The sequence below is a fragment of the Mytilus edulis genome, chromosome 11 (genome assembly GCF_963676685.1).
Source record: "Mytilus edulis chromosome 11, xbMytEdul2.2, whole genome shotgun sequence".
Classification (NCBI taxonomy): Eukaryota; Metazoa; Mollusca; class Bivalvia; order Mytilida; family Mytilidae; genus Mytilus; species Mytilus edulis.
In genome coordinates, this window is record NC_092354.1 from 59,521,602 (window position 1) to 59,575,135 (window position 53,534).

At 33.2% G+C, this 53,534-nt stretch overlaps 1 protein-coding gene across 1 annotated transcript; it reads left to right on the top strand.

Annotated features, from left to right (window-relative positions):
- The first annotated feature begins 25,556 nt into the window (after positions 1 to 25,556).
- On the top strand, positions 25,557 to 48,807 carry LOC139494432 (neuronal cell adhesion molecule-like). Its single transcript, XM_071282595.1, has 10 exons — positions 25,557 to 25,560; positions 26,262 to 26,375; positions 28,075 to 28,188; positions 28,834 to 28,967; positions 31,406 to 31,550; positions 37,724 to 37,860; positions 43,472 to 43,604; positions 45,031 to 45,149; positions 45,934 to 46,096; positions 48,791 to 48,807. Exons 1-10 carry the CDS (start codon positions 25,557 to 25,559, stop codon positions 48,805 to 48,807), a joined length of 1,080 nt encoding a protein of 359 aa, XP_071138696.1.
- Positions 48,808 to 53,534: the final 4,727 nt, after the last annotated feature.

The window sequence follows — 53,534 nt, forward strand, 5'->3', positions numbered from 1 at the left end:
TATACAGTCAGATCTTTTATTTTCTTAAACAGGAAAATGAAGAAGAAAATGAATTGCATTCTCAACTTCAGTATTGCATAATCTACATATTCTATCCTCCACTCGAAGCCTGCATATCTGCCTCTTCCAATTTCCAATTTATGTGCACTGACTCTGAACTAAGTGAACAATCCCCTTTAATTTTATTTAAAATAAATAAGAATTTTTGCTTAGGTCATAAACAAAACAGGTAGATGTATGCAACTTTTTAGTTTTCATTCCTTTTATCTTTTATTTTTAAATCGAAACAACTGTTCTGTACATTCGTAATTTTACTGGTTTGAGTGTTCTGCAAACCATTTCAGCTATCATTTGTCTTCAATATTACAGAGATATTGAAAGTGACAATATATTCCTTTCAATACTGGAATTTAAACAAAGATAATGGTCTGTTCTAAAGGATTTTTTTCTTATTCCTCGAATATTTAAAATATGTGGAATTTCCCTCTGCTGTACACTATAAAGGATACCAAAAGGGTTTTCAAATTCATTATTCGAAATGAAGTGGCAACGCCATTAGAAAACAAAATAAATAACTACAATGCATTGTGTTTCTTCCAAGTTCGACCAAATTACCCATTGTTAATGCTGTATTATCAATGACTGTCTCAGTGCAGGGATGTTTCAAAACTGTTTTTTTTTTAATTAATCAGCAGATTAGTATGAGACTTTCATAAATTTTCAATTGTACCATGTAATAAATATGACCGTAATTTATACATTTTGATTGTGAATCTCAGAAATCATTTGAGGAAAATCTGGAATTTGAATGTCTAGAATCTTTGTCGTTTCTCTCTTTTGACCAAATAATCATAATACTAAAAGATGTCTGAGTCGCATCGGGCGGAGCTTCGGTCAAATGGGAGGAAATGAAAATTACACTGTACATATCCTTACTACAATGATGTAAGGGTTACAAAAGCAAACCTTGGTGTAAGTCCAACGGTTGGTAAAGAAGTGTGGCTTAATACCATTGATATAATGCCTTATGGATCAGGTATAACCTTATTATTCAACCATATATACATGTTAATTGAATAATTGTAAATCAATTTCGGTTGCTATACCCTGAAAAAAGTCCATGAGATCCTTTTTGTTTTATTTTAGCATTAATTATGTTAATGTCTATATTCATAGGTGAAACTGTATTCGACTGATGCCTCACCATTTATACCACTTGAGCAAACACTGTAGTCTATATATTTGTTTACTTCTTGGCTCATGTCTTCCCAACTTTGGAGCTGTTATGCTTCTAAATCATCTTGCTTTAGTTTAATGTTTAGAATAAATAAACTAAACGTTAAATGCTAGTAAACTAGAAATTATAAAATAAGAACAACATAAAATAATTTAGGACTTTCCAATTTGACTTACTTGACGTAAAAAGTTCATAAACATAAGTGGGGATACCTGCTGATACCTTGGTAATACATGAAGAACTATGTACTGTGGATTCATTTATGGGGTCACACTGAGGTCACTTTGCATACGGAAAATATGTCTGGGAATTGCGTCCTGGAAGGAAGCAATGAAAATAAAGTAAACTTCCTCTGAATATGAACAAATTAAAGAACTTTCTTCATAAAAAAAAGTATATGTACATAAGTTTTATAAGAAAACTCTCCGTTGAGTTATAAAAAAAAGTATCTTATGATTTTAAATTAAATTATCAATATCTGTTTGATTTTCATTTTTTATTAATCCAAAAAGTGGACCGTTTGTACACACAAATAATATACAACCGTTATTGGAAATAGTACTTGTTATACAATAGAGAGACTATAATACACTGGCAGCGTTATCAACGAAGTGGTAGGAAAACATTTAGTATGATGTGGTGTGTTTAAATATTCACTAAATATTCTATGTAAGTGGTCAAGTGTTTTATCGGAATTATTATTGTTAAATCTTCATTTAAGACAGATAATTATTAAGAATGTCTATTACAAATTGACTACTAGAATAAGGAAGTAGCATAGGGTTCAACTAGGGTTTATCTTTCTTATCTTACATATTATACCTGTGTAAGACAGATATTGAAACAAACTGCAAAATGATCCTGATTATTTTAACTGGTAATGTATAGATTTTTATCTTATCCTGCCCCCGTTTTAAAAAAGTGGGGGTATACTGTTTTACCTCTGTCTGTCCATCCGTCAGTTCATCCATTCATCAATCCATCTATCCGTCATTTCCATTAATATTTGTGTCGTATTTTCTCAGAAAATTACTTGACAAGGATATCTTTAAATTTGGTTTCAGGGTTTATTTAAGTTAGTTATACCGTGTGATGCGTTTTCAGATTCATCACTCAATAACGTCCTTTTTACCGAACACTTGTATTATTTTACAAATGATATCCTACAGTAGTTGAAAATTTTCGTTACATTTTTTTTTCAGGAACTACTTGACTATAATTTCTAAAATTAGGTTTCAGGGTTTATATAAGTCAGTTGTACCGTGTGATTTTCAATTTTATCACTCAGCATCTTTCTGTTTACCGAAATATCTCGGCGGGGGTATCATTGCTGAGCAGTAACTCACAGTTTTACTGGTTTATTCATGCTTCAAATGTGTATCAAATCATAGGGATAGCATTAAACAGTGTGTATCACAACATATTAATTAGTTATTCAATCATGCGTTCATATGCAGTTTTGTATCTCTATTCTACGAACATAGTTGTTTAGATATATTTTATTTTGTTTTGTCCATCGTTGTGTTTATGATTTATATCTGAATATTAAGATATTTTAGCCTCGGAGAGAATAAGAGCTTCACATGCGGACACTTGTTGGTGTGGTTGTAACGGTGCAACAAAACCTTTCGAAATGTTTAGTCTTCAATGCTTGTAAACCTTGTACTAAATTTGACTTTCGTTAAAACTTTGTTTCGAGAGTCGTTGATTATTTTTTTAATGACGACACACGCGTGCGCCGTATTAAATCATTATCCTGGTGTTTGCAGACATATTTACTGATAGCTCACATTTTGATTAGTTTACCAAGAAACTATTTAACAGTATTTAGATGTCTTGTAATAGGCCCTTGTTCATGGTTTTGGATTATCAAACTCGTTTGAATTTAAACAGGTTGAGGAAATAAAAATATTTACATATTTTAGGAATATGTATGCTGTTAAGCAGTACAGTAGGTAAGTATTTGACAATGAAGATAAAGATCAAATGGTTGCAAGGTCATCAAATGTGTAGCTACTTATACCTAAATATTAACCCATATTAAATTAAATCGCTATTCATATTAGGTTTAAATGAAATAAACTGTTGTCTGCAATATGTTTTTGATATCGAATCTATTTATGACTTTTGAATAGAGGTATACTACAGTTATTTTTTTTATATATCAATCTAGGTCTCGATGTTTCTCGAAAAAAATTTGAACTGTCTTGGATTAAAAACTATACGGACGTGTCCCCTAGTCTAAATGACAAATGCTTAGAAACATACATTAAACGTCATCTACTGATATTATGACTATTCTTGATAAATTACAAAGCAATCATAGGTCTCTTGACAGAACAACAATCAACGAAGTCAACATCAATTGAATGTGTTACACTTGATTATATTTTATCAAAACTAGTATATAAAACCAAAGGTTTTGTTCAATGTATTTCAAATACCAATGAGAAATTACATAATATCAAATTGTTTTAGATTTTTAATAAATCCGATGTTTAAGACGTTATACCTCCATATTTTGATAACATTAAAGCACATATAATATATCGTATACGCATACATTATATGCGAGTAACTTCAGACCTCAGTTTGGGACATATTACTCCTTTATCATGAGACTGTGAAACCTGAAAGTTTTGATATGGTCATTTTAGTAAAATGGACTTAAACATCGGAAAAGAACGAACAGTTATCAATTTGTTTAAAAGGACCTAGATATTGTTCACTGTCGACAAATTGGAAAGAGTTTCGTCTGGTCATTACAATATTCAATGCTGCTGAGTTCGAAAGCTTCACTTAATTTTGATCCGAAAACTGAAATCCACGAATCAAAAAACCTATTGAAATGAAAACTTTGCTGAATCCACAAACATAGATGTTCAAAATAAAAGACTGTTATCGTGTTTACAGTCACAGTATATATTTTACAAAAACAAACAAATGAATTGTGGTTAAATCATTTCTACATAAGTAGTCCAAAAAAATTGAAATTAAAGACCAGAATTGTGACCTATCGCAATAAAAAATTGCAAACTATGACTAATCAAGTAATATTTGATCACATCTTAATTTATTTGTTTGCTTAAACTTCTGGCATTATTCGAAACACAACAACAACTTGTAAAGATAATATACGCTTTATACGCTTGCTATTAGCTATATATTTGTACTATATCGTTATTTATTGAAAACAAAACTAATAAAGTCGCCGACTTATATTATTTTTATTTCATCAAAACTTTATTATGTTAGTGATTTTGAATTTAACTCTTTTGAATTCTTTTCCAAAAGCTGTTATTACTGCCAAGAAGATTATTCGAAAAAAAAATGTATTTACAAAATGTCATTTTAGGTAAAATATGTTATTTAAAACATGTGTATTACACAAGTGAGTTTTTCAGCACCTGGATCAATTTTATATTCACTTGTTTTTTAATCAATGATACTTATAACATAACTTACAAACGCTTCAGTAATTTGTCTCTTTTAGCAATATCATTGGCCAAATTATAACTCATATCATTCCCCTCCTTTAGTTCACCTTTCCCAAAACTAAATATATTCAGTGTTAGTTATTTGTGTATGTTAGGTAAACACCGGTATTTTGTCTGTTCAATCTTTTGTTTTTTTCTTAACATTTATGTCTAAGACCTGCTCCTTTTTTCGTTTAAAAACATAAACACATTTGGCTAAACTTCTTTACATAAGCAGGATCTAGATTTGTATAACATTTTGTTAGGAAATAATAAATTTTTGTCAAAATTTCAGGAATTTAGAAAAAAACAGGATTTCTTATATTTATTTAATTTTAAATAAATCATGGAAATATAATTTTAAATAAACCATCGTTGAATTTTTCATGGTTTTTCATGAAAAATTGTACAATATATATTTTATCAATTCAATTAAAAAGATTGCAATAATTACAAACTTTGAAATAAAAATAAAACTTAATCAATTTCATAAGGCTTCATGATTTAAAGATTTTGTAATAATGAATCGCGTCAAAGAAAAACTACACGACAGAAAGGACAAAAAATGACTGAGTAGAAAAATTCTTCTTAGATCAAGTTTGCCTGAGGTAGTCAGAACATAAGTTAGTGTATAACTTCTAAATTTCTCAACGGACAATTAAAGGAAGGTATCTTATAAATCATGTATATACCGAAGCAATGACAACTTTGATGACAACGACGGGGATTTAAAGTTTTCCAGTAGTGGTCCCGATTTATACAATGCTTTGTCAATTGCTGAAAAGGCTACCGCCTCATAAGAATGTTAATTAAGATCTGGAAGAAAATAATGTATAGAATGCTTTAACTATCATATTATATTTTTTTCTCAGTTATGTGTAATTTTTAATTTATTACACGACATGACGTGATATGATTTTCAAGTCGAAGTGCTCTGCAAATTAATTTTCTTTTAATAATGCTCGGAAATTAGCAATATTTGCCTGACATTATTGTTGTTACATATAATTACTTTTTATGGTAAAACATTGTAATGCATTAAGTACGTCGACATGGGCTGTTATATATTCAGTTTAATTGCAGATGTAAGTCAAGCATGTGGTTGCTCAACTTTTTACGTTCACGGTGTTGGCACAGTTTGTCCCTGTGATGGAACAATTGGGGGCGGAAGTAAGTAGGTTTTTTTAAATTGTATACTTACACAATAAAATGATATACCAATAGTAAAAATGTAGCATGTTTGAAGATTGACTCAGAGCCTGAGTAGGATTTTATAATCTAAATTTGAAAAAGAAATATCAACGTTTATATAAATATCTTTTTGGACAGGAGTAAATCATTACACAATATTGACTGATGTACGATTGTTCTGATATGTTTACCAATTATGTTTTTTTTCAGTTTTTTTTACATTTCGTTCTCAATGTAATGGCTTTTTACAAGACTGTCATACAAGTGAGAGGTTTTGCTAGCTATTACACCAGGTTTAGTTCATCATTTTTTGCATACGAAAATTCATGTACCGAGTCAGGAATATGACAGTTGTTATTCATTCGTTTGATATGTTCGAAATTTTGATTTTGAAATTTGCTATAGACTTTTCGTTAAGAGGTTTTCTTCGGAGTTAGGTAGTTTTGTTAGTTTTCTTCATATTTTGTATAACAGGCCAAAATTCAAACTCTGATTATAACCACAAACTGTATGAAACTCATATAATGGAAATGCATTTTTCAAATATGACAACCTTATAGTTACATTTAAAAATGCTTTTTGAACAGACAATCGACATTCCCATTCGAACCAGCCAAGTGTCTGTTCGTATGACAGAGACGCTAGCATATATCATAACTTCACGTTTCAGTTTGTTACATCTAGAAATTTACAGTCAGGGTCAGTTTATTACAAAATTTTACAACAAGGGAAATCTTCCAGCTTTGCAGCGGTGAAAGTTATTTGAAGTATCAACATTTCAGCCCAGTCTTCATATGGATAATTGTTCTCCAAGCTATTGAAACGATATCCGTTATTCCTTATCAAAATTTATTTGACATTGGAATATTTTTTCCAAGGATGCCTTTTAGTGTAGTTAAAGTAATCTCATCAAAATAAAACGGAGAGATAATGATTTCATTTCTAGTAGTTTATAAGAGCGTGTTCGTATGGAATTAGTTCTAAATAGACTCGCGATAGATAACGAAAAAAAAATATTGATACACCAGAGGTATTCATTCGTCTACAAAAGACTACAATAAAGTTCAAATAAAAAAAGATATAAAAAAATGTCCACATAAAATATTTGTCTGGCATTATTGTTGCTACATATAATTACTTATCATGGTAAAACATTTTAATACATTTAGCACTTCGACATGGTCTGTTATATATTCAGTTTAATTGCAGATGCAACACCTAAACCATGTGGTTGCTCAACTATTTACGTTCACGGTGAAGGCACAGTTTGCCCCTGCACTGATATTCCAGCAAATGGGGACAGATGTAAGTATTCTTTTAAAATGGGTTTGATCGTCTCGCGTGTGGGAAGTAGTTAGATCAAAATAATTTCATGATAGATACTAAGAAAAACGTTTGGTACACAAGACGTTTTCGTCTATAATAGACTACAATGAAGCTGGAATAAAAAAAAAGCTGTAAAACATGTTCACATAAAATACGATGTTGGACCAAAATTCCTGCAGGTTCCGCCAAATTCGAACCTTAGCCGGGTCAAACCAAATACTTAAAAAGCAAGTAACTGTTGTGTTTTTGCTTATCATGCTACATTAAGAACGTAGTTTAAAGACTCGTCGTCTCGTAGTCAGCATACTGTACTTAGCTAGTGCATGCAATCCAGTAGGAAACTAGAACTTGGAGTGTTCTGAAGCTAAACATGTCACGACATGATAAAGGATTCCTGCGATTTTACACCGAAAATCTAATATAGCTATAGTAGAGTATGATAATAGTGTTTGAGGTGATTATTCCAAGCACAAGTATAATATAAGGTTCTTGAAAATATTTAAATAGAAGCTGCTAAAATAATAACTGAACTCCGGCGTAATTCCTCGAGACAAAAACTGTATATCGTATTAGGATTAGAAACTCTGGAACATAGAAGGAATAAATATAAGCTTATTATGTTTCATAAAATGTTGAATGGGATGACCCCTGCATACTTTAAGAGATAGCCAGTCATACTTTCCTAATCAAACTCCTTATACTTTGAGTGATGAAAATTATACTTGTCACCCTCCTTTTGCTAATACTAGCTCTTACTTTAATAATTTCATTTATCTCACTATAAGACTATGAAATAGTTTTCCCCATAAGCATACAAAAATCCCAAACTTGGTGTATAATCAAAAGTGGACTAATATAAAAAAAAAGAAGATGTGGTATGATTGCCAATGAGACAACTGCCTACAAGAGACCAAAATGACACAGACATTAACAACTATAGGTCACCGTACGGCCTTCAACAATGAGCAAAGCCCATACCGCATAGTCAGGTTTTATAGGACGGATAAAGTATTTAAACCTTTTAGTTATGGGATAAGGAAACATGATAGAAGTCATTATCAATTCAGAAATAATCTAATTTATTTAATCAGTTCTTATCAGAATACACTAGTGTTGTTCCAAACTGTAACCACCCTGTTGAGGATAATCCGCATTTCGATTTTGTTTGCCCTTAGTACAATGACGTTAGACCGATTTTACTTGATTATATTCACTAAATTGTTATCGTTTATATAAATATACAATGTTGATTTTCATTGCTTTTGAATCATATATTAGATAAAATTATAGCGTTTGGTGTGTCCTTAAACAAAGAAGTGCCAAACTTTGAGAAAACACATAATTATCAAGTTGAAATGTATTAACAGACATATATTTTTTTTACTGATTTCTTTTTTGTATAAAATTAATAAAAGTTAACAATTTTAAGGTGATCTCCAACTAATATTTTTTTTCAGTTTCTTTTTTTTTTTTTTTTTTTTGCTTAAATAACCAGGTCTAATCTGTATGTTTCATCAAAGAAAACGTCATTAAGAGTTTTTACTCTAACTGACCATTGAGTTAATGAAGAATAGTTCCTGTATTTTTCAGCTTTAATTGTTTATACGTTCAGGGAAATTTGAGCAGCTGCTAATTGTAATGTTAAAGAAATGGAGAAGCTACATTTTTTTTGTATTTGTATGGATTTCAATAATGACTGCTTTGTGAACAAAATGACAAATCAGGCACCATGCTTACAATTTTGCACGTCATACGCATTTTTGTCTAGGAGTTATATAAATCAAAATGGTAAAATTTCAAATGAATTACCAAGCTGCAGAGCGTTCAGACCCATAATCCGAGAAGGTTTTTGTCAAATACAGTCAGAGTGAACTGCTATTCATTTCTATTGACAATGTTTCTGTTCGGATACCCAACAGAACACAACATAATATACAATTAATAAAGGAACTATCTAGACGCACACTTTAAGTTTTTTTGTGCGCCAGAGTTTTACAGTATAAGTATTTTTCTAGTATGGCTTTATCATATTCCACTGTTGTAGTCATATCTTAACCAGTATGACATTCAAAATTGCAAATACTGAAGTGAAATCATTTGGGTTTAAATACGCGAGACAACTGTGTTTATGTATTTTTCATAGTTTAACTGTGTCAAGTTGTGTTGTCAACGTATATTTGTTCCGCCTAACAGAAGTTCTAATGGAAACTTTTTTTATAAACATTGTCATAATACCTGTCCAGATATTCTGTACTATTTATTCCGTCAAAAACATATACTGTAATATTTATTCCTGTGGAAATAATATTCCAGAATATTTTTTCCTTTTGGAACTTATGTTTTGAAGGAACTTCTACTCCGTGACAGTGTTAGCCATCTTGAAAATTGGATTTGCTACAAACTCAAAACTTGTATATGGCTATTTTTTTTAGGAAGGTGAACGTATACTTTGTAGGAGCATAATCTAAAATTATATTTCTAGTTTCTAGAAACTGTTCACATATGCCTAGAGGAATATGAGAGGATTAAGATATAACTCCTGCCGCATTTTTGACCATGTCCGAAGTCGGGAGCCTTTGGCCTTTGTTAATCTTTTATGTTGCCTATCCCCATTTTCTTTATATGCTTTAAAGTTTGATGTGACGTTCATTTTAATTGAACTACTGTACATTCTGTTCAGGGGCCAGCTTTTCTTGTTGTGTTGAAGACCCATTTGTTGCCATCGGCTTCTTTCTTCTTTTTGGTCGAGTTGTTGTCTCTATTACAAATTTTCTATTTCCACATTCCCAATCTTCAAAAATGTTCGGTTTAAATGAAAGTTAAAGCCTTTATTTCTTCAGAAGTACTATGTGCTGACAGTTGTGGAAGAGATTTATATATAGATAATGCAAATGTTTCAAATATGTAACATTAGAGTTAATTTCATGTATATGGATAGTCGGTTTTTCAACTTTCAAAATCCATACAGAAGTTATATGCATAACAATAAACTGAACTCAATGCAAACAAATTAAAAAAAATACTTAGATAGAGAGCTCAATCTTGTGATATACTTTGTAAAACTGATAACATGTAACTTGATTATCATTGCCTGTTTAGCCACAGTCCCACTAGACCACGATCGCACCATTCAGATCGTGGTGAGGTCGCGGTAGGAGCGACATAAATATGTAAAATGTCGTTGCTTTCACGATGCTACTACGTCCTCATTACGCTCATACAACGATCCCGCTACGATTATACCACGTTCTCATTGCGCTTATTCTGCGACCTCTCTACGCTCATCACGTTCTCACTACTACCATACCACGAGTTATTCAATTGCAACACGATCTTACCACGCTTCTACTGCGATTATAGCAAGTTCTTACTACGATTATACTACGTTAATACCGCGATCTTACTACGTTTTCAGCAATAACGTCAACATCGTGTTCCATATCAATACAGTTCCATTCCTTTTATTTCTGATTCATTCGTAGATTTTTCGGAAACAAGGATTTGATTTACTAAAAAATCTTTGTCGGAAACAGTACAGTCATGCCACCAAAATCTACTGGGCTTGGTGGTAGGATTGATGTAGAGACAGAGGGAACTCTAATAGTTACGAATCCTGATCCAGGTGAGATGTCGGACCGACCAACCCAACCTAAATTACAACCTATTGCTGATCCATCAAGCTCAAATGACGATTTTTTTAGTGAACGATAGCAGAGACGACAAAGATGTGTGAAGCATGGTTGAGCCGTTAGAGAAAATGGACAAGAAGTCCAAATTACATACAGACACACAAAACTTGGAGAGATTTAATATGTTTTATGAGAAAATGACAATGAGAATGATGGTCGTAGTATGAACGTAATGAAGAGCGCAATGAGGGCGATAAGGTCGTGGTAGGATCGTACATTGTTCTTGAACAGCGCGGTGTAAACGTGGTATAGTCGTAGTGAAAGCGTAGGTGGGTCACAGTGAGATCGTGATGGTCGTAGTGAGGTCGTAATAACGTCGCTTTGAGATCGTAGCGCAGTCTCTCCGAAAAGAATCGCGTTTTCGTTACGCTCTCGCTACAATGGTACAACGACCTTTGTGATCTTACCACGAACTTAGAACGAGAGCCCGTTAGAAGTCCAAATTACATGCATACACACAAAACTGGAGAGAATATATGAATGATGGTCGTAGTATGAACGTAGTCAGGTCGTAAGAAGAGCGTGATGAGGACGGCAAGGACGTACTGGAATCATACTCTGGTCGTGAACAGCGTGGTATGACCATAGCGGAAGCGTAGACGGGTCGCGATGAGAACGTGATGGTTGTAGTGAGGTCGTAATAACGTCGATGTGAGATCGTAGCGCAGTCTCTCGGAATGGAATCACACTTTCGCTACGCTCTCGCTACGATGTTACGGCGAACTTTGCGATCTTACTACGACTTTAGTGCGCTCGCACTACGCTTCTACTACGACCTGATTTCGCCACGACCGCACCACGATTGTTTTGAACATGTTCAAAGTAGATTACGCTCATCACGATCTTGAAGACCTCACCAAGACCGTGATACGACCTTACTGCGATCTACACGATTATACTACGATCATCAAAACTTGCATTTTTTTCACAGATCGTAGTGCGATCGTTGCCTTGTGAGACTGCGGTATTACCAAAGGCATCGGGATCCTGAAAACAATGTGCAAATTACTTCTTTTGAAGTAAAACGCAGAGGAAGTAAAACTGTTGTTTTTTTTTAATAAATGTCGAATGTGTCTTTAAGCCGCGGAGGCAACTTCCACATACAAATACAGTTAAGAGGTAAGACCGTGTTTTGATTATAAGCATTGTGTATAAGTTTTATATCATTTTGTTGAGGCAAACTGAAGTTAAATAAAGGAAACGACAGATTCTTCCATTTTCCATTTAAAGGCTACAAGTTGAAGGCCGTACTTTGAACTATAATATTTTATCTAACCCTGTCTGGGCGAAGAAGTATTTTGTAAGAGTTAAAGGACAATTACCCTACATGCAACGGCACTTATTTAATAATATTTTTCGTGATATATAGGATTTCGAGTAAAAATATTATACCACCAGGTGAAAGGAGATACTTCCATAAAATATCCTAAATATAGGGACGTCAGAAGAAGAAAAAATACTCCTCAAAACAAAACAAAACGTGCTCCCTTTACGTTCGTTCGTACCTTTCGTCAAAATGTAAGAAAGCTCTACTTTGACGAAAGTGTTATGAACATTCCATATGGGAGTTATTTCCCATAAAGGATTTGATATAAGTGATATTCATTTCTGTCTTGTAAGCCATAAGTTTTGTGACCTAGGATCTTTTGACTTGAGGTTCTTGATTAAAAAAAAGGTCAAGGTCAGAGGTCATGGTCATATTTTAAATCTTGATTTTAGCTTATAATTGTTTGCAATTCTTTTCAAAAGATGGTCGAAAGATACAAAAGGGCAGTCAAACTCAAAATCGAAAATAAACTGACAACGCCATGGCTACAAATGAAAACAAAACAAATAGACAAACAATAAAACACGTGACACAACATAGAAAACTAAAGAATAAGCAACACGAACCCCACCAAAAACTAGGAGTGACCTTAGGTGCTCCTTTTCTGGCACCCGTCGTGTTGTTTATGTTATAATAAATCCAATAAATAGTCTAATTCGGTCGGTCACATTCATGAAAGGGAAGGGGATTGTAGTTACGACGTAAGGAACAAATCCGATATCATTTGTGATACGGTTATACCATAACGGTCAACCAACTCGTGATGGCGTCCGTAAAATTTACGAAGGGATAATTTCAACTTCATGAACATTTGGAATTTTTGGTGTAAAAGCTTCCTTGTGAGTAGCAACCATCTATCAAGAAAATCATGATAGGAAATGCAAGCACGGGAATATCGTATTCAAAAGCCGTATAAAGCTTGGTTCACACTGCCGATCAGATCACCTCGATGAACCCGATTGTCCAAATTTCCACGACCAAGCCCAAACAAATTCTTGATCGGGCCTGTTTACGACTTCTACCCGACCGCAACCCGACTGTACACGACCTTAACCCGACATTTCACGACAACATCAGGACTCCATCCCGACAACAAAATGAATACTTATTCGATAATTCCGATCAATTCACGATCTTTACACGATCTTTACTCGACTAGCTAGACCAAATCAACTTTTTCACGATCTCAGTCTGAACTCGACCAGACCAGATCGACCTGATCGTATATGGGTCGTAGGGATAATCGGAAATTGGTCGGGTGTACACAATTGCAGTGTAAAAACGTCCGAAACTTTTATTCACCGCCACTTCAGAGTGGGTATTACATGTATATGTTACCCTTGTCCGTCCATACGTTTGTGCGTACGTCCCAACAAAATTAGTTTCCGCTCACTAATTTTATTTTTGCCTTAACCAAATTTTATGAAACGCCGTATACACAATGCTTATCACCATAAAACACAGTTCAAATGCATATTAGGGTGGCCGTTCTTGAGTAATGACCCTTAATAATGTTATATATGCTAGCTGGGATATTATCAGTGTTCCAATGGACACATTTGGCGTATATTTGGTTATATTCATTAGAAGGCCCGAGTAAAATCATACAGTTTAAATATCTATATTGAAATAAAGCAATTGGATTTGTGGGCAAGGTGGTAAGAGCTTCGAGAGACAGGTTAATAGCTGTAACGGAGCTTGGATAGTTGAAAAGAAGACGAACAAGAAGGTGAAGACAGCAACGGGCGCCGAAAAATTTAGGTGAGGCAGTGGCTGACACGCCGACCACATGTGGGCAGTATGAGAGAATTGCACTAACTTAACAAAGAGGAACACAATGCTTATAAAAACTTCCTCATAGTGGACACTGATATGTAATGGTAGTTGTATTGTTTTTTTTTGGAAATGACACCACAAAATGAAATTTGTCACTGGATTAGTACTTATGTTAGATAACAATATACATAAACTTTACCAACGTTGTTCCTTGCATTCTTACATATAAAGCATATTGTTAGTGTAATATAGGTGTATAAGTAAGTTATCAGTATTTTTCATTGATTTAATATCCAGTAGTTGAATGGTTAAAGATACTTATTTTCTTTTTGCTGTATGGCAACAACCTGCATGTATTTGCTTAAAAATATTGCAAAAAAGAGAGCAACCATGTTATATATTTCCCCAAAATTTGGGCCAAAGTAGAATTTCAATCCCATGGAGTGATACCTTTTCTGAAACTGTTTACAACTTTACATATATCTATCAAGAGATCAAGAGTGCATTTCTTTCTAACCAACGTTTAGTAAACGTTGTGTGCCATGTGTTATAGTTTGTTTAACGTTACAGTAGTAGAAACAAATGCATCGTTTAATCAGAGTTTGCTGACCCTTTTTGAACTGTCAAAAACGCATGCAAATTTGTTGTTATTTGAACTTATTACGCGAGAAAATAGCCTCCGTTGAAGCAGTTATAGACACAGAGGACATCGCTCCTCTATGCATATTTAATTTTATTGACAGTTTTTCATTTTAATCAGATGAATGTATGAAGATAGTGATGATAAAGCCGTTTTAAAAAAAGAGTTATGTTCTTGCTTACCATAACTCAAAATATTGTCTAAAATAACTCAAATGTAGGTATTACCCTCCTTCCTTTCATAGCTGTTATTTTATGAAAGAAATATTTTCATATTTGAAAAATCCGCCGGTGCCAAAATTGCAGGATATTCTACCCTTCCGGAACACATGAGTTTATACCAAGTTTTTGTTGGGGTATATGTTGCTAAGTTTTTAGTTTTCTATGTTATGTGGACTGCTGTTTGTCTTCTCGTCGGTTTTCGTTTTTTGCTATGACTGTGTCGGTTTGTTTTCGATCTTTGAGTTTGATTCGTTCTATGGTGTCTTTTGCCTCTCTTTTAAAATGTTACCTCTCCTTGCAAAACTAACGACACGTACTGTACATGGAGGAATTTTTGTACAGTTATATATGACGTTGACAATATATTTTTGCGGAGGCAGAGTTATGAGAGTTAATCAGATCTGCACATACTTTTAGAGAATCGTGTAGCAGTCATGTGTTCTCGTGTATGGGCGAGTAGACATCGAAGAGTTGTCGAATGTGGTCGCGAAGGGATCGGGTATTGGTCAAGTCTGGGATAAGATAAATATAGAAGTCGCTGTGATCTGAAAGCGATCGGACATTGGTCGAGTTGATCTGGAAATGATCGGACATTAGTCGTGCAAAGGTCGAAATGATCGAGTACTGATCGGTAAAATTTGTGTATTCCGACCAAACCCGATCTCTACATGATCATTTCCCGATGAATTCGACCGCTACTTGTCGAATTCTCGATCTCTTCTCGAGTGACTTGCTTCTCGGCCCTTACTCGATTGTTTTTGACATGTCAAAAACTCTCGGGTAGAAAGTCAAATCAATGACGAGTTAGGTAGACTATCCTGAACATCCTTGTCGATTGAGTCAGACCAGTCTCCCGATCACGTAATTTTTCTTGATCGGGGTTGATCGAGATGATCTGATCGACAGTGTGAACCTAGCTTAAGATATCGACAATATATTTGTACTAAATTGTAAATTGCAACATGTCGTAACATAAATTTTGGCTGAAAGGGTATTTCAACATTAAATTAAAGTTTTCTCTCCTCTATAAAAAAAAATTAGGAATATAGTGATATAACTCAATAACCAATGTTAATTCAGACCTTTTGTCCTTTGAATAGAAGCCCTTGGTTTGTAACCATGAAATGACCTCTAGGTCATAGGTGAAATTGACGTTCTAGATTTCGATGCTTTTTTCAATGTTTGTACTTACTTAATGTAAAAGTTTATTGAATTATATATTTTTGAATCAGTATCAAGTTAACTATCAAATTTAAACCTGAAGTGACAAATTTCAAACCGGAAGTAACCATTTATATCCCTTATTAAGAAAAAATGTATAGAAACCATATATTTTTGGAATCGGTGCACAATCCATCTGATGGTGGACGTGATATTTCAAACTGAATTGACGTAGTTCTATATCAATATTGATCTTTATGGGTGTAAAGACCTTCAATTGATCTCTGAACGACTTGTTTTTAATCTTTTTTTATTCATTTCATTCCTTTTTGCACTTCAACAATCATTTTCAAATGGCGTCAAAGCTTGTCATTTGTATAAACGCCCAAACGTGTCCAACCCCCAAATGTGCTATATCAAGCTTCTTTTTTTACTGGAACTATCATTCGTGTCTATATTAAACATACGTAGGTTATTTGGTTATTGCATTTTCATTAAAGTATACTCATTAAGCTATTTGATAAAATAGAATAGAAATAAATCACTTTGGGTCTTTTCCAAACCGGCAGTATAATCTTTGGAAACGGGGGAACGTCTGTTCGGTTATGTTGGGTGATCTTATAAGCAGCCATGCTGAGTTAAATTCTATATCAATAAGTCAGAAACATCGTAAAGGTGAATGCACAATTCTCTGCACATAAAAACCCTTGCAGCCTTTTACATTTTTTTTTAATTTACGCAACTTTTAAAACGGCCTCTATTACATAAAGGAGATTGAAGTAGTCTCTTACTGAAGACATAAAAAAAAGCGGTCTTCACTCGCTCTTTTGTAAAATGAAATCCAAACGAATAATCGTAAATTTTAGGGCCAACTGAATTCATGGTATGATAATAGAACATATCGACAGTTTTTACTGATGTCGTTCAAATAATGTATGACCTATTTTACCCTTGTCGTTATGTCTCCTGTTCGTGTACCTTCGATGATTGAAACCTAATGATTTATAAAACAACCTGATAACCAGTTTATAATTTGAAAAGCTTTTAGAATTTCAGTTCAATTCTGCTGAAAACCTGCCGTCGGATCTATATAAAAGGCATCATCGGAGTGTATAAGTAAAAAATAATTTACGTAGTAAACGATTAATTCAACTGCACTAGAACTGTTTGTATGTTCTATCTCAATGAGCATGACATACTTGCAACTAGACAATATGCAATTTCTGGCAAAATTGAATTCACATGTTACAGATTAAATTTGCAATTATGATAATCATTAACAACCGGCATGGACATATTCACGTATTATTATGTTTGATGTACAGATGCAACGTATTTGCACAATAACATAAATATAGTATAAATGTACACCTCTATATTCCTAATCTTATTATTTATTAGTGCCCATACATGATATAGTTGTGTTTATAGCACTTTGGTGTTATCCCTACACATGCTAATTAATGATAATTTCCCCAGATCATAGAAATGCCGTAAACGTTATTGATTTCATTTAGGACATAAGTGTATTAGCGCTAAAAGACGCAAGACGTTTTGTCGTTTAATAGTGGACACGTTTTGGTGAATAACAATTATCAGACACATTTTGGGGGTTATGGAATTGAGCACGTTTGGGGAGAAAAAACATGAATGGTTGAAAAGGACACATTTGCGAGTGTTACATATGTGTATACATACTTCAATACACTTGACATAAATTGGGTTATATTTATTAATTGTTATTTGGATTGAACGTTGTCTCATTGGCATATATACCATATCGTCCTATATCTATTCACATTTAGTTATTAACACTGTTAATGTATACTTGATTGTTAGTCCAGACAAACTAAGTTTGAACCTCTAATTGCAACAGATTTTTTTTAGTTCTAATCTATACCATTAAGCCCCAAATATACAATAAAAAACGTCCATTAAAATCTAGCTTGAGCAAAACTAAAATTTGGCAATTTTAATTTCTTATGGAAATTAACGTTGGATAAAGATATTTTCATAAGATTTATGTAGAATATGACAATTTGATGGGGTTAAAAGTTCATATTATATAAACTTGGGCTCATGAAATGTATAAAATCGAAGTGTTATCGGTATTTTGTTTGATTATTTAAGGCACATTTGTCAGGAACGAATTGCAAATTAATGGCTTTGTGAAGATTTTAAAAACATAATGTGGATATTTGGAGCGTTTATATCTGTAAATTATATTTGTTCAGAATCTACATTGTTTAAAGCAACTTTAAACCACAAAAAGAAGAATGTATGCTTAATTAGTTTTATTCAATTTGAGATGCTTTACCTTGGTATGCTGAAAATTGAATAAATGATCAACTAATGAATTATAAAACTTAGGTTGTAGCTTAATATAAGATAGGATAATACCTTACGAATTGTTTGTTATACTCTAAAGACGGCTTACATATCAAGAATCAATACATTCAGAAGCGGTTAAGTTATAATTTTGTATCAATTTTTAAAGATGTCTGCTTATTTTGCAGAGTGATCTCTCATATCAATGCAAATCTGCATAGGAATTTTAAAATCACGATTTTTTAGTATCCCTCAAGTCAGATTTTATGGAACTTTTTTCTGTGTACATTTGGGGAATAATGATGAATATTAAAACCTAAACATCTTCTGTTGCAAGTACTTCAAGGTTAGGTGACTGGACTATGTGTATACATTTTTATTATATTAGATGATTCTAAATAATGTTGTTATTATTTTATTTATACCCATGTTCATGTAATATGGAGTGAGTTTGTATAGGCTGTGCCTGTTGTTCAATCTTTTCCATATCTTTATGAATAAACTATAGTTAAAATAAAACATGCAGCTGTTTTTGAATAAGAATTTTGACGTTCGTATAAACCATATCCTTTCAGCACTATAGAATTGATCTAAGGCTTATGTTGAGTATAACATGTATCATGTACATTGTACTGTCGTATGTGCGTTTTTTCGTAGTTTTTTGTCTTTTCCTTTTCACGCATGTTTGGTGTTTATACCATGTTATTCGGGTTTTTTTTATTTATTGCGTCTTAGATTTAAGGAGCTTTCCGATGATATGCTTGCGCTTGAAACAAAATATATGGGCAATATGAGATATTACTCACATTAGTATACAAAATTGTTACCTGTTAAAGAAAGATATCGCGATGGTGTCTTTTTCGAAACAGATTCTTGTACGCCAAGACTATTAGTTACATAGTGTGCTAGTGACCGTATATATGGGATCAGTAAATTCCATAGCGAAGCTCCAATCCTCATATGGAATTTATTGATCCCATATATACCGTATTACGTCACTAGCACACTATGTAACGAATTTATATTACCGACTATCTTAACGTGTGAAATTTAGACTAGTGACCTATCAAAATGAGCAAGTCTTCAATACTGTTAGCGTTAAGAAACTACTTCCATTGATCCTACAAACACAGATGCCAACAATAACAACTTGTTAGGTTTAAATGTGTTTTATGAATTTATTTCAATCTTAATTGTCAATTACTTCGTTGTTGAAACCTTTAAGATTTTTTCTCAGTACCGTTTTGGTTTGTTTAAGGGACGCAACATCACTACTAACCGTGTATGAAATAAGCCCCGCCTCCCTACTAATCTAATATGAAATATACACGGTCTCTACGCGAACGCTTTTAACCAATTATATTCCTAGAAATTTAAAGGAGGTAGGATAAACATTCATACGTTATCAGTTGAAAAGTTATTATTGATATGGCCAATTAAGGTTAAGGTAGTGGTAAAAAGGTTTATCGTTATTTTGTGAATTTTTCCTTCCATCTTTTTTGCTTCTCGCTTGATATGGAAATTAGACTAGCATTTAATGACGAACGCAGCATTGGTACTACCATTGACAACGTCGTATTAGGTAAAATAGCAATAACAGATTATTATTGGTCATCTCATCTCGATTACTTTTTTTCCCTTTCGCTGTATCGGCTCAAGCAAGAAAATCAATCTCGTTGAGATGATCAACAATAATCTATAATTAGAGTCTTTTATCTTCTGTAAAACTATGTCAGTCTCATTTCAACAGACTGTTAAAACCATTGTTTCTTTTCTTTCTATACACCAATGATACAAACAGGTCCAAAAACAGGCTCTTTTCTAACTGCGGGTTAAATTTGTTGATTTTAATGTGTGTTTAGAAAAATGTCAAGAATGTACCAAATCAACTTAAATAATGACACAAGGTTATGAAAATAAACCAAATTATCAACATTGCTACTTTATCGCAACTAATGTGGGTAAAATCTACGTTCAACACTAATACGACTAAGGTATCTGAACTATCATTGATAAATTGGTAGAGTTGAAAAAAGTCATAGTGCATTGCTCAAGTTAAACAATAAGAATTCTGATAAATATTTTTACTCGAATTACCACTAAAGCTTGCACTCCCTTTTTTATAGTGTCGGATATTGTATATTACTAAGACTTTCAAAATTGACGATAACTGTATAGTAATGTCATTTTATCTCTATGTAAACTGGTAATGTTTTGCATAACGAATTGCTTTTTTTTCTCTTCTTACAAATTCCATTCTTTTGCCTTACTCAGTCTTCATAAAATAAAATAAAACGTATATGTCAAATAATACAATATTAAGGACCATGTATAACATTCAAAAGAGAACAGAAACGAGAAGATATAAGCGAATATATTCAACGAGTATTGGTTAAGAAATAAGAAACCCAACGACAGCTACTGGAATAAAACGGTACCGTAAGCCTTCAAAAAGTATATATGTTTATGAGTTATTTTCATATCATTTTCTTTCAAGATATCAACGAATGTGCTAGTAATCCATGTCAAAACTCTGGAGTGTGTCACGATCATGTTAATCGGTATTCATGTACCTGTAAATCAGGATATACAGACAAGAATTGTGAAATAGGTAAATAGATTAGAAACGTCATGTAAACAAAATATCTTGGCAATTTTGTATTGCCTTAAAAGTTTATTTATTCGGAGAAAATTTATGACAAAAAAGTTCAAAGCTATGGTATCAATACAACTGAGGTAACGCATGAGCTTAAAAAGAGACGAAACCAGGTATGTCGATGGTAATCGTTTTCGAGGATAATGTAATTGCTGGAAACAAAATGAGTGAGCAAGTTAAGATTGTACTCAAATTATGAAAAAAATGCAATCACCGATTCCATGACTCATTTACTTATGGTAATAATGAAGCTTGCGTTAAAACTTGTGTCTGGTTCGTGACATATTCTTGTAAACCAACAACCACTAATACATTATCACAAAACATTGACCATAACGTCAGGTGATATATTACAATTGTAGATATAAACGAATGCCGAGGGAACCCTTGCCACAATGGAACATGCACTGATGGAGTAGCAAGTTACAGTTGTAGTTGCTATGCAGGATACACTGGCAGTATCTGTGACAGAGGTTATTTATTTTGTGTTTTAGAAATCAATAAGAACTTCATACACATTATCGCTATTCGTCCGACATTACTTGACATTGCAAAGGTTCCCGTAAAAGTTTGACATCAAAATAGTAAAACAATTCTGACGCAACAATGGAAAAAGATTGTTGTGTGACGTAAGTAGTTCAAGCTGGACATATTCCCGGATCAATTTGGAAAGATTTTCAAATAGCGATGATGTTTTTAGATCTAATAAAACCTTTTTGCACTTTATTTTACCTTGCGTTGACCTCGCAACAATTTACCACATAACAACTTTTCGAACGGTTAATGTAACATTATAACCAAATTAAGATCCAATCTACCAGAAAACCATGAAAAATAATCCGTATGTCACTTTTACAAAAGGTATTTTGGATGACTATCTTGAAAACAATTATCCTTGTTTATTTCCATGTCAAATTATTCCTTAATTTCAATTTTCATTTAAATTAGACGAAATTAAAAAATCCATCTACTTAAAAGGCATTTTTAAAATTGTGGCCATTTTGGAAAGAAAAAACATAGTTTCCATCTGCATTTTGTTTTTTATTTTGCATATCATACTACCCTTTATATCAATTTTCTTTGAAAGCAATCTATGTTAAAACCCTGACACCTTAAGTCGTCAACTTTGAAGATGAATTTTAAAATGTTTTACACTAGAGTCTCATCTACATGAGTTGCTCATCGTTCCGGTACAGTTAAATTAAGATTAGTTCAGAAACAACCTGGATAAAACTTTGTTGCATAAGAAGAATAACAATATATTTAAAATTTTCATCGCACAATGTGTCTATTAAACTATTTATAACCGATAAAGGATGAAAAAAAAGATTGCATGGGCAACTGAGTTGTATGATGAGGTCAACATATATAAGTGATTACATATTCTTTTTATCATTGTTATATTATAACAGTTTATCAAACATTTGTTATATAGTTACAAAAATATTACCATAATATACCTCTTGTAGCAGTTGAAGTCATTTGATTATGAAAGTTTAAATATTTACCAGCTATTAAAAACTTTCGTAACAGGGGGGGGGGGTTGATAAATAATGTAAAGCTGATAAGGTATTTTTTTTGTTAATACCGCAGTCCCACTAGGCCAAGATCGCACTACGATCTGTGAAATAAATGAAATTTTGATGATCATAGAACGATCGTGTAAATCGCAGTAAGGTCGTATCACGGTCGTGGTGAGGTTTTCTTGATCGTGATGAGTTTTGCCAACTTTGAACATGTTCAAAACAATCGTGGTGCGGTCGTGGCGAAATCAGGTCGTAGTAGAAGCGTAGTGAGAGCGCATTAAGATCGTAGTATGACCGCAAAGGTCGCTGTACCATCGTAACGAGAGCGTAACGAGAGTGTGATTCTATTCGGAGAAACTGCGCTACGATCTCATTGCGACGTTATTATGACCTTACTACGACAATTACGTTCTCACGGCGACCCAACTACGCTTCCACTACGACTATACCACGCTGTTCACGACCAAAGTACGATTCTAGCACGCTCTTGCCGCCCTCATCACGCTCTTCTTCGACCTGACTACGTTCATACTACGACCATCATTCTCATTGTCATTTTTACATAAAGTATATTAAATATCTCAAGGTTTTGTTTGTCTGTATGTAATTGGGACTTCTCGTCCATTTTCTCTAACGGCTCAACCATGCCTCTCGTTTACATATAAATTAGACCGTTGGTTTTCCCTTTTGAATAGTTTTACACTAGTAATTTTGGAGACCCTTTATAGCTTGCTGTTCGGTGTGAGCCAAGACTCCGTGTTGAAGGCCTTCCTTGACCTATAATGGTTTACTTTTAAAAATAGTTACGTGGCGATGAAGAGTTGTCTCATTGGCACTCATACCACATCTTCCTATATCTATTGACACATCTGTGTCCTCTCTGCTAGCGTTCACTAAAATATCGTCATTTCAGTTTTACGGACCAGCAATGCGTTTTAATTTAGGTCGGATTGGTCGGTCCGACATCTCTGCTTGATCAAGATTCGTTACTATCAAAGTTCCCTCTGCATCTACATCAACCCCTACCACCATGCCCACGTGTTCTAGTAAATTTTGGTGGTATGACTGTATTGTTTTTGAAGGATTGGAACTGTATTCATTTGGAACACGATGTTGACGTTTTGCTGAGAGCGTGGTAAGATCTTGTTGCAAGCGAATAAGTCGTGGTTTTGGTCGTACTGAGAACGTGATGAGCGTAGAAAGATCTTGATAAGCGTAGTGAGGTCGTAGATAAAACGCGGTGAGAACGTGTTAGAATCGTAGCGGGATCGTTGTAGAAGCGTAATTAGGACGTAGTAGCATCGTGAAAGCAACGAAAATTTACATTTTCATACCGCTTATACTGCGACCTCACCACGATCTGAGTTTATTTTAGATCGCGGTGAGCGTGGTGCGATCGTAGTCTAGTGGGACTGGGGCATTAAAATATAACCCTGTTTAGAATGCAATTATATATCAATACCAATATTTAACAAGGTTCATTATTCTCTAATGCTTTATATTTTGTGTTATTGTGTTTGGGGGGAGGGGACGGTATTTTTGTATCATCATTGTTTTCCCTCGATGTCTCTTTTTCACTACTTACAAAAGTATTATTAAAAAATATACTTTACATTTTGCACCTTTCAAACACAAATAGTCCTGTAAGTCATGAATGTTTTAGTTAATGATGCCACCATACTTGGCTCGGTACATTTTTTTATTGTCAAATAGTCACAATGTACAAGCCTAGGGCTTTTTGTGGTGAGGGGATACAAGACAATTTTGTATAGGATTATACTGGCTTAATACGATCTTGAAATAAATAAGGCGATGACCATCTGATTATGACATGTGTGAGAGGAAGGGAATATATAGTATAACCTGTTCAGTTGTTACCGTACGGCATTCAACAGTGAACAAGGCCTATATCATATAATGAAATATAAAGTACCCTGTGAAACAATTAAAAAAAAAACCAATGGGCTGATTAAACCTAATACATTTCAACTTAAAATTAATTCAAATATACGACAACACAATAACAACCTTCAAGTTTGTACAAAATTACACCGTTAGCTTTCAAATGTGCAAAACAAATATTTAATGAGTAATGATCAATGCATTTTCTTTCAAGAAATTAACGAATGTGCTAGTAATCCATGTCAAAACTCTGGAGTGTGTCACGATCATGTAAATCGGTATTCATGTACCTGTAAATCTGGATATACAGGCAAGAATTGTGAAATAGGTAAATAGATTTCTAAAACGTCAATTTAACATATAACTTGGCACAATATTGTAATGCTTTCAATTACTTCGATTAATTCATAGTCATATCAATACCTTTAGAATATAAAAAGCAATATTTAAAATACATATTGAGTCATTCCAATGATTTTCAAAAAAAATGTGTCGAGATGAGCGTCTGCTGCTGTGAATGCATCACTCAATATCCAAGCTACACAATTGTTCCAACCTGGATAACTCCTTACAAGCTAATTATCATGTTTACAGTTACCTGTGTTCGTTATTTCATATAATTATTTTGCACCAGGTTATAGTTGACTGTTTGGCATTCTTTGACATCTTGTTTTATATTGTGTAATATATCGTTTTTATCAGTTCAGTGAATGTTTAATTATTTTTGTTCAATATTTATTTTTGATATACATCAGCAATTTCAATTGACATTTTATAGTATGCCTTTCTTTGTTGTAATTATATACCACTGGTACATGGTAAGGTAAAGGTTGGTCGCTGTTAAAATGTTTAAATCCCTAGTATGTCTTTGCATCTGTCCTAAGTCGGGATTCTGTTGTTCAGTGGTTGTTGTTTGTTGATGTGTTCATAAGTGTTTCTTGTTCCTGTTTTATATAGATTAGACCGTTATTTTCTTGTTTGAATTGTTTTCCACTTGTCATATTGAGGTCCTTTATAGCTTGTTGTTATGTGTTAGCCAAGGTTCTGTGTTGAAGTCCTCGTTTTGACCTTTCAAATGTTTAATGAAATACTGAAATATTATGGGTAAGTTCTTATGTGTTTAATACTCTAATATATAACATTTGATTTATAACATTGTTTAGCGCGTTCTTTCGAATTGTTTTGCATTGTCATTTCGGGGCTTTTTATAGCTGACTATGCAGTATCAACTTTGCTCATTGTTGAAGGCTGTACGGTGACCTATAATTGTTAATTTCTCTGCCATGTTACTCTATTGTTGAGAGTTGTCTTATCGGCAATCATTCCACATCTTCTTTTTGTATATGTAAGTCAGGAATGGTTTGGTCAATAATGCAACCATACTTTACCCGGTACATCTTTTTCATTTCTCAAGAAGTTACCATGTACAAGGGCTTTTTGTGGTGGAGTGGGATAAGAGAATTATGCATAGGATTATTCTGGGTTGGCATGATATTGAAATGAATAAGGGGATGACCATATGCTTATGACATGTGCTTGAGGAAATGATTAGATAGTCCGATCTGCTCATTTGTAAATGTATAACATTCAAGTGAACAACGTATATACCATATGATGAAATATAAAGTACCTTGTGAAGCAATTCAAATGAAAAACCGATGGGCTGATTGTATTTAACAAATTTCAACTTAAAATTAATTCAAACATATGTAGACCCAATAACAACCTTAAAGTTTGTACAAAAAGACTTTCAATTGTGCAAATAAAATATTTAATGAGTAACGATCAATGCATTTTCTTTCAAGAAATCAACGAATGTGCTAGCAATCCATGTCAAAACTCTGGAGTGTGTCACGATCATGTAAATCGGTATTCATGTACCTGTAAATCTGGATATACAGGCAAGAATTGTGAAATAGGTAAATAGATTTCTAAAATTCAATTTAAAATATAACTTGGCACAATTTTGTAATGCTTATTACTTCGATTAATTCATAGTCATATAAATACCTCTAGAATATGAAAAGCAAGATCACAAATACATATTGAGTCATTCCAAAAAATGCAATACCCAGAAGTGTCGAGGATATGCGTCTGCTGTTGTCCATACATCACCCAACATTCAAGCTACAAAATGTTCCAACCTGGATGACTGTTATTATTATATTTACAGTTACCTGTGTTCGTTATTTTATATAGCTATTTTGTCCCAAATAGTTGCCTGTTTCGCATTATTTTACATATTTTTATATATTGTGTAACAATTCAGTGTATGTTTACTTTTTTCAATATTTCTTTCTGATAGATATCAGCAATTTCAATTGACATTTTTGTAGTGTGTCTTTCTTTGTTGTAATATTTTACTACTGGTACATGTTAAGGTAAAGGTTGGCCACTGTGAATATGTTTTATCCTCAGTATGTCTTTGCATCTGTCCTACGTCGGGATCCTGTTGTTCAGTGGTTGTTGTTTGTTGATGTGTTTCATAAGTGTTTCTTGTTCTTCGTTTTTCATATAGATTAGACCGTTATTTTCTTGTTTGAATTGTTTTCCACTTGTCATATTGCGGTCCGTTATAGCTTGTTTTTGTGTATTAGCCAATGCTCTGTGTTGCAGTCCTCGTGTTGACCTATAAAATATTTAATGGTTTACTGTTTACAAACTGTGACATGGGTAGAGAGTTATCTCATTGGCACTCATACAACATCTGTCGTTTTTTGTATATAGCACATTCATTTCAATTACAGATTAGTTGACTATTCTGATATCAAATATCTTAAACACAAAAACATGTTGCTAGCGAGTCTGGACGCGTATACATCGTATTGGTCGTATTGATTGTAATCGTAAAACTTATGTAGTGACAATTCCAGTTCCTCGTTACTTTGTTGAACCACTACCCAGTTCGTACAGTACGTGTGATCATGTGCGAGTGAAGCGTATATATTGAGATATTAAGTGCATGTCCTGTTGTGGTTAATGCTCTTATATATAACATTTTGACTTCTAACCTTGTCTTACGCGTTCTTTGTGATCCTTAATTTTGAAAGTTATGTGAGCATAAAAACCATTTCATACGATTTTGTTGATGTTGTTGTCAACTTTGGGTTAAATTAGTCGGACGCTAGTGCTTTGTTTCTTATATGATATTAAGTATGTTACTGCCGGTAACCTACAAGACAAATATATGCATACTGTGGAATCATTTTTTTTTTATCATGGGTGCCAATTTTTTGTGGCATAAGGAAGACTAACATGTTTATTGATATTTATTTTGTGGTTTTGCTGAAATCTGCACAAAAGCATACAGACAATTTGTAATTTGTTGAAAATTTAATTACGTTCTTCGCCTGTACCCATGAAACTACCATACATTGGCATCCAACGAAAAATAATGAAACCACAGTAAATTTAATATTTACTGATACATTCAAACACTAAACAGGACGTTCCATGTGATTGTTTTTCATAATTGACTGTTTCTTTCTTAAACAGCAACTGCAAATCATCCGTAGACTGTAAGATTGTAATGCAATGAATAAATTAGAAGTTTATTGGCCCTTAAAACACTATTGACACAAAATATCAGTTTAAATATATCTTAACTTTCAATTATAGACAAAGAGTGTCAAAGTAACCCATGTTTAAACGGGGGAATATGTACAGACGATCAAAATTCAGGACATACTTGTCACTGTCCACCCGGATTTTCTGGAAATAACTGTGAAGAAGGTTAGTTTCTTTTTTATTTTTATTTTTTTTATTTATTCAATGTTTTCTTTATTGTGTAACACTGAAGTACACAATGTGGTTAAGGTTATCATGGTTAGTATTTTCTCAGCTTTTTCTAAAATACTTTAATTATAACAATATTCTTAATTCGAAAGAATGCATTTGTTCATATGTCAATAAAATGGAATTTGATGCGACTGCCTTACAGTTGTTTGCACTTGGTGAGATGTGTTTAATCAGCTTTTGATTTTACCATTTTATAAGAGATATTCCATTTAGAATTGTTTACTTTTTATTGATAAAATTTGTCTTATGAGCTAATAAGCAAACATAGTTTGATGTGAGCTTTTTAAATGCTAAAAAATGAAATGTGGCATATGTAGATATCTGTTAAATGACACATAATATTGATATCACGACCCTTATTCATACCGATTAAACTTCAATTAGAAAACACAGTTGACAAATGTAAAGAATGATCTTCACTCTTCCGGAGCACTTGTTATCAAATTCATCAGCTTTATATGATTAGCAATGAAGTCTTTCTACAATATTAGAACATCTGGCATGCCCTTGTCGTAGGAATGCAGCTATTTTGTATTTGAAGATTTATCATATTACATAAAATTGTTCTTATTCAAACAGAGCCTTTTATAATGATCAAGCCCAGTGTGTCCCTTGCAAATATCAAAACAGTTTTAGAAGGATCTAGTGTTTTAACTATAGTGTGTAATGCAGAAGGAATTCCTGTGCCATCTGTCACCTGGGAATCTCTTCATGTAAGTAAAAACACAAAAAATGTAGTTATATTTTAAATCAGAAGTGACTTTTATTTTATAACAGGTTTTTTTTTATATACTAATTGATTTTAATACTTAATTTAAACAAAATTATTGATGAACGATTAAACCATGAAAGGAAGGGATTGTTTAAATACTTTTAGAGTGTTAAGGAATTAGATCATTTTCAAACTACAACAAGTAAAAATTTAAAAACAACGATTTTAGTCTACAGGTTTCTGATATCTTTTAAAAGTCCCATTAGCAGCTAACCTATATTATACAAAGTTTAAACTTTACCTACATTGGCAGTACATAAATACAGAGAATTGGATGACACTATTGTTTTTGTTTTGTTTTTGAGGTGTTTGTGACATTGAAATTTGATGAATTTTGACTTACCTTTCTGTAAATATGAAAAGGCGAAAGATAACATAATCATAAAACTTTGCTCAGTGCTCAGAGCGTAAAAGTCATGCTCGACACATGAAATTCAACATTTTGATTGTTTGATTTTGGAAGATAAGTACAAAAAACTGACTCGAAAGTGTTATGACTTCAAGGCCAGAGGTACATTCAAACTCATAAATTAAACACAAACGACAACACCGTGTCTAAATACGAAAAAAGACAAAGAATTTAATGTAAACTGCAAATGGCATTGATACAGCAATTTGTATGATACTAAATGTGTACGTTAGACCTCGTTGAAATTCCGCAGTGATTTAATTTTCAAAATATATAGTTGGTCTATTTTGGCAGTATATTGTGGATTAATCATAATTCGTTGAACATCAAATTTCATGGATTTCATGTGATAAGTCCACGAAATTAAACGTTAAACGAATAACAAATTTCCTCTAGGCTTGTATGCAAACTTCGGCAAAACCACGATTTAAATATCCACGGACAGGCACTATTTTTCTAAATCAATGAAAATTGGTACGCACGAATATAAGCTAATCCACAGTATATTGATATATATGAACACGATAAAAGCAATCGGTCAATGTATATGTTCTATTAGTAGAACGCCTGTTGCATTTGAAAACATGGACATGTGTACAGTGCCCTTTATCATTTACTATTATCACATCATTGTGGGATCATCTCTGATGATTAAGTTATTGAATTCTTTAATGATTCTTCTATCATACGGCTAAATTTCAAATGAAACGAATCTCGTCTACGGAATATAGTGTTGAATAGACGTTTTTTCGGCCACAAATCATTCATCATCAATAATGGAAGCGACATTGTTCACCAGCATTTCGACCAGCATGCTGATTCAATTCATTTTTGCGAGTTCGCATCACCGACAAAATATACCATATAACTGACAATTTTTATCTCGGAATACCTCTCCGTCGCAAAACGAAAGACTACTGGATTTTAGAGCTGAGAACAGTGAGGCCATAGGTATGCAATGACAAAACTGATGATAAAGGTTTTCTTTTTAGTTCTTTTTTAAGTTCGGTGAATGTGAAGAACATACTCAACTTTACTCCTCATCGTAGACGCAGTCATGGTCATAGTCACTTAACATTACCTGCTCTCCATGATGACTCTATTGATTCCCTAATGCCATTTATAAAAAAAAACTTATTTATTCATTACATTCGCACGAAACTTTATTCACTACCCCTTCAATGCTCCATTCTCTATACTCCTACTTAAAACATACTGTTAAAACCCTTTATTCAACCGAATTCACATGTACACCTGTCATGTCTGTTATTGTCAGTCATAGACGTTTGAAACCATTGGAAAGATGAAAAGAAAAAAAACGCACTTTCTAAAGGTTACTTTACAAAGATATCGAGGACTTTAATCTTACCAATATTCGTCATCATAAATCAGTTCACTCGAAAACAAGGTTCAGTCTGTACCTATCAGTTGAACAAACCATCAAACAATGATTTTTATACAGGCAAGCGATCATTTACATAATTTACATTTAAAATGAAATCAAACGTATCTACAGAATTACATTGCACGATCTCGCTTCTAATTCAAATTTTTATTTATTTCTAAATAGAGTGATACGATTTTCAGCATTTTGCGGAGGTCATGTTGATTGATACTCATATGTATTGTAAAAATACGAGTAGTCACTGGTTTTCATAGGTGGACTTGCTTTGACTGCTAAGGTTCCTTTAATTTACAACTTTCGAGATCGTTAAATTTCCTTTAAAAACTTAGATTTTGGTGAAAATCAGTCATGCGGTTAGGGGCGTCGTCAATATATTTTTTTTTCGCCCTTGGTTGAACAAATGAAAATGCTTTATTGCTATATTGCTATATCTTAACGGTTTTGTTCATTTAGCAAAAACAGAGATAGCAGACATGTCTTTAATATAAAATGACTTCTTATCATTAAAGTATCAGCTTAATTCAAATACTAAGTAACATGTTAAATTTGTCTTTTATTCTTTTAGAAACCCTCATTACCGCATAATGCAAGACAGATAGCAAATTATCTTGTTTTTAAAAATGTATCATCTACAGATGGTGGACACTACGTCTGTACAGCCAAGAACAGAGTCGGTATCGATAGAAAAGTGGTGCAAGTAATTGTGAAAGGTAATAGATAAAAACTATAAATACAATACTTGCAACCTTAGGCGTTACAATTTTAGCGATGAATCAGCGGTCATCGATCAGTCACCGATCAGTCAAGTCCGCGTCAAACTCACGTCAGCAATCCGTGAGACTTAAAGTAAAATTAATTGACTGATCGGACTGATCGGACGGATAGTACCGATCGACCTTGCTGACGGATTGAACTCTACTACGTCGCATGATAAACTAATGTATGTACTTCGAGATTCTGCCAGTTGAGACGCACCCTTTGATTGACTGCAAGGGTACAGCGGATCCATGTACACTCCCTAAGGATTAATGGAGATGTGTCCTTTACAATATTATCCCACCACCAGAACAATCCCCACCCAACACCGCCCAAAGGAGCGTGTAGGACACCGGGAAGTCTGTTATTATGGTGGAGGAAGCCGAAGTCCTCGGAGTGAACCACCGGGCTTCTCGGTGGGAACAGACAACCCGAAGAGATTTCAGAACTTTGATCTCTAGGTCAAGCTAAGAACAACTTTGACCTACCGAGGCCCCCAAAGTATTCAATCTAGTTTTTACTCCGGTCTGGATACCAGAGGTGTGTGTAAGGGGGGGGGGGGGGAAATCACCCTACTGATGTACTGAAAATTCGATGTCTCGAGTGAGAATCGAACTCGCGACCTTCAGTACTGTAGCCATCGGTCTTAACCACTAGACCACGAACCCACTAATACAAATTACGGAATCTTAGTTTCGTTTAATTTAATTTAAATGGCTACCCGTGAAATACAAACGTTCAAGTTCAACTGAAATTATTTTTCATTAATTATGTTAAGTTTTATGAATTGAAATGAAAAGAAGTGTACAGATGAAACCTCAATTAAAATATCATCATTAAAACTTTAAGTATTTTGATTCTTATTATATCTCAATTCTAATTAAAAGACTTGTTTCGAGATGTTAAAAATAACTGATTTCAAATAAAATAGTATTATTTTTGATAAAATCAAGAATAGTTTTGGTAATTTTCAACAATGCAAACACAATTTTAGTATGTTTTTTCTGACATTCTTTTAATTTTAGGAACAACAACATTTTTCAAACTTTATGAAGTACATAAATCCAATGTCAGTCAATACTAACCAATTTCCTAGGAAGAAATTCATGTTAACAATATTAAAAACAAAAGTATTAATCAACACAAACAAAGCTATTAAAGCATCTTATATCTATTCCAAATTTATGTATTTAGTTAAAATGTTTAATGTTATATTTGTAATTCTCATTGGGTTTTGTCAAATGTGTTCACGTCTTTTCTTTTATATTCATGTGTTATGGTAAAGAAAATTAATCACCGCCTTCATTAATTAGATTTCATTTTGTTCAACGTAATCTGTACGATGGTTTACGTTTAAAGTTAGATTCAAAACAAACCGGACATATAATATAGTTAATTGCTACCCTAGTTTGCTATTAATAAGTATTGGAATGTGCATTGTTATTTAAAAGAGGGACGAAAGATACCAAAGGGACAGTCAAACTCATAAATCTAAAACAAACTGACAACGCCATGGCTAAAAATGAAAAAGACAAACAGAAAAACAATATGTAACATGTTAAATGTAATATCAGTATTTAGTTCAAATATAATCTTAAATCAATCCTTATTCTATCTTATTCATTCAAATATGACGTGTTTTTTTGTCATTTTTTACAATTTCAAATATGACGTCACTTGTCGTTGAGGTTTAAACTTATTCGGATGTGCTGAATTTCGTCGAGTTATGTAGTGTATTTCGTTTGTTTCCAGTAATTAGTTAATACTTAAGTTTTATTATACATCTTTTGTATAGTCATTTTATAAAATTTACTGTTTGCAAAAGTATAAGTTATTCTAAATAATAGGGATGTTCTGGTACTTAACGCCGTTTTTGGAACAACTTTTATGAACTTTTGGTCCTCGATGCTGTGCAACTTTGTACTTGTTTCGGTTTTCAAACTTTTGTATCTGGGCCTCACTAGTGAGTCTTGTGTGGACAAAATGCACTTCTGGCGTATTAAAATTTTAAACTTGTTGCCTTTTGTTAGTTATTATTCGTGTATTTCTTTGTCAATTATGTTCTCCTATTTATTTATATTTTAGTCCTGTAATGTTGTGTTGTCATTTTAATGTTATATTTCAGACGGCCATAAAAGAGGGAGGTTTGGCATACCACAAAAACAGGTTCAACCCACCATTTTCTCCTTCAAAAATGTCCTGTACCAAGTCAGGAATATGGCCATTGTTATATTATAGTTCGTTTCTGTGTGTGTTACATTTTAACGTTGTGTTTCCGTTGTGTCGTTTGTTTTCTCTTATTTTTGAGGGTGAATTCACATTACTATAACATGTATAAGACGTGTCACATTACAGAATCACCAGAAAGCCGATTGGAAATCATACCTTGGTCCAATTGTTCAAGCATACAACAGTACAAAACAGGAAACGACAGGATTTTCACCATTTGCTCTGATGTTTGGCAGAGAACCACGCCTGCCTATAGATCTTGCACTAGGAATAGAAACAACGAAAGAACAGAAGACAAATACGAAGTATATTGAGAATTTAAAAGAAAGACTGAAGAAATCTTATGAGTTAGCTACGAATTCAGCAAAGATAGCTCAAGGACGTCAGAAGAAACATTATGACAACAAAGTGCGTGGAGCCATATTACATCCAGGCGACCGAGTACTCGTAAAGATTCTGAGTTTCGATGGAAAGCACAAGCTATCTGATAAATGGGAGAATGACAGCTACGTCATATTAGAACAACCTAACTCCACTATCCCAGTCTTTACAGTGAGAAAGGAAAGCGGACATGGAAGAAAGAGAACCTTACATTGGAACCTTCTGTTGCCTATTGGTTCAGTTTCCATCGATGAAGATGAAGAAAAGGAGAAGCCTAGACCTACTCCTGCACCACGATTAAGACCCAGGAAGAATAGGGAAACAGATCCACAACCAAAGCCAAGTCTTCATGATAGCACTCTGACAAGTTCTGATGAAGAAAGGGATGACGATTATTTGGTTTATGTGGTTACAGAACCTGACGTTGAACACTTAAGTGCTCCACACAGTGCTATAGATGAGTTAGAAACGCAGGATGATGATGATACCGTTCAGGACGAGGATGATGACGATCAGGAACACGTTGCTGAACAGCAAGATACTGGAATTGAGGGTGACGACTTTCCTTCTGAAGAGAGTGATACAGTTGATCCAGTACTTGAGCCTGATGAAGTGTCAGAGACCGATCAACAAGTAGCTGACGCTACATTATCTGATGATACAGAGGAACCTGGGCAAGACGACACTGTTAAAGAAACAGTAGATAATGTCCCTCAACCGGACATTGAAGCACCATGGATAGAACCGAGAAGATCTGTACGTGCCAGAACATCGACAGCTACCACGAAGTATAAGGATTTTATAGTATCCAAGAAGAGTCAGCCACAACCTGATTGGAAGAGTAGAGCTGATTATCTGAAGGATATTGCTTCTAGCGGTACTTTCAAAGGCATGGAGGACCAGATTCTAGCAGGCCTTTTGAAGATTGCCACTGAGAAGTGATTGATTACGAGGACGTCATATTTTTTCTCAGGAGGAGGAGAGATATTTGTGATGTCATGGAAGACATTCTCCAACAGAGGGGAGGATGTGGTAGTGTGGATTTTTATCATATTAATCATTTATATATTTTATATGTTTTATAGATTAGTCTGATACACCATTAATTATATTCTTTCATTTGCAGAGTAGTTTACTTAAGTTTACCTTTATTCTATTGATTGCCTATTGATTATTCATTGATCCATAAAATCTAACTGTTTAACCTTGTAGCATTTACCTACTATTGATTTTACTATCAGTACTCACTGTTCACTAGAGTGTTTAGGTTTTCTTGTATTCTGATTGGTTTATTAAGCCATGCCCCCAGTTTTGGTAGTAGTTTTGAAAACAGTAATGGAGGATTGATGTCTTTGTTTTGATCCTTATATATTTGTATGTTTTGATGCACTTTGTGCTCATAGACTTTATATTGTGACTGATTAGTAGTTCCATAATTTCTATGGATTAGTATAGTGATGGAATTCATTCTGGAACAGGACATCATGACTTTGTATGAACCATATTTGATGTGAACCTCTGTTACCATTACTGTAGAAGTATGAAGATCGTTACTGTTAATATTAGTTAGACTGTCGATGTTAGTTATTAAACTCAGTTCCACAGACTGGTGAGTTTATCATGTATACTTGAAATAGCATAATATATAGTGTTTATTTAAGACAGTGAAGAACGTTTGATATAATATAGAGTTATCTACCGTTGATATATATGCTATGGTTATTTGTAGAATATGGATTTACATATATCTATTTAGTAAATGGAAATAGTGTTATATGATCTTGACATTATAGTAGTATGTTGAATTGTCAAAGCTGATGATTGTATATGAACGATGAGTGAATATTTCAAGTGTTAATTATCATCAGGCATGTCATGTCACCTTGTGTATAGATATTGTATAAGAACTATAAACATTCATTAATCTGATTTTATGTTGATCTGCAGTAATGTTATAATAACTGTAACACAGTATGATATAGTATTTTTAGATTAATGTATTTAATATGTATCTTGTTATATGTTGTATGGTTTATAATAATTATTATATTATTACATCATTGATGAATAAAGAACCCTAGACTAAGATGAAATGGAGAAATCACCTTTTACACTTATTTATCCCAAATTCATGTATTTGGTTTTGATGTTATATTTGTTATTCTCATAGGATTTTGTCTAATGCTTAGTCCGTTTCTGTGTGTGATACATTTTAATGTTGTGTCGTTGTTCTCCTGTTATATTTAATGCGTTTCCCTCAGTTGTAGTTTGTTACTCCAAATTTGTTTTTTGTCCATGGATTTATGAGTTTGTGAACAGCGGTATATTACTGTTGCCTTTATTTATACTATTTTTACTTTTTTATTGCAACCTATTATATTACAAATTAAGGTGTCCTCGTAGAGGTCCGCGTTCATCAATTGTTAACACTGTCGAGTTCGGTTTACATAAGAATTTCAAATATAAACGTATCCGTCCGATCCATGCATAAAATTAATTTACTGATCGATCACTGAACGTTGTCACGGTAACTCTCACATAGGTTATTTGACTAATCTGACGGATCCTATGGGTCACCGATCACCGATCACTCATCGATCAGTCAAACATTCGTCACCGATCCTTCACCGGTCAGTCAAGTTCACGTCAAACAGTTACGCATAAGGTTGCAAGAACTGTATGCATCTTTTATTTGGTTATAAGATGAAACTGTGTTCATTATACCTTTAAATGTTGTATCATCTTAACAAATATTAAAGAATTAAAACTATCAGTCTCTTTTGATTTCTGCTACAAATGATCACTGTCTCTCGGTTATTTTTTTTCTGATTTTGAGTTCGTATTGTCGCTTGGATTGTCTACGCAAAAGAGTATTGTTTTGTGACTGAAAATATGTCAAAGGTCACCGAATTCGTGAATAATAAGTACAACAAACACTCGGTTATAGTGAACTGCAAGATAGGCAACATTTGATATTTGTTTGTCTCGGATGATATATTAAAATACTATTGGAACATTATTGGAGAACATTTCGTGTTCAAGCCGTTTTAGGTGTCAATATACAATCGAGAAAAGGGCAGACCTGCATTTGTTTATACATAAAAGTCTTAAATCATTGCCAAACCCTACAAGACCCAAATTATTCTGCAATTTTTTATATCAACAAGAAATATTAGGAAATTTAATAATAACGTACTAGCTTTTACATTGCTTGTGCAAATTGAATTAATAAGGGATCCTACTATCTCCAGATTAGCAATGCGTGACGAACAAATTCAATTTGTTGATGTCCGATTCTTCGGCTTACTAAATGTTGTTTATATAAAGCACAGTTTCATTGTGTTAATCCACTTTGGCATTAAGTTTGTTGTCCCTTATCTCAAAGTCACAGATATACCTTCAACTTGAGAGAAAACTCTCTACTCTTGGTAAATTCAAAGCACATTTTATCACATATGACAGTGGAATGGTTTTAGCTGGAAAATGTTTATGTGTAACACTTAAATTTGTATTTCAGCTAGAAATGACAAACCTCACGTAGCGCCATTGATACACGCACCGTCAACAATACAGGTTAAATACTACACAGAAGCTAAAATCACGTGTAATGTAACGGGATACCCAACACCGAGCGTAGCATGGATCCACGATGACGTAAGATTTTCTTTTTATATTTAATATTTCTTGATATTTCATTAATATCCCTTTATTGTCATGAATAAATTCAGCTGCTACTGGGATTTTATAACACTTCTTCCCAGTGTTTGTGCAGAAAGTTGATGGACCAGGGTTTGTCAAAGATCTTTTTTTTAAATCATCAAAGTAACGAGCTATACTTTTTTTTATAGGTCTTTGTATATTTTTAACCTTAACCTTTCGTACATATTTTTTTTTATTTTCTTGCACGGATCCGAATTTATACTTCTAGCCATTGTGCTATATGGTTATTGTCTACAAAAGACTAATCAGTGACGCTGGAATAACAAAATGTTAAAGTAAGGAGTTGAAGTGAGAGGTTTAGCTAGACATTAAACTAGATTAATCCAGCATTATCTACGTAAGAAAATACCTGTTCCAAGTCAGGAATATCAACGTCAGGAATCCCGCTGGATGACGCCATTCTCACATTTTGCGAAGAAATAAAAATCGTGACGATTAATCCCCATTATTTGTGAAAGATATATAACGGTTCGACTTCGTCCATCATGTCCATGTTGTTTACTTTTTTCAATTTTTCAAACAAGAAATACCAGAAAACGTATCAACATGATATTGTATTCTAAATATTTATAGTAAAAGACAATAATAATGGAACATGCATCATAATAAATTGAGTGACACAGAGCTGAAATGCTTCTGGAAATATGATTTTCTTTCATATCTCCTTGGGGTACGGAGAATACAAGTATAATGTATTTCTTATCATTCATCATTGTTATATCTCTGCACTATTCACTACAAACCACTAAAGTCTGAAATGGCCTATATCTGTACTCGACTATACTGATTTTTACTCGACCAGTCTGAATTGGTCTGACTTTTACTTGACATTACTCGACCCCAGTCTGAACCATACTTGACTGTACTGAATCGTACTTGACCCTTATCTTTGCCGTTGAAAATAGTCTGAACTAATACTCGACCAGTCTGAAACAGTCTTAACCCATTCTCGACATGTACTCAACCTATTTTTCCAGTCTAAACCATACTTAACCAAAGGTCTGAACAATATTCGACCAGTCTGAACCATACTAGACCAAAAAACCTCTACTTTTTTAACTGTTAAAATAATTTTTTTTTTACTGACATATATTACAACAGCCAACAAAATTTATAAAATACTTTAACCTTATTAAAGAAATATATCTCTGATTATATTTAGGATAAAAAAAATAATTATATATAACTTATATCAAAAAGGGATAAAATTAAATGAATAAATAAAATTGTTTTTGTGATTAGTGGTGAAATATAAAGTATAACCTCTGCTTGGGGGCAAACTCATAAATAAGATCACACCTAGTCAGAGGTATTAAATTCTAAATAACATTGATTCAAAATTGCAACATCCTGTTTAAATTAAATAGCAAGGCCTTTCGAATATACATGTATGTACTAGATAAGTAATACACGAATTTAAGAAAAAAAGGCTTTCTTTTTACCTGTAAAATACACATGTTCTGAGGTAATTAGAACATATTAAAGTGCTTTATGTATGCCATGTTAATTTGACAAAAAAATATTTAAATAAATTGAAATTATGTTTTACTGTTACTTTGGAATACATTTCCTTTTTTAAAAAGGTTATCCAAGGATTGCTATGGAAATTCTATCATAATGATTATATTAAATTCTTGGTTTAATAAAACAAAACAATTAAGCTCTCATTTTTTTTTTAATTTATTAAGTTGTTTTATACACTATTTATACACTATTATATATTATATATATATATCTTAATAAAAAAAAACATTCACTGCATTATTACCTGAACTCAACTGACACCATAAATCTATACTAGGCTTAAGTTAATGGTGAAAATAGTCCAGTTACCATAAAAAAAACTTTCGAAACATTCATAAAATTTTGAATAATATTGAAAATATTAGTCACAATTCATTTTTTTAGATTATTTGATCAGCTTGTTTTATTTATATTTAACCGGATTTTTGTGACAAAAATGTCGGTTATTGATTTGGGGATGTACGGCGGGCGGGCGGGCGGGCGGGCGGGCGGCAATCAAATGTTGTCCGTGCATTAACTCATGAACCGTTCAACCAAAGCTTTTAAAATTTTAATATGTTATTACTGACAACTATACGAAGGTCAAGTTCCATAATGGCGATTTTGACTTTTACCGTTCAGGAGTTATGGTTCTTGAAAGATTGAAAAATGGAGTTTCCAGTCGTGTCCGTGCATTTGCACATGAACTGTTCTACCAAAGCTTCCCAAATTTTAATATATATATGTTGTTACTGATGACAGAATGGAGATCAAGTTCAATAATGACGATTTTGACTTTTACCGTTCAGGAGTTATGGTTCTTGAAAGATTGAAAAATGGTGTTTCCCGTCGTGTCTGTGCTTTTTCTCATGAACCATTCAACCAAAGCTTTTGAAATTTTAATATGTAGTTACTGATGACAAAATAAAGGTCAAGTTCAATAATGATGATTTTGACTTTTACCGTTCAGGAGTTCTGGTTCTTGAAAGATCGTAAAATGGCGTTTCCATTCACGTTGTTGCATTTACTCACGAACCATTCAATCTTAGCTTTTCAAATTTTAATATGTTGATACTGATGACAAAATGGAGGTCAAATTTGATATTGACGATTTTCACTTTCACCATTCATCAGTAATGGTTCTTGTGATATTGCCAGGACACAAATAAATGTTAATAAATCCGGTTTGCTGTCGTTGTGACAGCCTCTTGTTTAAAAGTTGATACATATAATGATGTAAGTGTTGATTAATATTGAGTTGAAGTTATATTATGATTGATTATTGTGAAATTTTAATTTCAATACTGTATTGAATACATTTCAATTTTTAATTTCAAGTTGTTGTTCAAATTTCATTTTCATTAAAAAAAAATCCTAAATTGATAAAATTCAGTTAATAGATACAACGAATAGGTCTAGTTTGGTTAAGACTTGGTCGAGTATGGTTCAGACTAGGTCGAGTATGGTTCAGACTAGGTCGAGTACAGTTCAGACTAGGTCGAGTACGGTTCGGACTCGTATAAAACGGTTAGGTACTGGTCAAGTACACATTCAGACTCGTAAGTATGGTGCAAACTACAGTGGAGTATTTTCAAGTAAATCTCAGACGAATTCAGACTGGTCGAGTAAAAATCAGTACAGTCGAGTACAGATATAGGCCATTTCAGACTTTTAATGGTTTGTAGTGATTGCAAATGACCAAGACTTTTGCACTTCACTAAATTGCATTAATTGTAAACAAAATATTTGCGAATTATACTAGATGTCTGAAAAGTAATATACTAGAGATCTAGATGGTCTTTTCTAATAAGAATAGATTGTGAGGCCGTTGAACTAAACTAAACTAACAAGTATCTTATGGGTGATGAACAACTTTTTAGTTTTTCAAGTTGTTAAACACTTGTCTTATCCCCTTCATCATCGTTTTGTGGTTAGCTTTATTACATTCAGTATTTAAATATATATCTGCAAAATGCTCAGCGAGGCGTACCGATTATTAGGTAGTCTGCATACTGATATTGTAAAAGAGAAACGACGGATTCCAGAGGGACATTAAAACTCATAAATCGAACTTTTAACTGATAACAACATGATTTGAATAAAAAAAGACAAACAGATAAACAATAGTTCACCAAATACAACATGAAAAAATAAAGATTAAGCAACACGAACCCTACCAAAAACGGTGGTGATCTCAAATGCTCCGGACGGATAAGCAAATCCTGTTTTAAATATGGCTCCAGTCGTGTTGTTCATGTTAGTACAAACCTGGTAATAAATCTAATTCGATATATCACATTTGTAAAAAGGGAACAGGATTGTAGTTAAGATAACAGGAACATATCCGCTATCATCTACGAAACGGATTTTTCAAAACGGTCAATCAACTCGTAAAATATCAGCTGTGAGTCACAATATTTTTTTTTTATCAAGTTAGCGCATGAAAGAGTTAAAGCTTCTTAATGTGTCGAGCAGCAGATATTTAACAATGTCTATATGTGGACAACCAGGGCCGATTTACACGATTGTTTTTGTGTATTTAAACGATATAAATGAGTGTTTTGCTTTGTTTTACAAGCAATCCGGGGGATGATGGAATAAATTCAGTTCAAAGTTATATATGTAGGACTCTAAAGTGAGATGATACTCCAAAGTGCGATGGTCACGCTAAAGTGCGATGGTCTACGCTAAAGTACGATGGTGTCTCATGCTAAATTGCGATGGTTGTTTTTTCGCATAAGTAAAATGATATATCACGCTAAAGTGCGATGTCCCAAAAGGGTGAGATTCGAGGGATTAAAACATCGAGGTTAAAAAACAGTCTTTATGTAAAAGTTGATATGCTAAGGCATAACATATGTGATAGGCTTTATAATCTACCTGTAGGCTTAAGCGATTGTTTCTAAATTTAGAAGACCGACCACGTAATAAATGCTAAAAAGGTAATTTATGAGTCGCAAAATACTATATTTTTTAACAATTTTTAACCATTCGGTGCGTTTTGCATATCTGGATAATTAGTGTAAATTGCCGTTTACACTAATGTTACAACCTCCCTTACAGTCGTCATTGTAAATAACAAATACAAAATTCGTTCATTGTCGGAATATGCAACATTTATTTGTATAAGCTTTAATTTGAATGCGAGAAAAAGGCAATGTTCGCCGAGATTTGTCCTTTTTCGTAGCAAGTACAAATACATGTTTTATTTTCCTACAATATACAGAACAAACTAATGTTTTAGCAGACAATTTATTATTCACGCATAAAAACATGTATCTCTATTTTACCGACGTTATTTTCATTAAAGTCGACAGCAGTTTAACGGGGATCGCAAAGTAAACAGTCACATTAACAATGATTCAAATATTTCCGTTTGCTTCAAATAGAAGCAGGATAAGTATGTGTATACTATTTTGTATTTATTTAGTAAAATTTAGATAAAAAAAACATTGTGCTTCAGCCGACAAAGAACGGTTAAGTTTAAATTAATAACTAGTGAGTCATGAACATTTGTTGGTAAAGTTGTTAATCAAATATTCCTAATCTATCTTCTGGCATGTTCAATTTTGGTTCGTTCGAACGACTGTTAACGTCATTATCAAACTACGTTTCTAACGTCTATATTTACGCGAACCATCGGACTTTAGCGTAGACCATCGCACTTTAGCGTAACCATCGTACTTTAGAGTCCTACATATATACTTCGGACAATTTATTATTATGTCGGTGATTAGGCCGGGCATGGTAAATATTAATGATAGGTAAACGTATTTGACGTCACATAGCAGTGATATTCACTTTTATGAAGTACTGAACAAACTGATACAGACAGTAGTAACACCGGAAACGTCTATTACAAAGCAGCTTTCATATTCATATCACATTATCATGTGCTGGTATCGATATCGGTTATATTTGCCCTTTAGCGTTGATAAACTATGTATCGTTTCCTTGCTAGATTGGAATTTTTGAATCTCCCATTTGTATCTTCTCAAATGTTTTGATCTGTGTTAACTTCTATTTTCTTATTACTGCGCAGAATCCTGTTCAATTTTCTGGAAACACGTTGGTTATACACAGTGTAACAAATGCAACTACTGGTACTTATACATGTATAGCAACAAACAATGCAGGTAGCAGTCAGGCTAACATCCTATTGAAAGTGACCTACGGTAAGAAAATGTGGTGCGAATTTGGAAAATTATTTCCAAGATAACCTATATATTTTCAAAGCAAGAAAGAAGAATGCAAAGGTATTATATTTTTAATTATTGAACTATGAAAAGAATATTTATCATTAACACAGATTGGTTGATTTTTTTTATGGCTCGTGGTTTTTATTGATGAATTAGCAATAAACCCATAGAGTAACTTATTAAGTCGAAATAAGCGGTGAAGAAATTTATTTTGAAAAAAATGATTGTGTCAGCATTCAGATTTAAGTTACAGATTACTAAAAGAAAAGGTGCAGCCTTTGTTTTGTGCTATACTTTCAGTGTTAAATTATTGTTTTGTGTTTGCTATACTTTCGGTGACTATTAATTCCTTTTATTTTCATTTTTATTTATTTTTACACCCTTCACGGTCAAACGGCATCCTCTTCTTTAAGAAGGGTGAAACATACCTGAGGGACTATTAAACTCAAATGTGTAAAATAAACAGATAACGCCATGGTTTAAGCAAAATGCCAATAGACAATCAATATAATACACAAACTAATTATTAAAACCTAAATACTGAGCAACAAGAATATCACCAAAAATAAAAATAGGGGTGATCTCGGTGGTCCAAAAGGGGAGGTAGATCTTGGCACCAATCGAGTTCATATAATTACCTACCCTGTGATAAGTCTACTTCAGTAGGTCAATTGAGGAAAGGGTACAGGATTTTAACGTGAATTTTTCTGTAGAATGGTAGAATTCAAAGGACGACCACTAATACTCCAACACTTTATCAAGGCTTGAGTTTCAAATATATAAATACGCAACATTTAAAATAAAAATCATATTGTGTTAGATATGGTATACCGGTTAGACAGGAATATGACAGTTGTTTTCTTTTCATTTGATGTGTTTGGGCTTTTGATTTTGTGATTTGTAAGGGAATTTCAGTTTTGAAATTTAGGTTATTTTAATTGTTATTTATTTTTGAAATCGTCCTCAAAATTTGTCCTCTAATATTGGCTTTGTAAAAGCTTTCCGTCAATGCGAGTACTCTACTAGTTACTTTGAACTTTTGTTTGTTGCTGTATATTATATTTGTTTTTCGTATATTTTATATCGTATCGTTACTACATTTTTTTTTACATCAATGTACACCCTACCATTTCATTACTGTAATTAACTATTTCTCTAGCAGAAACAGCCGCCATCTTTTGGCTTCGAAAGTAGGAAACATGAATCACATGTCCATCGAACAAGATTTCGCACCTACTCCATGTCAATTCGAGAGAACACTGCATGTTTTGAATAACATATAAAACATGTATTTAACGTGGTCAGCAGGCACAGTTGTCTATCATGTAGCCAGTCTGTTGTTTTTTTATCATCAACTTGAACTCCTCTTGTAAACAATGTCTTTGTTTCTGTCGTCAAATAGGTGTTCCAAAAATCGTCTACTCTCCTGTAACAGCTGTTATAATTGCTGGACATGCACACAACTTTACCTGTATAGCAACAGGACATCCACAACCAACAATTATATGGACATATAACATGGTAAGTGTGATCCTTTAATATGTAACTGTTAATGGTAAATTCGGGATTGGGAAAAAATGGCGTGCCGTACCACGGTATCGGTAAAAATTTCGGTTTTAAGGCAAACAAAATTTTTCCGATCAAACAATGTCGAGTGTGTTACAATATTTCACCCCTCGAGATGCTTAGTTTTAAACATATAAAGCGCGAATTTTTTAAATGCTTAAAATTCATCTGTTGATAGTACACGATTTATGACGGCGGCATTTGTTTCTATTGATTTTTATCCTATCTTTTTTAAGATTGCAAGACACTTGTGTTTCTAATATTTGACATTATGTATGGTCGCCTTTTTTCAAGACTTTACAGAAGGAAATTTTGACATAACTAGATAGCTACGATTTTAAATCATGTCAATACTTTTTTGCACTCAAATTTCGTATGATGTTTTTACACGAAACCCATTACACTGATTGATATGTTGGTCTGGAAAACATTATAAATTATTTGCATGATAACTCAAGCCATTTTAAACTGATTTCATAATTTTTCCGTATGCTGTGTTGTTAGTTTAGTTTAAACATATTTATTTATAGTGGATTGGGGAAAAAGTTTTGTTGTTACATAGCTGCCTCAGATAAAGGGAACGTTTGAGCGTTCACAAACCTATAATGTTTATTTTTTACAAATTTTAACTTGGATGGAGAGTTGTCTAATTGGCACACACACCGCATCTTCTTATATCTATTAACACCGCCATATTCTCTATACAACATATCCTTGTATGAAATGATGAACATTGCAGTTTACAAGGCATACAACAGACATGCCGTCACACCATTTCCATAAACATGATTCAGTACTTACTTTGAACTCTATGAGTACACAAGAATCTGGTCTACTGACATGTTCTGCACAGAATGAGTTTGGAGAGGACCATGTGTCCGTTTCGGTTATTGTGAGAAGCCGTGAGTATATTTACATATATACAACCGTACAAAATTATAACACTGAATATATGTGGTACGTTTACGTTCCTATGTTTAAATTTTCTGCGTTAATTCTTAAACCCCCATATTTGGAAGCCATGTTGTATAAGTACTTGGAAAAAAATGAAAAGAAAAGAATACCAAAGCAAAAGTTGCAAAATATGTTTCGGTATTGAAGAATCACCTACTGAGCTGATTATATCCGCGGGGACTAGCACTCTATCATAAAGGTTAGGTGCAGTTTAAAATTGAACACAACCTTTTAAATTCAAAAGGAAATTGTCCTCGTTAGGTATTAGAAAATTGGTTCTAATGCAAAAGTACTTGGCTTTTTCTTTGCAAATAAACTCATCATAGATACCAGGACTAAATTTAGTATATACGCCAGACGCGCGTTTCGTCTACAAAAGACTCATCAGTGACGCTCCAATCCAAAAAAGTTAAAAAGGCCAAATAAAGTACACAAAAATAAGCACAAAATAAGCTTACAGTCATTGTTAGTTAATAAATAATTGATGAATCATTAACTTACCTCAGGCATAGATTACCTTAGCTGTATTTGGCAACACTTTTAGGAATTTTGGATCTCAATACTCCTCAACTTTGTACTTTATTTGACTTTTTTTTATTCGAGCGTCACTGATGAGTCTTTTGTAGACGAAACGCGCGTCTGCCTTATATACAAAATTTAGTCCTGGTATCTATGATGAGTTTATTTGCAGCCGTAAAAAATTCAGAAATTCATGATAATTGTTAACGTAGAAAGCATTCTTGCTTTTCTTTTAAATATCTTCGTTAGAAATAGGCATTGGAACTTTTATTTTATATGTATAATTTCGTTCTGGTGGCATTTGTTACTAGATGCAGGATGAGAGGCATAAGATACAGTTACAGGGAAGGTAATCGCGTAGCGACATCAGAACTCTACATATCGGGCAAAGATGCATTTTTCCAGTAACTTAATTATAAGCTTGAAAACGACTCCTTTTTTTAGCTCACTTGGTCCGAAGGGCAAATTTAGCCATTCTCATCACTTTGCGTCCGTCGTCCGTCGTCCGTCGTCGTGGTCGTCGTCGTCCCGCGACGTCTGTTAACTTTTACAAAAATCTTCTCTTCTAAAACTACTGGGTCAAATTTAACCAAACTTGGCCACAATCATCATTGGAGTATCTAGTTTAAAAAAGGATTCCGTTGACCCGGCCAGCCAACCAAGATGGCCGCCATGGCTAAAAATAGAACACAGGGGTAAAATGTAGATTTGGGCTTATAGGTCTGAAACTCTGGGGGTAAAATTGTTTAACAAGTCAAGATCTATCTGCCCTGAAATTTTCAGATAAATTCAAGGACAACCGGTTGTGGGGTTGCCACCTCTGAATTGGTAATTTTATGGAAATTTTGCCGTTTTTGGTTATTTTCTGATTATTATTATAGATAGAGATAAACTGTAAACAGCAATAATCTTCAGCAAAGTATGATCTACAAATAAGTCAACATGACCAAAATGGTCAGTCGCCCCTTAAGGAGTTATTGCCCCTCAAGGGGTTATTGCCCTTTATAGTCAATTTTACCAATTTTTCTTAAATTTTTAAAATCTATTACAAAATCTTCTCCTCCAAAACTACTGGACCAAATTAAACCAAACTTGGCCACAATCAGCATTTGGGTATTTTATTTTAAGAAATGTGTCCGGTGACTCTACCAGCCATCCAAGATGGCCGCCATGGCCAAAATTAGAACATAGGGGTAAAATGTTGATGTTGGTCTATAACTCTGAAACCAAAGCAATTCGAGCAAATCTGACATAGATTGAAATTGTTTATCAATTCAACATCTATCTGCCTTGAAGTTTTGAGATGAATCGGACAACAGAAAACCAGTTGTTGGGTTGCTACACCTTTTAAAATTGGTAATCTTAAGGAAATTTTGCCGTTTTCGGTTATCTTGAATATAATTATAGATAGAGATAAACTGTAAACAGCAATAATGTTCAGCAAAGTAAGATCTAGAAATAATTCAACATGACCAAAATGGTTAGTTGATCCCTTAAGTAATTATTTCCCCTTTATAGTCAATTTTACCAATTTTTCGTAATTTTTTGTAATCTTTTACAAAAACCTTCTCCCACATAGATCTGAAACTACTAAGACAAATGTAACCAAACTTGTCCACAATCATCATAAGAGTATCTAGTTTAATAAATGTGTCCGATAACCCTGCCTTTGAACCATGATGACAGACCTGGCTAAAAATAGTACATAGGGTAAAATGCAGTTTTTGGTTTATATCTCTGAAACTGAAGCATTTAGACCAAATCTGACTGGTGGCGAAAATGTTCATCAGATTTAAATATAAAAATTTCTACACAAATTATGAGAATAGTTTTGTACACAGATTTTCCAAATCGTTTTACAATTTATATCCTTTGAAATAATAAAAAGTTAAGTGTGTCGTTTCAAAAAATAGAAACCGAAATTTTAAGTAGATGTCTTAAATTTCGACCCCATTAATTTCTAGCTCATGACGATATATTTTTATTTATTATTTAAATAAAGTGGGAGAAAAATAGCGTGTATGCAAATGTTTCTAAAACTTTACTGCGGGATCAAAACTGTACCGTATGCCCTTAACAAACATATACCTTTAAATTTATTTCATTATTGTATTAATTTACAGAGAATCCAGTTGGTTAAGATGTGGACTTAACTGATAGCAACCACTTTGAGTCTAGATTAAATGTTGAAATACATAGATTATTTATTTTGTGTTACTTAACATTTTTACAGCGTTGAGGCTGAAAACCATGTCTACCATTTTCCAATCAGTTTGATGTGTCTATTTCGTATCTTCAAATTCACTTAGAATTCTTGTTAGTTCTTCTATTTACTGCATTTTTAGCTTTTTCTTTATAACTCTTTCTCACATCGCTTTTCGTAAAAGAAATATGCGATATATACATGTACTCAACCTGTTTCATTATATAAAAAAAATAGGTTTCGATAATAAAAATCATAATAATTGATTTTAAACACAGACATGCTCATGATGCTCTCAAATAAACTGCTATTCCGGAGAGATTTTAAAATATGACTTAAATTAGCATTGCACAAGTTAAACGTTCTATTTCACTAACTACTTGATAAGCATTTTCACACTTTTTTAATTTACAAGATATTAACTCCGTCGTAAATTCCAAATGTCCTATTAAAAGGTTAGTGTAACGCGTTCGCCTTCCTACTATCTATAAAAAAATGATTTTTGAATCAACGTATTTGTACTACATACGTAAAAGGAGCAATCTGATTAAAATACTTAGTCTGAGTCCAAGCGATTTACAGACGGATCTGTATAGACTCCGTTCTTTTATTATAATATGGCAATTATTACTTCAACCAATCAAATTATATTCTGTAGGATTCCAAAGTCTTCAAAACGGAAAATAGATTCATCCGATAATTTATATCTTTAAAAGTGATCTGTATTCTGATGAGATTGTAACCATGATTGATAATGATTACAATGGAGATATATATGACATGATGTGGTATAAGTTCCAATGAGGCGACTATTCATCCAAATCACAATTTATAAAAGTAAACCCATATTGGTCAAGGTACGACCTTCAACACTGAGCCTTGACTCACGCCGAACAGCAATCTATTAAGGGCCCCAAAATTTACCAGTGCAAAGCCAAACGGGAAAACCAACGCTCTAATCTATATTAAAACGAGAAACGAGAAACACTTATGAACCACATAAACAGACGACAACCACTGAACATCAGATTCCTGAATTAGGACATACATAAGTATGCACATTTGAATTTCGATTGTTTTGAATAGTTGTCCTTGTTAAAAATCATACTACATCCTTTAATTGTATATTCAACAATAGACACGTCTCTTTTCTATATGATATTGTTAAAGTCGACCCTAGCATAACAGTTGTGTATAGATTATATATAATGATGAACACCAAAATCATTACATACCAAAAGTATCAAGATATGACAGCAAACAATCGGTGCACTTTGGTCATTTACAAAATTATTTCGAAAATTAAGCAAGATTATGGTATATCTTCCCACTTCATTTGAAATTTTCATAAGTAAACCAAGAAAACAAATATAAAAGAAAAACAATAATAAGTTTATGTGTCAAAAAAATAACCAAATCCTTAAACTGATTCGGAACGGGACGTTCGAACTGGCAAACGTACAAACCGGACAACAGATATTGCCCATTACTATCGTAAACAGAACATTTAAAAAGTACTTGAAGAGTAAATTTGAGAATGAAAATTGGGAAAGTTACAACAACCCGAGCAAAGTGCAGATAGCAGCCGAAGGCCAACCCATGGGTCTTCAGTACAGTGAGAAAATCCAGCATCCGGAGGCGTGCTTCAGCTTGCCCCTAAACAAAAATACAAATTCAGCACTAGAAAATGATGGATTATCATAAATAACTAAACATAAGATAAAAAAAACATATTATAATCATTTAAGAATTCTCGCAGTTACTAACAAAAACAAGAGCTGCTTTACAAGATGATAAGAAATCATGCTGTCAAATTTTATACAGCAACGTCTTGGTCAGTAGAGACTCTCGCTGTTGTACGTCTGTACTTTGTAAGAGGTTCTGACATTACAAACGGAAAAAATCAAAATGGAAAAAACAACGGCGTGATATTTCAATATAAAAATAAACGAAAACCAACTTCAAAATATAGCATTCATTCACATGAAGCCGCAGCAAATAATCTAAAATTGGTGAATCGCTAGAACTGACAGACGAAAGTTGGAATACTAAACCTGTTGGGTTTATTCTTTTCTATAAAGGTAGGGCGAAATATAACAGAGGTCCATTCAAACTCATAAATCGAAAATAGACTGACAACGCCATGGCTAAAAAAACAAGACAAACAGACACACAATAGAACACAAAACACAACATGGAAAAGCAAAGACTTATCACTAAGACTAAGACTAACAGTATAATATCAATGAATATGTACCACCAAGATTGCAAACATCAACGTCATAAACTGTAAACACAGACTTGATTTTGTGCAGAATAAACTATACAACATTAAATTATATATAGCATTAAATAATAAGTTTACAAAACTCAAAGAAATGATTAAAAAAAATCAAAGAAAAACTTCCAAAGAAATAGTGTTTCGTAGGGAATTTTCTGGGATTTCCTCCAGGTGTTATTATTCGGTCATTTATCTTCCTAAAAAAAATGAAACACTCCAGAGTTGCATGTTCTAATTTTCGGGTTAATTTCTGCTTATTTTTTATGTTAACCAATTTGAAACGAACACACATATCTTGTACAATTGTGTTCATGCAAATAAGATTACATAATTATAAAACTGGGTGCTCATATTCTCCGCAAAAACCGTTTATTTTAATAACTCCACTTTTCGAAATGGAATTTTATTGTTAATAACTTAAAATGCGTGAAATGTCTAAAGAAAATCTGTATTACTCGCTAATGACTGCCATCAGAGGATCACTAGATTAATTACTGAAATTAAGGAAATCACCTCTTGCAAAAAGAAATATAGACATCAAGTTCCAGCAATAATGGCATACTTTTATAACGTTGCATTTGATTGGACGTTTCATCTTTATTGAAGCTTTTTTATTTGATTATTTTAGCATAAATAACCGGTAATCGTTTCTTCTGATTTACAAAGAAACAAACATCATAGTTTGAATTGATATCAAGTAAATATCAAATGACTGAAATTATTTAATGTGATTATTATCAAAATCATCATAATGATTTCATACTAGCATGATAAACGGAAATGTCTATCAATCGTAAAATTAACAAATGTATTGTTCTCATGCATGCATTGTGACTCTCTTTTTATGTCTGTGTTTGTTTATTATTTGTTTGTTGGTAGATATGATTTATAATTATTCAATATTTCAGCGGAAGAAACATTAAAGCGTGTGTTTTACTTTTTTCGGTTTATGGTGTTAATGATTGCAGGGGATGATTGCACGTACGTAAAACTGGATTGACCACATCACGTGTTCATATATAAGTTTAGGCTACCCTTACGAAGTATTGTCGATTTTTCGCGTAGAAGTCGAGTTTTAGTGGTTAGTGTTATCTGTTTAACTGTTCTTGTTCGAATCCGCTTAAGACTAAATCTTCTTCTTTTCTCGGTGAGTCATTTTCAAGTACAATTTCATAAAATGTATCCAACTATAATTACATTGAAGAATGGTAAATCAGGTATAATTTTGAAATTTATTCAATGAACCATCATGTAACCAAACGATTTTATTTGAACACAAAATCTACAAACACTTGTCATTTTGGCTTGCATCCACAGAAAAGTTCCGTGATAAAAAAAATCTATCGAGGAAGAATACCTTCTGCTAACTTTAATCAAATTACTGAAGTACTGAACATTGAATGACCGAAAGTTCTTGTGGATATTCAAAAGCACATCTCAGAGAAACACATCACATCTTTATACCTGAAACTGAGGTTAATGTACAGAGATATATTTTTTTTCTGATACAAGTTTGTGCGTTGATGATGAATGAATGACAGGAAATTCAACCGCACCGTAATAACTATTATACTGTAGTGATACAAATCAGTAAAACTGGGACTATTATACTAATATAATGCTAGTCCCAGAGTAAACACTGGTGTGTTGTTATATATTATATTAATTTTCTTTCATTTGTATATCATTCAATTCTACTATTCTAATCATAGTGCAGTGTAAGTGCATGGTGGACACTCTTCGGTAAAAAAAATCGATTTTCAAAAGATTGGATAGGAGATTGCACTAAAAAATATATAGGTTTATGCAAACTAAAAATAGCAGTAGTTTTGGGTCTAATTAGTTATCAAAGGTACCAGGACTATAATTTAGTACGCCAGACGCGCGTTTTGTCTACATAAGACTCATCAGTGACGTTCATATCAAAATATTTATAAATCCAAAAAAGTACAAAGTTGAAGAGCATTGAGGATAAAAAATTCAAAAGAGTGTGCCAAATACGGCTAAGGTAATCTATGCCTGGGATAAGAAAATCCTTAGTTTTCGTAAAATTCAAAGTTTTGTAAACAGGAAATTTATCAAAATGACCACATTATTGATATTCATGTCAACACAGAAATGTTGACTACTGGCATGGGCTGGTGATACCCTTTGAGACGAAACGTCCACCAGCAGTGACATTGACCCAGTGGTGTAAATAGTTATCAAAGGTACCAGGATTATAATTTAGTACACCAGACGCGCGTTTCGTCTAGATAAGACTCATCAGTGACGCTCATATCAAAATATTTATAAAGCCAAACAAGTACAAAGCTGAAGAGCATTGAGGATCCAAAATTCCCAAAAGGTGTGCCAAATACGGCTTAAGAAATGCGTCTTTACA

Coding starts and splice junctions, on each gene's coding strand:
- LOC139494432 (XM_071282595.1), top strand. Junction 26,376..28,074: donor AGGCAAGAATTGTGAAATAG/GTAAATAGATTT, acceptor TTTCAATTATAG/ACAAAGAGTGTCAAAGTAAC. Junction 37,861..43,471: donor TAGCATGGATCCACGATGAC/GTAAGATTTTCT, acceptor ATTACTGCGCAG/AATCCTGTTCAATTTTCTGG.